General features: G+C 36.0%; 1 long non-coding RNA gene and 1 pseudogene across 1 annotated transcript; both read left to right on the top strand.

Moving 5' to 3' along the window:
* The first annotated feature begins 30,622 nt into the window (after positions 1–30,622).
* On the top strand, positions 30,623–33,335 carry LOC125171081 (uncharacterized). Its single transcript, XR_007154177.1, has 3 exons — positions 30,623–30,719; positions 31,545–31,623; positions 33,235–33,335. It is a non-coding gene; the product is annotated as an uncharacterized LOC125171081 (long non-coding RNA).
* A 25,968-nt stretch (positions 33,336–59,303) lies between these two features.
* LOC125170599 (serine/threonine-protein phosphatase 4 catalytic subunit-like) lies at positions 59,304–62,744 on the top strand (annotated as a pseudogene).
* The last annotated feature ends 9,345 nt before the right edge of the window (positions 62,745–72,089 follow it).

Here is a 72,089-nt window from a genome sequence, read left to right as displayed (position 1 = left end):
TGAGTCCTGCATCAGGTTCTGTGCTGAGTGTGGAGCCTGCTTGGGATTTTCTCTCTCTCTGACCCTCCCCGACACACACACACTCTCTCTCTCTTTCTCTGTAAAATAAAATGAAATAACAAGGAATGTAGCATTGATTTGAAGTTATATTTTGTAAAGTGCATGTAGTGGAAAGATAATAGCACATGAGAATAACAGGTGCTGGACAAAGTATATGTCAGGTCATCATTCTTAGGTCTAAGCAGAATGGGAAGGAAATATCAAAATGATTGATAAAGGGGAAATAGTTTTTATTAACTTACCTTTATTTCTCTAAGACTATGAGAGCAGAATAGGATTGGGAGAATAAAAGAAATGTGAAATATGTGTATGCACACACACACAGTTTTTATTCTATAGTTGTTCTTGCCCACAACTTGGATCACTTGAGTTTAATCTTTCTCTAGAGAAATGATTACCCTAATCCGCATGGCAAGATCCAGAGGATGGCTTGGAGAGAAGAATGAAGGTGAAACTCTATAGAATAGCACCATCCATAAGAAATGTGATATGAGTCACATATCTAATTTTAATTTTCTACTACCACATTTTAAAAATAAACAGATGAAAATTTCCAGTATACTTTATGTAACCCAATATATCCAAAATATTTCATATATATTCAACAGATAACAATATATACCATATATAACCATAATGAGGCATTTTACCTTCCTTTGCAATCAGGAGTGCATTTTACACTTAGCACACCTCAATTCGAGCTAGCCATGTTTCTAATGATAAATAGCCATTTGTGACTAGTGGCTACCACATTGGACAGAGTAGATCTAGAACTAAGGAGGTCAAGGAATGGTGAAGTTTGGGGATGAGATATGTTCACCACATGGTTGCCAAAATCTTCCTGTATCTTGATGGGATTTAGGTATCACACAAGAAGATTGAATCAAATGGCAAAGATTTTGATAATCTGAAAGAAAGGAGAAGATGAGAAAAGTTAGGTATACCTCCTGGTCATTTAGAGGATTGTTGAAAAAGGACTTTCTTTCTACCTGTATCATTTATCTTCAAGACATTTATATCAATAGAGGAGTATGAGAACATACAGGGAATTTTCTACAGGTTTTTTAAGGTGTTCTTTTGGGAACTAAAGCTGACAACTGTCATTTCACCTAGGTCTAACTACTTCAAAGTTATAAATTTACCTTTTGTTGTAAGGAAAACATTACAGAGAAACTTTAACTTTTAATTTTTAAAAATAGTCTCTAACCATTTCCACCTCTCTGAAGGGTTGTGCCACTGCTGTCAACACAAAAGCCCCCTGAAATGGTGTAACTTTGAAACACAAATGTCAAGTGAGTAAGACACTCAAAAAGCTTCATCTTTCATATGTGTCAAACATCAATCAATGTGTTGCCATTTTGGGGGGAGAAAAAGGCTAAGTGTTTTTAAAATCGGTTTTTAATATATAATTATATCTACTCATTATCTTCCATTAAAAAAGTAATAGGCCAAGTTCTTTCAGTGCAGAATTTCAACTGACTCTAGAAAATGAAAATGAGTTTCTGCTTCTTCTAAACTACAATTATGATGCCATATTTTAAAAATATCTTGATCTTGATAATGCTATCAAATGAGAGTCACCTTCAAAAAAGACTTTAGAATATTTGACTGGATGCCGAGGGTTTTCATGACCATGTTGTTCATCATTGTATCTCTGAAACCAATAATCAATTCTTGGCTATGTGATATAAAAGAGATCTAAACGTTTCCAAAAACGTTTTTTAGACAACTGCATCAGTACATTAACCCAATTTAAGAAAGTGTGCTAATTATAAAAACAAAGATGGGCCCATTGAAAGTCTGTTTTCTTCTCAAAATCCATTAACTACTGAACCATTTTGTTGCCTACTGACACCAAAAAGAAGACAAAGCAAAAGCAAAACAAAAACAATAAACATTAAGACAGATTTTTGGGAACATTAAGCAGTTACTGGCTTCTGGTTTTGTGCTAGTACATTATGATAAATATAAACTATTATTTCTCACTGCTGGTATTTCACCTTATGGTGTTGCATCTGTGTTTAGCCAAAAAATGCCAGATGGCATTGAGAAACCAATTGCTCACTATGCAAGAACAATGACATATACATTACACATAAACTGACAAAGTTCCAGCAGCTATCAAGAGAGCCAAAAATCCCTCCAATCACTTTTGTCAGGCTCTTACAATTAATGGAGTACAGACGCCTTGGAATATTCTTTGGAGATTCTTCTCTAAGGATAATCATACATGCTTAATTATGTAACCATGGATGCATCTTTGAACTTTTCTCCCACCCACATCCCAGCTTAGAAGACTATAATTTCAAAAGCTCCTTTATTAAGTCACCAGCTATTGGCTTCTGATGATGTTGTCTTTCTCCCATCATTTGGTAGAAGATCTAACCTTTTCACACCACTTCATGATGCAGAAGTGACCAGTGGAACATTTGCCCAAGAAATCAAGGCTGTTACAATTTTTCAATCTGATTTTTCTGCTCATAATTGACTGTTTCTTGGGAAGCCTTTTTTTCCATTGTAAGAAATTAGTTTGGATATGTGCAAACAACATATTTAGAAACTCTTTCCATTAAAGCAGTAACAATTAAGTCTGGGGACACAGAATAAGTTATTTTAAAAGTGATGTAAATGTTTGTAATATATGCCACATGAAGACCCTGAATCAAGGAATATTGGTCAACAACTTTGACTTTTCCTAGGTTGTTCTAAAGGACAAACTATTATTATTGTAGATACCTTCTATTGTTTGTTGTAAACCTGACAGTAACAACCACAGCTGTATACTAATTACATAGAACACATAGGTTATCAAACAACCTTATTTGGGGAAATAGCCATGCATTTACTTAAATTGAATGTAAAGAACTTTTCAAAGATTTCTGGTCCTGGTGGTACTATGAATTTATGCTCCCCATCCCAAAACAAACATATGGCAATGGTAAATAAAATATGAGACCCAAAACAAGAAGATATATCTGTATTTAAGCTAAAGTCTTTGTGAACCAGAAAAAGATCAGTAACAAGCTGCATGGAGGATGAAGCCATGGGCCTCTGCTGGACCTTAGGTCTTAGGAGCCTGGTCGTTGGATTCCTAAGGGTAACAAGGACAAAAATCACCACATACAGACTGGTGACCTGGATCCAAGTTCATGAAAGCAACAACAACAACAACTCCAACAAAACTGGGGCTGGGTAGGACTTTTCTGCCCTTGAAGAGATGGAAGAAGTCTGTGACTGCTGCCTGGGGCTGTGGCTTTTGAAAGCTGCTAGAGTGAGCAGAAGCAACTAAACAAGCAGCACTTGGGCCAAACCACCTGCTGATTCAGTGACTAACTTTGCAATTCCTCCAATGTCACCCTGGAACAAAAATCCACCTGTGGAAACAGAGTGGGGGATGTGGAGAAAGGGAATGGTAAGTCATTTCCACTATTATGAGCCTCAACATGAATCTTCCAATCACATACAGAAAATGTAACATTAAGAAAGAGAAGCAACAAAATCAGCAAAAAGAAGTTGTATTCACTACTGACAAAATGCAAATAATATAGAATCTTAAAATGACTTAACTGTATGTTAACAATCCTAAAACTGGTAAGGATAGGAAATTAACCATAAAAATAATGATAGAATACAAATAGCTATAAATTAAGGTCAAACCAATATGAAAAATAACCAGCTAACAATCCTTGAAATGAAAAATACAGCCACTGGATTGAAGAATTCATCAGATAGGAATTCTAGATTGGATCCAATCACGGAAACAATGTCATAGTACCTAAAGTTCAGCCTAATGAAGCACAGAGAGAGGAGAAAAAAAAGGAAAATCTAAGGAATGATAGTTAGATGGAAAAGCTCCAATGTATTTCTAGTAATAGTTCTAGTAATAGAGAATATGGGAAATTGTGAAGAAACTGTCAAAGAGATAATGGCTGAGAATTTCCAGAACTGCAAGAAAAAACTCAGAACTTCTTAGGCTGAAATAGTACAAAAAGAGTAGGGCAGAATAAATAAAATCTACATCCATGGGATACATCATAATGAAATTGCAGAACATCAAGCCTAAAGAGATAATCTTGAAAGTTACCAGAGAGAAAAGACAGGTGTCCTGTAAAGGGTCAACAACTAGACTGACAGATTTCTTACCAGCCAAAATATATTTCAAAAGTAGCCTGAAGTAAAAGTATTGTTGTTGTTGTTGTTGTTATTATTATTAGTGACTTAATTTTTTAAGGAACAGTTGAGGTTTACAACAACATCGAGAAGAAAGTATAGAAACTTCCCATTTACCCTTTGCCCCTACATATGCATAGCTTGCACCATTATCAACTTCACTCACCAGAATTGTACATTTTTTTTAACCAAGGATGAACCTACATTGACCCATCATAATTACCCAATAACCATTTTTTACCTTAGGGTGGCTTCACTTAGGATGTATTTAAGTTTCTCCCTGTCTTTTCATGGTTTCATATTTAATTTCTTTTTAGCAGTGGGTAATATTCCATTGTCTGGATGTACCACAGTTCAATTCTCCATTCACCTACTGATGGACACCTTGGTTGTTTCCAACTTTCAATAATTATGAATGAAGCTGATATAAATATATTGGTGTGCAGATTTTTGTGTGACCATAAGTTTTCAATTCCTTTGGGCAAATATCAAGGAATGTAATTGTGAGATCATATGGTAAGAGTATGTTACATTTTGCAAGAAACTATCAAACTTCCTTTCAAGTGACTGAACCATTTTGAATTCCTATTGCTCCATATCCCTGCCAGCATTTGGTGGTGTTAGTGTTCAAGATTTAGGCTATTCTAATAGGTGCATATTGGTATCTTGTTGCTTTGATTTGTATTTCTTTTTTTTAAGTTTTTTTTTTCTTAATGTTTATTTACTTTTGAGACAGAGAGCATGAATGGGGTAGGGACAGAGAGAGAGAGGGAGACAGAATTCAAAGCAGTCTCCAGGCTCCAAGCTGTCAGCACAGAGCCCTACGCTGGGCTTGAACTCATGGACCTCGAGATCATGACTTGAGCCAAAGTCAGATGCTTAATTGACTGAGCTACCCAGGTGCCCCTAATTTGTATTTTTATGATTATATATGATGTGAGACATCTTTTCAGATGCTTATTTGTCAGTTGCTTATCATTTTTAGTGAGGTGTCTACTAAGGTCTTTGGCCCATTTAAAAAAATTCAGTTATTACTGTTTTAGGAGTTCTTTGTATATTTTGAACAAGAACCCTTTATCAGATGTGTCTTTTGTAAATATTTTCTCCAAGTCTTGGCTTGTCTGTTCATTCAGCTGGTATTGTCTTTCACATAACAGACAGTTTTAATTTTAATGAGATCCAACTCATAAATCACTTCTTTCATGGATCATGTCTTTAGTGTTTTGTCCAAAAAGGCCCCACCATACACTGAGTCATCTAGATTTTCTCCTATGTTATCTTCTGGAAGTTTTAGTTTTTGCATCTTACATTTATTTCTAAGAGCTATTTTGAGTTAATTTTTGTGAAGAGTGTAAGGTCTTTGTCTAGGATCTTTTTTCCCCCCACTTTGGGATGTCCCATTGTCCAGCACCATTTGTTAAAGAGGCTTTGTTCAATTGTATTGCCTTTGTTTCTGTGTCAAAGAAAGATAAGTTGACTATATGTTTGTGGATATATTTCTGGGCTCTCCATATCATTACATTTATCTATTTGTCTTTTATATTCCAAATACTACACTGTTTTGATGACTGTAGATTTAGCATAAGTTTTGAAGTCAGATAGTTTGAGTCCTAACTTTGTTTTTCACTTTCAATATTGAGTTTGCTATTCCGGGTCTTTTTCCTTTCCTTATAAACTTTAGAATCTGTTTACTGATACCTATAACTTGCTGAGATTTTTACTGAGATTGCATTGACTCTATAGATTGAGGTGGAAAGAACTGACATCTTGACAGTATTTTTTTCTGTCTATGAACATGGAATCTCTCTTCCTTTAGTTGATTTCATTTATCTGAGTTTTTCAGTTTTCCTCATATAGGTTGGCTACATATTTTGTTAGGATTATGCCTAAGTGCTTAATTTCTTTGGGAGCTAATATAAATAGTATTATGGGCTTTTTCCAGCTTTATTGAGATAGAATTGACATACAACATTATGTAAGTTTAAGGTCTACAATGTGTTGATTTGATACACCTATATATTGCAAAATGATTACTGCAGAGCATTAGATAACACCTCCATCCTGTCACATAATTACTATTTCTTTTTTTGTGATAACATTTAAGATCTGTCCTTTTAAGGGTGCCTGGGTGCTCAGTCAGTTAAGCGTCCAACTTCAGTTCCGGTCAGCATCTCATGTCTCATGGGTTTAAGCCCCGCGTTGGGCTCTGGTGCTGGCAGTTCAGAACCTTGAGCCTGCTTCAGATTCTGTGTCTTACTCTCTCTCTCTGCCCTTCCCCCTCTCACATTTATTTATTATGTTTAATTTAAATATATTTAAATTAAATATTTAATTTAAATATATTTTAAATATAATATTACAATATTGTTAGTTATAATAACTATGTTGTACAGTAGATCCCCAGAACTTGTTAATCTTATCATTAGAAGTTTATATCCTTTGACCAGCATCTCCCTATTTTTCCCACCCCCTTGTCCTTGGTAACCACCACGCTACTCTCTGTTTCTCCGAGTCTGTCTTTTTTGGATTCCACATATAAGTGATATCATACAGTATCTACCTGTGTCTGACTTATTTGACTTAGCATAATGGCTTCAAGATTCATCGAAGTTAGTTGCAAATGGCAGGATCTCCTTTATCCATTCATCTGTTGATGGATCTTTAGGTTGCTCTCATATCTTGACTGTAGTGAATATTGCTGCAATGTGGGTGTGAATGCATTTCTTCAAGATCCTATTTTCATTCACTTTGGATATATACCTAGAAGTGAGATTGCTGGATCATATTATAATTCTATTTTTCTATTTTTAATTTCAAATTCCATGTATTCATTGTTGATAAACAGGTGAATAAATAATTTTTTTAAGTTTATTTGTTTATTATGAGGGAGACAGAGACAGCATGAGTAGGGGGGGGGGGGATGAGGCAGAGAGAGAAGGAGACAGAGAATCCCAAGTAGGCTCTGCACTGTCAGTGTGGAGCCCAATGTGGGGTTCAAACCCATGAAGCCGTGAGATCACAACCTGAGCAGAAACCAAAAGTTGGATGCTTACCAGACTGAGCCACCCAGGCACTGCAGGAGTAATTTTTGTACATTAAACTTGTATCTTGCAACCTCATTATAATCATTATTTAGTTCGGGGTGGGGAGGGGTTTTTGGTTTTTTGTAGATTCTTTGTATTTTATACATAGATGATCATGCCATATGTCAACAAAAACAGTTTTATGTCTTCCTTCTCAATATGTATACCTTTTATTCCTATAGTAGCAAGGATTTCCAGTACAGTGTTTAAAATAGAGGGGTGAGAGGAGGCATCTTTGCCTTCTTCTTGATCTTAGTGGGAAAGCATCAAGTTTCCTACTATTAGGTATGTTATTAGCTATAGGGTTTTGTTTTGTTTTCTTTTTCAGATAATCTTTATCAAGTTGAGAAGGTACCCTCTCTATTCACTTTATTCCTACTCAACTTAGAGGTGTTTTTTTTTAAATTTTTTAATCATGAATGGGTGTTGGATTTTTCAAAGACTTTTTCTTTCTCTATTGGTAAGATCATGTGATTTTCCCCTTTTTGGTCTGTAGTGTGATGGATTATATTGATTGACTATGAATGTTGATTCAGCCTGGCATACCTGGGATAAGTCCCATTTGGTTGTGATAAATAATTGTTTTCATACTTTTTAAAAATTAAATTTGCCAATATTTTTTAAAGAATTTTTCATATCTATGTTCTTGAGATATATTGGTCTGTAGTTTTCTTGTAATGTCTTTGGTTTTGATTTAGGATGATGCTGACCTCATAGAATATGTTAGGAAGTATCCTGTCTCCTTTTACTTTTGAAAGAGATTGAAGAGAATTGATATAATTTCTTCCTTAAATGTTTGGTAGAATTCACCAGTGAACCCATCTGAACCTGGTACTTTCTGTTTTGAAAGATTATTAATTATTGATTCAGTTTTAATAGATATAGGCCTATTCAGATATTTCTTGTGTGAATTTTTATATTTTAAGGATTATATCTTTTAATAAATTAATCCATTTCATCTAGGTTATCAAATTTGTGTGCAGAGAGTTGTTCATAGTGTTGCTTTATTGACCTTTTGGTATCTAGGGGGTCTGTAGTGATGTCCCCTCTTCCATTTCTGACATTAGTAATTTTTGTCCTTTCTTTTCTATTTTTTCTCTTAGTATGGCTTATCAATTTTATTGATCTTTTCAAAGAACATTTTGGTTTTCTTGATTTTCCTTATTGATTTCCTGTTTTTAATTTCATTGATTTCTTCTTTAATTCTTATTTCTTTTCTTCTGCTTACTTTGGACTTAATTTGCTATTTTCTAGTTTTCATATGTGAAAACTTAGATTATTAATTTTATTTTTTATTTTTTTAAATTTACATCCAAATTAGTTAGCATATAGTGCAACAATGATTTTAGGAGTAGATTCCATAATGTACCTTACCTGTTTGGCCTATTCCCCCTTCCACAACCCCTCCAGTAACCCCTCTGTTTGTTTTCCATATTTAAGGATCTCTTATGTTTTGTCCCCCTCCCTGTTTTTGTATTATTTTTGCTTACCTTCCCTTGTGTTCATCTGTTCTGTGTCTTAAAGTCCTCATATGAGTGAAGTCATATGATATTTGTTTTTTTCTCACTAGTTTCGCTTAGCATAAGACCAAGATTTCATTCTTTTTGATTGCCAAGTAATACTCCATTGTATACATATATACCACATCTTCTTTATCTATTCATCCATCGATGGACATTTGCACTCTTTCCATACTTTGGCTATTGTTGATAGTGCTGCTATAAGCATTGGGGTGCATGTGCCCCTTCAAAACAGCATATCTGTATCCCTTGGATAAATACCTAGTAGAGCAATTGCTGGGTCATAGGGTAGTTCTTTTTTTAACTTTCTGAGGAACCTCCATACTGTTTTCCAGAGTGGCTGCACTAGTTTGCATTCCTACCAGCAGTGCAGAAAGAACCTCTTTCTCCACATCCTCGCCAACATCTGTTGTTGCCTGAGTTGTTAATGTTAGCCATTCTGACAGGTGTGAGGTGGTATCTCACTTCATACCCAACATATCTCCAGGGGCAAGGGAAACCAAAGCAAAAATGAACTATTGGGATCTCATCAAAATAAAAAGCTTCTGCACAGCGAAGGGAACAATCAGCAAAACTAAAAGGCAATCGACAGAATGGGAGAAGACATTTACAAATGACATATCAGATAAAGGGTTAGTATCCAAAAATCTATAAAGAACTTATCAAACTCAACACCCAAAAAACAAATAATCCAGTGAAGAAATGGGCAAAAGACATGAATAGACACTTCTCCAAAGAAGACATCCAGATGGCCAAACGACACATGAAAAAATGCTCAACATCACTTATCATAAGGGAAATACAGATTATTAATTTTATCTTTCTTCTTTTCTAATACATGCATTCAGTGTTATAAATTTTCTTCCAAGCACTGCTTTCACAGCATCATACAAATTTTGATAAGTTGTGTTTTCATTTTCATTTAGTTCAAAAATTTTTTATTTCATCTTTAACCTATGTGTTATTTAGACATGTGTGGTTTAGTATCTATGTATTTTAGAATTTTTCAGTTATCCTTCTGTTATTGATTTGTGCTTTAACTGCACTTTGTGCTTTAATTCCACACTGAGCAGACATGTGACTTCTATTCTAAATTTCTTAAAGCAATTTTCATGGCTCAGAGTGTGATATATCTCGGTGAATGTTGATGTGAGCTTGAGAATATGTGTGCTGCTGCTGCTGTTGGATCTGTTTATCTACAGATGTTACTTATCTACCGTTGATTGACAGTATTGTTGAATTCACCTATGTCCTTACTGATTTTCTTCTTGCTGGATCTGCTTATTTCTGAAAGAGTGGTGTTGAAGTCTCCAACTGTGATAATGTAGTCCTCTATTTCTCCTTGCAGTTCTATTAGTTTTTGTGTCACATATTTTGTTGTTCCATTAGGCACACACACATTAAGAACTGTTATGTCTTCTTTGAGAACTAACTTCTTTGTCAATATGCAATGTCCTTCTTTCATGCTTGACAACTTTCCTTAGTTTGAGAACTGCTCTATCTGTTCCTGAAAGCTATTCCTGTTTGCTTTTGATTAGTGTTAGCATGATATATTTTTTCCACTTACTTTTACTTTGTATGTGTCCATAAGGTAGATTTCTTACAACATAGTTGGGTAAATTTTTTTTGATACACTTTAATAATGTCTTTTAATTAACGCATTAAGATGATTGGCATTCAAAGAGATTGCTAATATAGTTGGACTAATACCTACCATATTTACTCTTTTTTATTTGTTGTCTTATTTGTTGTTTCCATTTTTCCCCATTCTTTTTCTGCCTTTTGTGGTTTTAATTAAGCATTTTATGTGAATCCATTTTCTCTCCTTTCTTAGCAAATTGCTTATACTACTTTGTTTTATGTTTTTAGTGGTTTCCCTAGAATTTGTAACATAAAACTAGTCCAAGTCCAGTTTAAAATAAAAACATACTACTTTATGGGTAGTGTGAGAACCTTATAATAACAAAATAATCCTAATTCCTTCTTTCTGTCCCTTGTATCATTGCTATAATTCATTTCACTTATATATAAGCATACATAGAATGTATATATGTGTATGCACATACATGGGTGCTCTCTTACACACAAACAATTGTCTGTTAGGTCAGTTAAGAATAAGAAAAATAAAAGTTTTATTTTACCTCACTTATTCTTTCTTCAATGCTCTTCTTTATGTAGGTACAAATTTCTGACCTATTTTATTTTTCTTCTCCCTAAGGAACTTCTTTTAATATTTCTTGCAAGGTTTGTCTACTGGCAACAAATTCCATCAATTTTTGTTTGTCTGAGAAAGTCTTTATTTCTCCTTCACTTTTGAAGGAAAATTATGCAGAGTACAGAGTTCTAGGTTGATGGTTTTTTTCTTTCAACACTTTCAGTATTTCACTCCACTCTCTTCTTGCTTGTATGGTTTCTGAGGAGAAGCAGATGTAATTCTCATCTTTATTCCTTTCTAAGGTGTTTTACCCACCCCCCTTTGGCTTCAAGACCTTTTCCTTTATCTTTGATTTTCTATAAATTGAAAATGATATGTCGAGGTACAGGGTTTTTGTTTTGTTTTGTTTTGTTTGGCATTTACTCTGGATCATGTTCTCTGAGCTTCCCCAATGTGTGGCTTTGTGTCTGACATTAATTTGGGGAAGTTCTCAATCATTATTATTTCAAACTTTCCTTCTGTTCCTTTCTGTCTTTCTTCTCCTTCTGGTGTTCCTATTACATATATGTTACATGTTACATAGTTGCCCCACAGTCCTTGGGTATTCTGTTTTTCCATCTTTTTTCTTTTTGCTTTTTGGTTTTCAAGGATTCTATTGATAAATCCTCTAGTTAAGATTCTTTCCTAGCCATGTCCAGGCTAATAAGCCCACCAAAAGCATTTGTCATTTCTGTTACAGTCTTTTTGATCTCTAGCATTTATTTTTTTTTCTTAGAATTTTCATCTCTCTGCTTACATTGCCCATATGTTCTTGCATACTGTCTATCCATTAGAGCCCTTAGCATATTAATCATAGTTGCTTTAAATGCCCTGATAATTCCAACATCCCTGACATGTCTGTTTCTGACACTTGTTTTGCCTCTTCAAATTGTGTTCTTTGCCTTTTGGTATGCTTGGTGGTATTTTTTTTTTTTATTATTTATTTATTTATTTATTTTATTTTGTTTTGTTTTATTTTATTTTTATTTTATATTTTGTTTACTTCATATATATTTTATTTTATTTTACTTTACTTTTATTTTTATTTTTATTTTATTTTATTTGATAGCCAGACAAGATGTGGTGGTAAAAGGAATGGCCATAAATAGGCCTTTAGCAATGTGGTGATGAGGTGTGGGGGAGGGGAAGCATTCTATAGTCCTATGATTAGGTAGGTCTCAGTCTTCTGGTGAGTGTATGCCTCTGGACTGTGAGCTTCACAAATGTTTCTCCCTATCACCGCCCCCCCCCCCCCCCCCGCCAACCTTAGCTGGGACAAGATGGATAGTGTGGACTGAAGTTGTCCCCCCTTGAAAGGCTAGAGCTAGCTGAAGCTGAAGTTGGGTAGGTATTTCTTTTCTCCAGGTTAGTTAGGCTGTGATAATACCCCAGCAGGTTAAGCTCTGGTTAACTAGTTCCCCTGAGGGCAGGCCTTGTGAAGAACAGAGTGCTCTGGCAAATTTCAGGATGGTTCCTTTTCCTCCCCCCCCCGCCCCCCAAGCAGGAGGTGAGTTTTCTCTGATTTTTACTGAGGGAATCTAGTCCAGCTCCTGGAAGTAAATCTCACAACATTGAGGGGGCCTCTGGGTCCCTCCGAAGTTTTTAATTCTCAAACTTGTCCACACTGAGCCTCCAGCAATTCACCAATGACAGTTCAGGTTTTCTTACCCCATCACTGGTTCTGGTGAAGGTTTCTGCTCCTGAGTCTCTGCTCTAAGTTGTGACACTCTATTTGTCTGTCTGATTTTCCAACCATGGGGGCAGCAGTTTGCCTAGCATTTCCACCTCTTATGTATCCAGGAAGAGTTCATTTTTCAGTGTGTTCAGATTTTTGTTGTTGTTAAGATGAAGTGACAATATCTAAGCTCCTTCCATGTGGAATGGGAAACTGAAAGTCTGAAGGCAAGTTTTCAACCTCAAGACAACTGAGCATAAGTAGTAGCATCTAGGCACAAAGCTAAATTAGTCTTGCATGAAAGGTAACAGTTGAAAGGAGGGAGGATTTGAGGTGAACAACGATTCTGGGATCATGTCTGAACTGAAGGGAAGGCAATTAAGACAGAATTAATTTAGTTTCCGCTGCTGGGAATATTGGTGTTCCATCAGTGATTAAAGGGGAATTCTGGAAGCTCTCTTCTAGAGCAGCATTTTCCAAACCTATTCCACGGAACACTGATGAATGAATAAAAATCTCTGTTAAATCTCTGTTAAGGAGCTTCCATTGTCAAATATTATTGGAAAATTCTGGGTAAAACAAAATTAGGTTTCTTCACAATAAAATTTATCAGACCCTTTACTATATGGATATGCCCTGCAAATCTCCAAGACAGGTGTTTAGAATGCAGGGTATTTAGATTTTCAAACTTTGAATTTATGTGGCTATTTCTTAATAAGGGCTAATGAGGTAATCCACAGCAGATGCTTTGGAAGAAAAGCTTTAGATTTATCTGGTCTTTACCTTTTCACTATATTTTCTGACAAGTCTCTGGTGACACAAAGTAAAGTAAGCAAAGTTATTCTCCCGTACTATAAAACTCACCACAAACTGCCCACCCTGACAATTAAACACCATGTTAGTTAAGATAGAGTCTTACATATGCCAGGTTGCCCTGTAGTTCAGTCATACTTTTGTCTATTTTGCCTTCCAGCCCTCTTTGCTTTCTTTGATCCAAGGTGGAGTGTTTTTGCAGCTAAAAAGGCCACTCATTGAAGACCTGGTCATTCTTTACCTGTTTTACTATTTATGGAAATTGCTAAAAGTGCGACTTAAAGCAATTTCAAAATTATGTGTTAATCTACACATAACTAGTTTAATAACACTTTCTACCATTAATGGGAAGAGTCCACAAATGATGGATACTTCATCTGGTCCTCTAGTTCAGGACTTTAAAGTTGCTTTCCTTGAATAAACAACCCAATGCCTTTTGGAAGAGTACTACTGAAATGAACAGAACTTCTGGTTTGTTATCTTCCTAACGGAAAATGGTATCTTATACAATGGTAATATATTTGACACTCAGAGAAAAATATACTTGGTTAGGGTAACATTCTAGAAGATGAACCACTCATACAATCTTCCCATTCTGGTCCCTAGAATGACAAGTGCAAAAGTCAGGTGGATATACCAGTACAGATATCCTCATATAATAGGTCCTGGAGGGGTCTCTAATGTATGACTGCATATAAAAAGAAAAAAAAGGATTATACGACAATCATTAAAACCCTAATAAAAAGGCGCCTGGGTGGCTCAGTTGGTTGAGCATCTGACTTCAGCTCAGCTTGGAGCCTGGAGCCTGCTTTGGATTCTGTGTCTCTTACTCTCTCTGCCCCTTCCCTGCTCATCCTCTGTCTCTCTCTGTCTCTCAAAAGTGAATAAATGTTAAAAAAACAATTAGAAAAAAACACAATGAAGATGGGGCGCCTGGGTGGCTCAGTCGGTTGAGTGTCCGACTTTGGCTCAGGTCATGATCTCGCGGTTTGTGAGTTTGAACCCTGCGTTGGGCTCTGTGCTGACAGCTCAGAGCCTGGAGCCTGCTTCGGATTCTGTGTCTCCCTCTCTTTCTGCTCCACCCCCACTCACACTCTGTCTCTTTCTCTCCTTCAAAAATAAACAAGCATTAAAAAAATTAAGAGAAATAAAAATAAAACCACAATGAAAATAAAAACTAAGTCCACCTTTCTATGTAAATAACAATAACATCTAGCACTTTCATTATGATCCCCGTGGCCTTGATATGTAAGCACTTTCAATACCTGAACCCATTTAACCCTTACACAAACGTTATGAGAGGGAGAAATTATCCTTAATGTCTGGAAAAGACATTATAAATGTCTTACAGAGCTTGCATTACAGTATATATGTTCAATGTGCTGTGCAAAGCTGCAGTGGATGTGGCATGTTGATTCATTCCCATCAATCCTGCGTGTGCATCTGCGATGTGTTGCCTCCGATGATCTGTTTTTCCACTGAATAAATCTGTACTTTTAATAAACTCCAGAAGTAAGTCGGAGGGATTCAAAATTTAAAAATAAAACACAATAACATAAGAGCGTCTATGCCTCTGCATTTTATGGGTACTGCATACTATTATCTCCATTTTAATACTGAGGACTTGGTGGCTCGGAGAAGTTAAGAAATTTGCCCAAGGTCATAGACCTGTAACTAGTGGAGAACTGATTTAAAGGAAAGCCATTTGAGTCTAGAATCCATGCTCTTATTGGAACTATAAATAAATAAAACAAACAAATAATGCATAGTAAGATTTTGATATGAATTTGCATCCTCTATGCTGGTCCAGTGCAAATTTCTGGCCTTCCCCTCCCCTGCCCCCAAATTACTTATCTATTTGTGCCCCACTCTGTTCTATAGCAGAGGAGTGATTTCTTTATTTCAGGTCTTTTATCGTTTATAATTACAAAAATTGTCAAGAGTTTTTCAGAGCTAGTCCTAAAGATGTTCATAGTGCAAAACGACTGTTCCAAGCTGCTCATGAGCAACAGGATGGTCCTGTCCTGCTACTTTGCAAGCTGCCATAGTAATACTCTATTTTGTTGGGAAAGAAGAACTCCACTGGGGTCCAAGCTGAACAAGAACTGAGTGCAGGTGTGGATACCATTATACTTCCTGGCAGACTCTATTAAATGGCCACCAAGGTTCTGATATCTTAAATTGACTATTACTTTCATGACTATTGTCAGGCAGGTCCCTCTCCATGTCACTATATTCATGTATACATTCACATACATCTATAGTAAAGTGGAGAGAATTGCAAAGAGAACAGTTTTCTGGTTGCTTTTCACATGTTAACATGATTTCCCTATTCTATTTTTTTTTAAATGGCAAATTCCTGAATGGTCTTACTCTGAAGAATGATGCCTCAGACCAAAAATAAATTTTGATGCCCAGAGATGTGAAAAGTCAATTTATTACAATAGGCTTTCTTATTGTAGGTCCATGTACAGTTATGAGAAAATTACAATAAGCTATTAAATTATTAATTGTATAGTTTCCAAGGAAATATGTCATAAAGTATTTAAAATCTAAAAGAAATATGAATTGATATGAGGGAGAAAGGAAGAAGAAAGGGAGAGAGAAAGAAAAGGGAGGGAAGACAGCAAGATCAAAGATTTAGAGAATTGATGAATGTCTGAATTGGGGGTGGGGGGCACAGGAAGTACCTGGCTTCAATAGGGCACATACAGTTAGAAAAACAGATATTGTTGGGGATATTGTTTTCAATATTTTTTTTGGTTTATGAAATTTTTTTATTGGTTTATGAAGTTTAATATCTATGGCCAGAGAAAACTCACTATGAATAAGAAGGAATGATGGGGCTGGATCGTCTTTGCCTGTGACTTGACAGACACATTCCTAATTATCAGGAATGAGTTACAAAAATAGCTAGATCTGGAACAGAAGGAGGGAGAGTGGTTATCCTCTAAGGAAGGTTACTATTCATGTTTAGATAACCTGTTTCAATAGCCCATCCTTAGGTTACAAAGAACCTTAATAAAATTGGATCTATAATATTTAATGCTGTGTTAACATACATATTTGAACTTTCGATTTCAGTGACTAAAAATTTAGATGCTAATAAATGTCTCTGTTTTTAGAGTAAATGAGTTCTATTGTAGAAGGGATAGGCACACAGGGATATAGTATTTGTTTCTGAATTTAAAAAACCCTAAGTCTAAAGCATCAGTCAAACATCCAAAAAATATTTTACATGGAAAGTTTTACTCTGCAGTTTTAAAGTAATGACCTATGTCTCAGCCATTAAAGTAGCAGCTTAGCCCCATTTACTTTTTTTCATTAGGGTTAAAGACTCATAGGAAGATTCTATGGAAAAACAGAAGTATGGGATATTAGAACTATAAGGAGCAATAGAATATTTTAAGAAATCAGCATTTTGCCTCTCAGCATTCCTTGTGCTATGCAATATGCCTAATAAGAAGGTGGAATATAATTTAATCCAGTATTATAGCAGTAGTATAGTAACTACTCCTTTAGTCTTTATCATTATTATTGTTGTTACTTTTAATTTATGTCTGTGCCCCATACATTTTATCATGTTACATATAACTTGTATTTTTTGATGTATTGAAATTCAGAATTGGGGCTCTGACTTAGTTGACCAGACTTCCCATTAAAAGACTTGGGAGGATGCACCCCTATGTTTATTGCAGAATTATGTATAATAGTCAAGATAGGGAAGCAACCTGTGTCCATCTATGGATGAATGGATAAAGATGATGTGGTGTGTGTGTGTGTGTGTGTGTGTGTGTGTGTGTGTGTGTGAGAGAGAGAGAGATATTACTCTGCTCTAAAAAGAATGCGATCTTGCCATTTATGACAACTAAGATGAACCTAGACTATATTATTCTTAGAGAAAGACAAGTACTATATGACTTCACTTACACATGGAACCTAAAAAACAAATCAGACAGAAACAGACTCCTAGAGAACTAGTGGTTGAAAGAAGAAAGGGGAGGTGGAGGAATGGGCGAAATAAGTGACAAGGACTAAGAGGTACAAACTTCCAGTTATAAAATAAGTCACAAGGGATGAAAAGCACAGCATAGGGGATATAGTCAATAATATTGTAAAAGTTGATGTGGTGACAGATGGTAACAACACTTATCATGGTGAGCATTTCATAATGTATACAATTGTTGAATCACTGTGTCATACACCTGACACTAATATTCTGTGTCAACTACACTTCAATTAAAAACTTAAAAAATATTTGTGAGGATCCTTTCCTTTTGGCTCATACAAGATGATTTGGTTTTACTTATGTGGTGTTAAAGAAATCATTTAAGATCTTCTTAGCTACTGATTTGCTTTCCTAATTTATTTTGCAAATCAAAACAGCACTAACTGACCATTCAAAATCCTTAGCTTGATACTGATGATACCCACTTAATATGAGGTCATACATATTTTCCAAGATTCCTAGAGATATTTTACCAGTAGAAAAAGTTTCTTTGAATGTCCCAATCCCTGTAACCCACAGAAAGTGATGGTTTGTGCTAAATTGCCCTCTTTTCCTTAATCCAGTGACAAATGGGACAATTACGTTAAGAGATACAAAACTATTCTTGTTCACTTTCTGCCATGTCACGTTTTCTATTTTAGGAATGGAGATCACAGAGATGTCTCTGCTTTATTCATGCATTGCCTCAGATAACACCATATGCTTGAGAGTTCTTAATACATGCCATTTGATGATTGATTTATACACTCCATTTATAAAGTGCTAATGTAAAAAATGGTAAAATTCAGTCTCCTGTTAAAGTAGTTTTTACATTTTTACAGGAATGTCTTTTATAAACAATACTAAATATTACTTTAAATTCATCAACAGCTCTTGGTGATTCGTTGATATTCTGTGACAACAGAACGTACATGAATTGTGCAAATAAATATGTTCTGTGTTAGGCGAACAATGCACAGATGGTTTTAAATTTTTAAGATGGATTCGTGGCCTGTATATTTTATAAAGACTCTTTATTGCAACTAGTCTGGAGAGTCATTCTGAGAGCTAGACTATTACAAGCAAAATTTAATAGAGCTTTAGAAAGAAAGGGGGACTAGAAACACTTTGCTTCATCAGTACAGCAAAACTGTGATTTTGTCTAGCACATAGGTCCAACATTCGTTGCGTGCACCAGAAATGGCCATAAATTTTTGCCAGTTGTTTGCCATACAAATAATGATTTGAGAGGGAAACATTTATAAAGCAATTCAGGTGACTTTCCAGGTTATGTAATATGGTTGAAAATAGCATGAGCTTCTGAATCCATCACACCAATAAACCTGCCTCTCTCTCTGACATTCACATTTGTCATCTGTAAAATGGAGGAAATATTATGTACCTCAAAGGGTTAAGATAGTGAAATGAAATAAATTATCACACACGAATGGTGAGATTTCAGTGGGTAAAATGAGATGAATGAGATGCTCAGTAAGGACAGTTAATACCATTTTTATTATGTCAGCTTCTCTCTCCCTAAATATGTAGAACCAGCATAACAAAGGCATGGAGAATAGAAAATGCAAAAAGTTAAATATCAGGTGAGAAACTTGGGATTTTATTCACTAGTAAGAGACCATTAAAAATTGTTTTAGGGGGCACCTGTGTGGCTCAGTTGGTTGTGCGACTGACTTCAACTCCTGTCACGATCTTGGATCTTGGCGTTCAGGAGTTCAAGCCCCCCATTGAGCTCATTGCTGTCACCCTGTCAGCGCAGAGCCCACTTTTGATCCTCCCCAATCACTCTCTCTCTCTCTCTCAAAAAATAAATAAAACGTTGAAGTCTTCATTAAAAATGCTTTAGAAAGAGCAAATAACTTGATAAGGCTATTATACTTGCCTTATGATAGCAATTCTCAAATTTTAGGGTACGTGAGAACCATTGGGGTATGATTGTTAAAATTGGAGTTTTGGGGACATCACCCTAAGAAGTTATGACTAATCAGGTCTCAAATGGGATCTGATCCTATTACAGAAAACCCTGGAGTCACATTTCATGAAGTGTAACTTTAGAGAAATTAACCCAAATGCAATATTTAAGGGTGCTTTGGGAAAGGGAGAAACTAGACACAAGCAGGTCACTTAGAAGCCTGCTACTCAAGCCATGTTTGGCTGGCTTGTTGCATTAAGAGGACATGGGCACTTGGTAGAAATGTCAAACCTTGTGCCAAATACAAAACCTACCAAGTTGGAATCTGCATTTTTTTTTCAGCTTTATTGAGGTATAACTGATAAATAAAAATTATTTCTACTTAGAGTGTACACTTTGGTGTTTGATATACATGGTGAAATAATCATCACAATCAAGCTAACTAACACATCCATCTATCCATAATCTCACACAGTTACCGTTTTTTTCTCTTCCTCCTCACCTTCTTCCTCCTTCAATGAGAACACTTAAGATATACCCTCCTAGCAAATTTCAAGTATACAATACAGTATTGCTAACCATAGGTATATTGCATTTTAATAAGATTCATACATAAATCTTCTACATGTTAAATATGAAATGATGAACCTATGATAATTGATAACACAGATGGAAACCAATAGAAGCCTGGAATTGGGCAGGGGCAGAGGGAGAAGAAAGAATTTAAAAGGAGAGGAGATGTCCTAGTTGACATTATAAATTGTCAACTTAAAAATTCAGCTCGCCAAGGTCCCCTCTCTTTGGGTCAGGCTCAGTTCATAATGGAGATCGTTTTTTACAACACGGTCTGGGACTCACCACCTGCGTTGTGGACAGAACTCAGTGGATCTGTAAGAAGGAGTGAATGCTCACCTTGGATGGGCCTCTGCTGTTCCTGCACACAGCAGAAGTGGAGTTGAGTATCCTCCCTATCAGTCTTAAGAACAAATTTCAGATTTAAGTAGAAATGTAATGGAGTAGGGGCGCCTGGGTGGCGCAGTTGGTTGAGCCTCCGACTTCAGCCAGGTCACGATCTCACGGTCTGGGAGTTCGAGCCCCACGTCAGGCTCTGGGCTGATGGCTCAGAGCCTGGAGCCTGTTTCCGATTCTGTGTCTCCCTCTCTCTCTGCCCCTCCCCCGTTCATGCTCTGTCTCTCTCTGTCCCAAAAATAAAAATAAAACGTTGAAAAAAAAATTAAAAAAAAAAAAAGAAATGTAATGGAGTAGACTTATTCTCTTGAATAATTATTTTTTAATTATATGATTTGTGTTGAAGAAGTCCTTAGTTGTGTCTCTTAGGAGCCTATTTGTCCTTCTATTGTGGTTATTTTGATTCTGGTGTTTAGCAGCTTTTTCTTTAAAGAAATTCTGCAAGCCAGGCTGAGACGCTTTCAAATAACCATCTGGCCTCACCTCCCACCCTGGTGTGGCATAAACACGGAGATGACAGAGGAGAGGCAATTATCAGAATCATTTCAGGAAAGCAAAATGAGACATTTGAGGGTAAATGGGTACTTGGCAAAATTTGGGCATGAGTATGGGGCCCTTTTAAAAATGCCTTCTTGACACGGTAGCTTCAAGAGGCTGACAAAGATACTCACATCTCCTCCTTTGACTCCCTGAGCGATTCTCATTTTCCAAACTGATGTGCTGAAGGTGCTAGGATATTGTTTCTATGACGATGAAATATATTATTACCCACCGAGTTGAGTCTAGAAGTCTGTAGCTGCACAGCTGCCTTACTAATTACTCTCCTAATGTGATAGAGGGAAAAGTACACTGTAATTCTGATGTACAGTAGTTTCATGAACATAGCATTAGTGCAGAACTTCAGGGGTGCCTGTATTAGCTGGATAGTGAGGCTGAATTAAATATGGGGTAACTATTGAGCTAGCAGAGGTGTTCGATTAGCTTAATGGCGGAGCATGCAATTTAGAAGCTATAGGCTCTGAGTTTTCTCTCAGCAGCAATGTCTAAACATAATTAATCAGTTGCTTTTCCCAGTAAGTGACACTAATTAGTTGCATTCTAATTGCCCTGTGTGGTGTAATGTTACTCCATTCTAAGTGCTCTACAGAGCAGTGACATGGGATCTTTAATACATTATCATGGATTTCCATGTAATTACAGCCCTTTCCAATGGAGTGAAAGGAAAATATTGTAGGCTCTTTCATCAGGATTCAATAAATAACTTATACCACCTCTATTAAGAAATAGAATGATTGAACCCCTTCCTTGTTATTAGCATGTATGTGATTAGAATTGTATATAGTTTCAAGTGCCAGACATTGGAGCTGAAAATACGCCCTTTTCTACCTATAGTCTTGCTAGATGATTTTCTCTCCCAAAGGAAATTATTCTAATTTGTCTTGAATTTTATTAATTTCCTAGAATCAGACACATAGAACTGACTTGATTTGATAAATGGAGAAAAGGAAATATTGAACTTGTAATCTAATTTCAATGTTAGGTGCTTAGTCTGTATCTGGTTGTATTCTTTATTCTTTATGACCCATTTTCCTCCTTGGTAGAAGATTAACTCATTGTTTTATATATTTTACATTGTGCTTTGTGCTTTAGTATTTGAATTGCCTAAGCAATTCTTGAGCTTCTTTCTAGAATGCTTTCTTCCAAGCATTCATGGTTCTAGAAAATCTTTCTTTAAAAATGATTTTAAACTATAGCTGAAAAGGGAAAATGTTCTTGGGTCCTTTTTAAGTTTAAATCTTATAAGGTAAAAAATATGATGTGTGCTCTAAAGAAAGAAATGTGATAAAGCAGAATAAAGGAAAAAAGGAAAAAAAATCTTTATAAATGTGCTAAAGTATTAGAAATGAGAATAGGACTTCCAAACTTGATAACTTAGGTAACTTACTAATTCTTCTAAAAGCCTAATTCATGTAGATTTTAATTATTCTGGTTTTGTGTGGATTTGATTTTCTCATTCCTTTGAATAATTATTTTTTTATTTCATGATATACAGTGAAGAATTCCTTAAATGTTTCTCTCAGGAACATATGTTTCCTTATGTTGTGTTTAGCACCTTTATCTTTAGGAAAACTCTGTCTCTTCCTGTATCTGCTAAGTCATTCTGTAGGTATGAGAACTCTTCTTCAATTCTGAGATTTATGGTATGTACAAGCTTTAGAGTCCTCTAAAATATATATGACCCGTGAAGAACTTAGTGTGCAGCCTGGTGTAAGGATATTTCCCTAGTAGGACTTCCTGAGGTTCGTATGTTTGTTACTGAGTGTATTTATTTGTCTTCATTAGAAATGTAAATGACTGAAGAAATTTGCAAATTAGATTTTCTTTTCTAAAATTCTTTTAGCTTTTGAAAACAGAAAAAATGGTTTAAATTATAGGTAGAATCTTTTCTAGTTTCCAGCTTTTCACATTCCTATTATTAATGGATAATAATATTCATAATGAATAGTAATGTCATCACTGTATCAGTGCATGTCCCTAAATTCAGTTTCTTCACTAAAAACATGGAAATAAAAACTGGGTGAAGTGGATGGTTTTCTAAGACAATATGGTACCAACAGTGACTCTGGGAAAGAAAGAAAGAATTGAAAAACTCAATTTAAGCAGGAGAAAAAAAGAGAGAGAAAGGAAGTTTTCAAGCGGCAACCCACCTAAAGCACCATACTTAGCTGACTTTCTAGATTTTATAGGGTAATTCAGCTAAACCTTAAAAAGCACATAATTCAATGCTCTTTTAACTGTTTCCAAACATAGAAAAAGAAGGAAAATGACCAAGTTTGACTTAGACTGTTACAAGTCAATTTCATTTTTGAATATAGATACAAATACCTAAAGTAAGCACAGAATCCTTAAGCACATTAAAAGAACAATACTTTGGGACCATGATGAATTTTACAGGAAAGTAAGGATGGCTTAATGATAAGAAACCTATTAATATAATCCATCATATGAATACATCTAAGAAGAAATAACTTGTAATACTGAAAAAGCTCAACATGTTGCTTAATTAGAATTTTTTAAAACCTCCAATAAAAATAAGACCAAACCAAATACAGCAAACATGATAAAATGTATCTTAATGAACTTTTCACTAAAGTCAGGAACGAGATAAGGATGTCCACTATCACCTCTGTTACTTAACATTTTACTGGAGATCATAGCCAAGACAGACAAGAGAAAAAAAATCAGAAGTAAACACATTTTCATGGAAGAGATAAAACTCTATTTGCAGATGTGATATATACAGAAACCAAAGATGATCATTTTAAAACCATTAAAAACAATAAAAGGATTTAGAAAGCTGGTGAAACAGAAAATAAAACAAAATGAAGATATTAACTGTTCATATACACAATATAAAATTTAAACTATAATGGAGGGGTATAGTATTTTAGTTTTGCAAGATGAAAATGTTCTAGACATCTATTGCACAACAATGTGAACATGCTTAACACTACACTACATTCACAGGATATATAAAAATATATATTTAACAGAATAGTTAATATCCTGTTTATAAAAGCAACAAAAATGTTAAAAAGACATCCTTAGAAAAATATTTCTATATGAACATAACTTTAAAATGCTATTTAAGAATACAGAAGACTTGGGAAAATGGAAAAACCATACTTGGATATGATATACCTGTCATTTCTCTCTACATTACTCTATACATTTAAATAATCACTGCAGGTATTGATTTTTTTCCAGTTTTATTGAGGTATAATTGACAAATTGTATATATTAAAAGTGAGTGTACAACATGATAATATACATTGTGAAATGATTACCACAATTTAGTTAATTAATATATCCATTACCTTACATAGTTACCATTTTTTTGGTAGTATGAACACTAAAGGTCTACTCTTAGCAAATTTCAAGCATAAAATATAGTATTAACTATAGTCACCATGCTGTACATTAGATCCCCAAAATTTATTCATCTTACAACTGAAAGTTTATACACTTTGACCAACACCTCCCTATTTTGCCCACTTCCTAGCCTCTGACAAGCACCATTCTACTGTTTCTATGACTGACTTTTTTTTTTTAAAGATTCCATATACGTGTGATCATACAGCACTTGTCTTTTTCTGATTTATTTCAGCTAGCATAGTGTTCTCCAGATGGATCCATGTTGTTACAAATGCCAGGATTTCCTACTTCTTTATGGCTGAATAATATTCTATTGTATATACAGATATAAATATATATACAATATACAGATATATATTTATATCTGTATATACAGATAAACGTTTTCTTCACCCATTCATTTGTTGACAGACACTTAGGTTATTTCCATATCTTGGCTATTTGATAATGCTATAAAAAAAATGGGAGTGCAGATATCTCTTTAAGATAGTAATTCCACTTCCTTTGTCTATATCCTGAGAAGTGGGATTGCTGGATCATATGCCAGTTTTAGTTTTATTTTTGAGGACTCTCCATACTGTTTTGTATAAAGGCTGTACCAATTTACAATCCCACCAACATTGTGGAAGAGTTCCCTTTGCTCTACGTCCTCAGCAGCACTTGTAATCTCTGTGTCTTGGATAATATTCATCTTAAGAGATCTAAGGCAATATCTAATTGTGGTTTTGGTTTGCATTTTCTTGGTCATTGGAGATGTGGAGTACATTTTCATATGCCTGCTGGTCATTTGTGTGTCTCCTTTGGAAGATGTCTATTCAGGTCCTTGGCCCATTTGTAATTAGATTTTTTAATTTTTTGGCTACTGAGTTGTAGGAGTGCCTTATACATCTTAGATATTAACCCCTGTGAGATATATAGTTTGGAAATATTTTCTTCTATGTCACAGTTTGCCTTTTCATTCTGTTGATTGTTTCCATTGCTGCATAGGATCTTTTTAGTTTGATGTAGTCCCATTTGTTTTTGTGTTTGTTGTCTGTATTTAAGGTCACATTAAAAGAAAAATAGTATTGTCATGATCAATGTCAAAGAGCTTTGTTCCTATTTTACTTTAGAAGTTTTATAGTTTTAGATCCTATATTTAAGTCTTTAATCCAATTTGAGTTGATTTGTGAATGGTGTGATATAGGGGTTCAGTTTCACTTTTTTTCAACAGTACCTAAAAACAATCATACCATGATCAAGAGGGATTTATCTCTGGGATGCAAGGAGATTAAACATATGAAATCAGTCAATGTGATATATTATATTAGCAGAATAAAGGGTAGAAATCACCTGATCATTGCAATAGATGCAATAAAAGCATTTGACAAAAATCAACATCTTTTTATGAGAAAAAACTGTCAACAACTAAGGTGTAAAAGAAACATACCTTAACATAATAAAGGCCATGTATGGCTAGTCTATAGCTAACATCATACTCATTGATGAAAAGTTGAAAGTTTTCCTCTAAGATCAGGAATAAGACACATTTAAGCACTTTTATTCAACATAGTACTAGAAGTTCTAACCAGAACACTTAGGTAAGACAAAGATATAAAAAGCATCTTAATTGGAAATAAGTAAAATCATCTCTGTTTGCAGATGACATGACCCTCTATATAGAAGAGAAAACCGTAAAGTCTCTACCCAAAAATATTAGAACAAATAAATTCAGTGAAGTTTCAGAATACAAAATCATATAAAAAATTATTTGTGTTTCTATGTACTAAAAATGAACTATCAGAAGAGGAATTGAGAAAACCATACCATTTACAATACTATCAAATATTGTGTACTTAGGAATAAATTTAACCAAGGAAGCAAAAGACCTATACACTGAAAACTGTAAAATGTTGATGAAGGAAATTGAAGATGACACAAGTAAATGGAAAACTAGCCTATATTTACATGGATTGGAAGAATTAATATTGTTAAAATGTCTACCCATAGCAGCGTACAAATTCAACAAAATCCCTATCAAACTCTGAAGGCATTTTTCATAGAAATAGTAATAATAATCCTAAAATTCACATGGAACCTCAAAAGACCAAAGCATTTTTGAATAGCTAAAGCAATCTTGAGAAAGAACAAAGCCAATGGTATCACATTTCCTAATTTCAGATGATGTTACAAAGCTATAGTTATCAAAACATCATGGTACTGGCATAAAACCAGACACATAGACCAATGACAAAGAATCTAGAGTTCAGAAATACAACCACACATATAGAGTGAACTAAACTTTGATAGGGGCACCAAGTGGGAAAAGGATAGTCTTCAATAAATGGTATTGGGAATATACAGTGGAATATTACTCAGTGATAAAAAATGAGATCTTGTGATTTGTGACAACATGGATGGACCTAGAGGTTGTAATGCTAAGTGAAATAAATTAGATAGCTGAAGACAAATACCATATGAGTTCTCTTATATGTGCAATCTAAAAACAAAAATGAACAAAAAAATAGAAACAGACTCATAAATACGGAAAACAAATTGGTGGTTGCCACAGGGAAAGTGGTGGGGGCCTGGGCAAAATGGGTGAAGGGGAATGGGAGGTACTGACTTCCAGTTAGGGGATGAATAAGTCATAAGGATGAAAGGTATAGGATAGGGAATATAGTCAGTGGTATTGTAATATCATTGTATGGTGGCAGATGGTAGCTAGACTTGTGGTGAGCACAGCATAACCTATAGAATTGCTGAATCACTATGGTACACCCAAAACTAATGTAACATTGTATGTCAACTATACTTCAATTAAAATCAATAAAATAAATGGTACTGGGAAAACTGGATATCCAAGTACAAAAGAATTATTGATTTATTTATTGTTTTGTTTGGAATAATACAATCTAACTCACTGGAAAGATAAACAGCAGACATACTTTTTAAAAAGGGGCAATGTATGTGAACTAGCTCTACCAGATATTAAAATATAAAATGTGACTAGAAAGACAATGGGAAAAAATTGATAGTCAAAAACGAAAACAAAACCCTAACATTTATATGAGAATTTAGCATTTCACAATGGATCCAAAAATGGAACAAAATAAAGTTGGATCCATATATCACATTACACAATAGGAAAAAGGGCAAATTACATTATATAATAAGAATAGTAGAAAGAAATATCTGAGAATTCCTTTATAATCCTATAATGGAGATAGCCTTCCTACCTCTGAATCAAAATCCAGATATCATAAAAGATTGGCATGGAAGGAGTCAATATGGTGGAGAATTAGGGGGGCCTGAAGTTCCCTCATCCCTCAAAAACAGCAGTATTGAGGCCAGAAGACTTGGAATTCCAGGAATCCAGGCTGCAGAGTGACAGAAACATCTCCAAGGGCCCACGTGGACAGCTTGGTGGGCCATAGGTGTGTGATTACAAACTGGGAGAGATAAAATGGGAGCTATAGGCCTGGAGGAGAGGGATCCCCTTCTGTGGAGAGACAAAAGGAAGAGAAAGAGAGGCTGTGGAAGTGTAGGATTGTATTTGGACAAGAGAAAAAACCTCTCCAGATCACTGACCAGGGAATGAAAAAAACAAAGAACCAATTTCTAACTTGGAAACAGCCTTAGAGGTGACAACCCAGGGTTGTGGGACTTCCTCTGGACTGGGACCAGCTGCCCTGTACATGCACCTGGGGGAAGGGGGAGCCAGCCCCAGGCTCAATAGCGAGCTCAGAGGTACAGTCAGAAAGCACAGTCCCTTCTCTTGAAGAAGGTGGGAAGAAGGTGTAAAGGCTCTCCAAGAAGGACAAAAGACCCTGCAGGCACCAGCCAGCCAGAGGCCCTTTGTCGGTGGGGCAGAGTGCCACTACCCTGGAACCGGTGCACATGAAGCAGGAGCCTTTAAGATGTCGGGGTTTGAATCCCACCAGAGCACCTGGGAGGCATGGAAGATTGTGGAGCAGGACAAACTAGCTGCCTTGGCACTGTGAGGACAACCTGAACAGAGTGGTCTGGGATGTCCAGTCTGGGGAGAAGAAACTGGGGTGTCGCCATTTTTCTCCCCATCACCAACAAGGTAGGGCTTCAGGGAAAGGGACAGCTGGTCCACAGTGTAGGTGGAACCCGCCTACACCAAACCACACCCCTCTATGCCTGGTAACTGGGTATCTAACAGAACAAGTTTGACACTGATCTAACCAGACAGCTCCTCCTTCAGATCAACACACCCACCGGTTCCAAGCCATCATCAAATATTGGTCCAGAGGTTTTGCATTTTCTGATTTGATTCTTGATCAATTCTTATTTTACATATTTACACATATTTTTTTTCTTTATTCCTCTTATTTCTTCTCTATTCTGGTTGTTGGTTTGTTTAAGCAGATGTTTTTAAACCTATTCTTTTTACACCTCTTCTGTATGTCTTTATTTTCCTCTCTCTCTGGATTAAGCCATATAGTTTCTCTGATTCTCTGCCTGGTCAATTTTTTTTCTCTTCTTTTTCCCCACCCCTGTCATTTCTCTCTTTATATGGGACAAGGCTTCTTCCACCACACCCTTATTTAAATTTTTTCCAGGATTACTTAAATGAACAAATTAAAACACACCTGGTGGAAGGTCCAAATCACCACTATGACTAGGGAGATAAAGCAACCAGAGTCACAACAGAGAGCACACAACACATTCCAAACACATCTCTTGAAGGGCCAGGCCCTGGACAGTGTATGACTTGTTTTTAATATAGTAGTGCTCGCAGGTGCAGGACATATAACAAGCTATTAAAGGACAGAAAACTCGCCAAAATGGCTAAGTAGAAGAATTCTCCTCAAAAGAAATTCGAGGAAGAAATGACAGCTAGAGAATGGCTCAAAACATATAAACAATACATCTGATTTTAAAAAAATTAGGATAATAGTCATAAGATTAATAGCTGGGCTAGAAAAAAAAAGCATAGAAGACAGCTGAGAATCTATTGTTGCAAAGATCAAGGAGCTAAGAAACAGTTACAACAAATTAAGAAATGCTGTTAATGAGGTGCAAAATAAACTAGATGCAGTGACAGGAAGAATGGAGGAAGCAGAGGGGAGAATAAGTGAAATAGAAGATAAAATTATGGAAAATGATGAAGTTGAGAGAAAAAGAAGAAAATACTAGACCATGAGGGGAGAATTGGAGAACTAAGTGATTCAATGAAATGTAATAATATCTGTATCATAGGAGTTCCAGAAGAAGAAGAATTAGAAGAAGAATTAGAAGAAGAAGAAGAGAGAGAAAGGGGAAGAAGGTTTACTTGAACAAACTATAGCTGAGAACTTCGCTAATTTGGGGAAGGAAGCAGACATCCAAATCCAGGAGGCACAGAGAACTCCCTTCAGATGTAACAGGACTAGGTCTCCACAGCATATCACAGTGAATCTGTGCTGCGAACCTTGCAAAATACAAAGATAAACAGAATTCTGAGAGCAGCTAGGGACAAACAGGCCTTAACCTACAAGGGTAGACATATAAAGGTAGTAACTAACCTGTCCACTGACACTTGGCAGACCAGAAGGGAGTAGTAGGAAATATTCAATGTGCTGAAGAGGAAAATTATGCCCCCCCAAATCCCTTATCCAGCAAGGCTGTCATTCAGACAGTGGGATGTATAATGAGGTATGAACTAGGTGAAACTGGGAGCCTTGGATAAGAGTGATTGTTTTTATAAGTGAGAATTTTTAAGTACTTTTTAGTATGTTTTAAATTTTTGAACCAGGTACATTAACTATTTAAAAATTTAGATGAAAAATTCATACTATAAAATATTTAACATGAAAGGATGTGACAAGGAAAGAAAACGTTAACTCAGGTATGCAAAATAATAACAGCAAGACCCCTTGAAGGAGTCAAAGTGGTAACATCAAGGAGCCTGCAGGGATTTTGTTAGTGCTAGAATCTCCTTCACCACGATTTTCCCCATTTTTGTTCAGTGGCTGTGGGAGCCCAGAATGAAGATGCTGTTTGTGAACAGAGTCGGAAAGAGAAAGAAATGCTATAGGATCAGAATACCTGCAAGAAAAGAATAAGAGGGTCTCTGCTCCCAGAAAGAGCAAGGAGAGCTCTTTTATGTGTTTGTTTTACTGTGCTAGGAGATCTCTCCTGGCAACTTCTAAATTTGTTGGTTTAGGCTAGGGCTAGACAAAACTGACTTCTTGACGATTATCATGGTCCCTGCTTTCATACTTGTGCTCACATGGATTACCAGGTACAGACAGGATCTGGGGCACTGCAAGAGAGAACACATTAACCTTAAACCATCATATGCCTAAGGATCAGAAGCCCAAGAATCAGAGTCCGAAACTTCTCAGAGAGATTTCATTTTCCTTACAAGATGAAGATCTATTCACCAAGAAGGTACGGATGATTCATTTGGGAAAATTTGCTTATTTCTATTTGACTAAACAGAACAGGAAGGAGGGAGGAAGGGGTGTCTTTACTTTTCTCCTTTTTTCCTTCAAATGCTTCTTTGCTCCCTTCCATGAAACTTGTATCCAGCTCCTGGTGTTCTGTCTTCCCTTGAAAGTCTTCTCATTTCTTATTAATAACTTTTCCAACTACTTGATTTGGACCTGGTTTTCTTATTGAGGGTGTGTGGGGGTCACTCATAGAGTTTTCTAGCTATATTCTCCCAAAAGAATTGCAATGTTATCATCACCAACCTCATAAGTGAAGGATAGTAATTTATACGTACATGTGCATCTTCAGTGCATATTATTGGCTCTTGATAAAAGGCAAATAGTAATGATGAACATTGAAATACGCCTTTGCAAGATACCAGCCAGCAAACTGCATGAGCCATTTTGAAAACAGATTCAAAGGAAGATGTCCTGAACTTTCATTTCCCGTCTGCTGGGTTTCTTTGAAGTGGGAGTTAACCCTGACATGAAACAGCTCCAGAAACTGAGCCATGCCTAGTTGTTTTTGGCCTGATAATTCAACCCCCAGTGATGACTCCCACACACAACTGGGTGTCTTTGATGACTCAGTCTTCTCCTCTTCAAGATAGGCCTCTAGACATTTCTGTTTCCTATATTCTGCACTACAGCCTTGGTGGAAGAAGAGGATAATAGCTTCATTTAACAAATAAAATCAAATGCATTATCTGCTCCCTCTCTAACACAAGCCCTTCTTACATAGAACCTTCCCTCCTTTGTTCTTGTTTGAACTCTTTTAATCCAGAGTCTGTTATTCAACTGGACAGAGAACTCCTCTCCTGGATGGCAATAAGCTGAAGGAAGATGTTGAATGAATAACCCAGGTAGAGTGATTTGAAGCTGTTTTTCATTTTTTCAAGGATAAGATAAGAAAAAAAAATGCTTTGTTTGTAAACACCATGGAATTTGGTAAAAAGTCTTTAAGACTGAAGCCTATTTTACTCCAGCTTCATTGAGGACTGAGGTACTGGGGTGAGTTTAGAGAAGAATCTCAAAACTTCACCCCCTGTCATTGCCACACACACTAGACTAAAAACTGTAATTAACACCTGCTTGGAAAAAAATAATCCTCAAAAAGCAGAACATGGATCCTTAGAAAGGATTCATATTCTGTAAATTATTTTAAATCAGGGTCAAAAGTGATTTCCTCTAGGAGAACTAAATTACTACCTTTTGAAATCAATTCTTAGTTTCTTCTGCTTTACTAAGTAGAGCGTTTTTATTTTTTTTTTATTTTTATTTTTTTAAATGTTTTTATTTATTTTTGAGACACAGAGAGAGCATGAGTAGGGGAGGGGCAGAGAGAGAGGGAGACACAGAATCTGAAACAGGCTCCAGGCTCTGAGCGGTCAGCACAGAGCCCGACGCGGGACTTGAACTCACAGACTGTGAGATCATGACCTGAGCCGAAGTCGGACGCTTAACCGACTGAGCCATCCAGGAGCCCCCCTAAGTAGAGCATTTTTAATATAAGAAAGTCAATAAACATGAAACTCACATATTAAATTATATTTCTGACACATCAAGCACTCCATCTTCCTATTTCAGACTAAAATGTTAAAATAGATGTATTATTTTTAAAATACGCTTATTTTTCTTTTTTTTCTTAAAACGTGTGTTGACTTTATGGAGCTTTTCTTTTATGTGTGTTCTTTATCTTATTTGGAAATAGGCAAAAAAAAATGCATTTTTATAAGTGGAGAAATTCAGCTTCTCAAGATAGAGGTCCTATATAGTCAAATAGGCTAGAGGTCCTATAAAATCTCCATAAAAGCTCTAGTTCTGTATTATTTTGTCTTTGGCCACGAAGATTGAATAAATATTTAAAAGATTCTTTATACAAATGGCATGCTGGATTTTAACGTGGCAGGTTTTTTACAGAAATCTATGTTGACGTACTGTTACACACTTACTAATATATAGTTATCAATGCACACACTTAACTTATTCTCTAATTATCTGAGGTATTTAATGTTTGCTGTCTCCCAAAAGATGGACCCCTTGGGTCGAAAGGCCTGTCTCTGTCTCCTAGAGAAACTGATATATTGTTAAATAGTAGAAATTGAAAAAAACTTCACAATCCCTCTGCTCAACTCCTAATCCCGCCTCTTACTACCATTCAGATTCCTTGACTATAAAATGAGAATGTGTTTCTATTGCATAGGGTTGATGAGACCGTGATGTGACAGGGCTTCATGAACTATAAAGCCCTACAAAAATATTTGGCTCATCCTGGAAGGGTGAGTAGCACTCAGCTAGATGAAAGCTTTGGAGAGGAGGAGGAAAATCTGGGCAACACATAAAAGAGAGGGAAGTGGCCAATCTCAGCTCTCAGGCCTTAGCGTTTCCTGGCCAGTTCTTTCAGGGCTAAGTCACTGTCTGATGTTCATGCTGCTCTGGCCTCTGCTTGGAATAACATCCCTTTGTCTCCACAGGCCAAAGCTATCAGCAGGTTTCTGTCAAATAAATAGATCATCCTTCGTACCCCAGAAAGCTGTCAGGCTCAATACTTTGCAACCATCTGTGCATCCTTCTTGCCTTTTCTTCATCCTCCTGCATGAGCAGGGCTGATGACCATGTGAGTATTGTTTCATGGCCATTTTTTCCTTTCCATGTTCATAGTCACTATCTTACTCCAAGCTCTTGTTACTCCATATAGAGAATGGGAGAGATGCCAGAGGATTGGACACAGGTAAATGTCTCCCTCCCCCACACCCTCGAAACAAGAAGGAGAAAGATTCATTAACAATAGTTTGGTGATTTTAATGTCAAACCCATCCCCAAAGTTTTGAAACTTAAAAAATTAGTAACCATTGGAAGGAGATATGATCTTATTTGATTCCTAGCATTATTAGGCAGCAATATGTGACGTGCTGTGGGTACTTTGTGTGTGAACTCAACATTTGACAGAATGCATTCTCTCAAATCATGTGAGTTAAGCACAGGCATGTGTTAGAGTTATATAGAGGTCAGTACTTATATTCACCATACATAATAGGCTCATACTCTAATGAAAGAGAAAGCCACAAATGTGGAATATGGTACAGATTAATATAAAATGATACAAAGAGTTTCAGGGATGGGCATATGATATTGCAGGCACCTGGGAGAGGAGCAGCTGACTCTGCTGAGACCAAAGGATCAAAGAAGACTTTTTGGCTGGGGGGAGACCATGACCAAAAGCAATAAGGCAAGCAACATTCTGATGTGTGCAAATGAACTGCAAACAATTTAGTGTTCCTGGGGTCCACAGTTCGTATCAGAGAAGGTCACATCTTGGGGTCAGGAAAGGGCTTACTTCTTTCCTAATATTCTGAAATCAAAATGAAATACATAGGCTACAAGTGAGTAAAATAGAATGAATTAGTAACCCATAGAATATTTCTGTCCAAAGATGCTGATTAGTGGCAAGGATAAGGAATTAGATGGGGATATGCTACAGGACAGTTTTTGTTGCTTTATTAATTCTTACATTGAATCTACCATTATTTACTAAGCACCTAAGACTCACTAGATGTTGAGATTGAAATGGCATTGGAGAAAGAATCCTTGTCCTCAAGGATTTTGGAATCTAATGAGGTGCCAGTGCAATACAGTTTGGGTAGTGATTTAAATTGAACTAACGAATGCAGATAAAGTAAAACTGGAAACAGTAATTTATGACTTACAAGAACCAGGGTACCCAAATGTTCTGATGGGTTTCATTGACAGGCTGACTCTAAGCAGGCTGTGAATAGTAACGTGTTGACTATTTCTGACCAATGGAGAATGATTCAACCTGTAAGGTGCTCTTTCTACCAACACATTAGGGCCGAGGACTTTTCTATTCTTACAGAAAGAGACAAACACAGGAACATCATTCATACAGCACTCAGAGAGGAAATGAAAAATACTGGAGAGAAAGAAACCATTTTAGGGTAACATTTTTCTTATCAATTTATATCCAGCATAATAATGGTACATAAGAATGGTGACCATTTATCTAAATAGTAAATGTAACATGCAATATTAATGCATTTTACTCTGATTGATATGATGTGGGTAAGGCACTGGAATCTAATATTTAACACAGCTCTTGGGTTATTTCTATGCAGGTGGTCTGAATTACTCATTGGGAGGAACACTGCTTAGGAATTAAACCCTGAAGGTGAATTTGTTCAAAATGAGTCAGCAGCCTGAATTTTTAGTTATCCATTTGCTTAATAATTTTGATATAATTGAAGTCTAAGCTGAATACAATAAAATGCACAGACCTTTAAGTATTATGTAGGTCAATCAGTTTATAGCCCCATGTAACTGCCGATATATAAAAATGTAGACGAGTTTCTTTCACTACAGAAAATTCTTGTGTGTTCCTTTTAGTCAGTTCAGACCACCACCACACTTTCTGATTTTTATCAGTACAGATAAATTTTCCTTATTCTTGGGTTCAACATAAATAGAATCACACAGTTTGCATTCTTTTTTGTCTGGATTCTGAATGTTTTTGAGATTCATCCATTTTACTGGAGGCAGCTGTAGTTTTCAAAATTTTATTTATAGTGACAGAGTTGTATATCACAATTGCTTATCCATCTCCTGCTGATCAATAAACTGTTTCAAGTTTTTGGTTACTGTGAATAGGTTTCTGTGAATATTTTTTTTTTTTAATTTTTAATGTTTATTTTCGAGGGAGAGAGAGCGAGCTTGAGCCAGGGGAGGGGCAGAGAGAGGGAGACACAGAATCTGAAGCAGACTCCAGGCTCTGAGCTGTCAGCACCGAACCCTAACGCGGGGCTCGAACTCACGAACTGTGAGATCATGACCTAAGCCGAAGTCAGAGGCTTAACCGACTCAGCAGCCCAGGTGCCCCTCTGTGAATATTCTTGATTTGCACTGGATTAATACCTAGATGTGGAATTCCTGGGTCATTGTGTTTAACTTTACAAGAAACTGTTAAATAGGATTCCAAAGTGGTTGTACCACTGTATATTCCACTAGCAACATACGAGTTTTCAGATGTTCCAAGTCCTCAAAAACATTTATTGTTGGTTGTTTCAGTCAGCTCAAACTGCTTTTATTACCAAAAAAAAAAAAAAAATACCATAGACTCAGGGGCTTACAGTTCTGGAGGCTAGATTGGGCTAGTCCAAGGTCAGGAGCAGGTTTTGGCATGCTCCAGTTCTTGATGAGAGCTCTCTTCCTGACTTGCAGATGGCCACTTTCTCCTTGTGTCATCACATGGTGGTAAGGGAAAGGGAGAAGATGAGAGAGAAAGGAAGGAAGGTAGGGGAAAGAGTGAAGAGAGAGGGGGCAGAGGATCCAAAGTGGGCTCTGCACTGACAACAGTGAGTCTGATGCTGGACTCAAACTCACAAACCATGAGATCATGACCTGAGCTGAAGTCGACACTTAACCAACTGAGCCACCTAGGCGCCCCTCTCTTCCTCTTCTTACAAGGACATCAATTCCCTTATGAGGGCCTTACTTCAATGACTTCATCTACGCCTAATGACTTCCCAAAGGCTCCACCTCAAATTCCATCACATAAGAATTTTGCAGAAGCATAAATCTTCATCAGTCTTTTGATTTTACCAATTGTAGTAGATGTGATACTGTAATGTTGTAGTTTTAATTTGCATTTCCTTAATGGCTAATGATGTTAGGTACCTTTTAATAGGTTTATTGGGCATTCTTTTTTTTTTTTTTTGTAAAAAATCTTTTCAAAATTTCTGCCCATTTTTTAAGTTGGATTTTTTGTATCTTCACAACTGATTTATGAGTTCTTTGTATATTTTGTATAAAAACCATTATCAAATATTTTGGAAATAATTTCTTCTAAACTCAATGAAATTCAATTTATCAATTATTTTTATGGTTACTCTTATTTGTGTGTATGTGTGTACAGTGTAAGAAATTTTTGCTATCCTAAAGGTTGCAAAGATATTTGCATTTTCTTTTAGAAAATTTGAGATTTTAGTTTTGACATTTAGGTCGATGAGCCATGCCAACTCTTTCCATATAAAGTGAGGTAGGGCCTAAGGTTCATTTCCACCCACTCCCCCCACAACCTCCTATAAAGTTAGCAAGTTGCTCCAGCATTATTTATTGAAATGACTTTTCTTTATTGAATTGCCTTTGTGCTTTTGATGACAATCAAGAAAGGATATACATGTGGTTCTATTTCTATATTCTTTTTGTGTTCCCTTGAGCTATTATTTGTGTGTCTTATGCCAATACCTCACAGTCTTCTTCATTCCAAAATCTATACTTTTTATTTCCTTATTTTGCCCTATAAAAGTTAAACAACAAATGTAGTATTTAATAGTAACAAGTAAAAATGATAAATTTTATAGTATGTGTTTTTCATCACAATTAAAAAAGTACATTTAAGGTTATCATATTTCCTGTAAGTACCTTAGTTGAATTAAAAATATATATATGTGACATTTTTATTATTCAGTTGTAAAATGTAGATGAGGATAATACTACCTGTCTCTTAGGATTGTGGATTGTTATGAGAACTAAATGAGTAAATCACTAAGAAATGTGCTGAATATGTATGTGCTTATGAGAAAATTTAAATTTGCCTTGTCCTGTCTCTTTCCTTCAATTAAATAGATTGAGGATATTTTTTCATTTTATTTCTTTCTCATTCTACTAGCCTCCACTCATTTAAAATGTATATTTTATTTAAAAAAGTATATCTTTTTCTTTTCCTTTGATCTCACAGTAGAAACATTGACATGCATAGTTAAAGACTAAAAAGTTAGTCTATTTACCCCAAGGTCTTTAGAATACTCTAGTGCCATTATTTCTTTCCTGGGTTAATAGACTCATTATCTAATACTTTTGCTTATTTTTAATGTTACAAATAATTTAATGCTACAATTATAATTGGTTTATATATTCATTTTTGTTTACATTTATCCATGTTTTTAACATTTTCTTATCCTCAGACATTTTTTGTGAGACAGAAGAAATCATTTAGGTCTATATTTTTTTCACTGACACTTTTTTTTCATATACTTGAAAATGTTTTACTATTTCAGTTACTATTAAAATATAGAGTTGCTAAGCTTTGAACTCTAGGTTTTCACTTTTATTTCCAGGCTTTAAACATATCAGTCCAGAGTTCTATGGCTTCCACCTTTGCTATTAGGAAATCAGCTGCCAATCTCATTAGGATTTTTTTTTAAGGACCCTCTTTTCTCTTTTTCTTCTTTAGAGTAATATTTTTGATGCATTGTACTTTCACTATGATATTTCCAGGTGTGAATTTTTATTTATACATTGTGTTTGAAATTCTTAGGGCTTCTTGAATCTAAGCATTCATAACTTTTATCAATTCTGAATAAAATTTGCACCATTTTCTTTTAAATATTTCCCCTCTTCCATCTCTCTCTTCATCTTCCATGTTGATAAATATTTAATATTTCCCTTATTTTAATTCTGTGCTATATTCTGAGAAATTTTTTGTGATGGTATGATTGACTAATTTTCTCTTCAGTTATGCCTAACCCATTATCTATGTTTTTGACTTGAACTATATTTTTCATTTCTAGGGCTTTTCTTAGGTTCTTTTATAAATTTTCCTGCTTATTTAATTTTTCACTGCTCATATTTTTTATTTCCATCTTTTATTAAGTGTACAAGGCATAATTATTTTGTATATTGTAACTGATGATTTCAGTACTAGGAGACCTGTTTTAGATATTGTTTTTTTGCATGGATTTTTTGAAACATGAATTGGATAATACTTCCTCCACAGTTAAACTGCATTCGTTTTTGCTAGGTATTGAAGAGCATTACAGACCTAGATCTACATTGTTTTTTGGATTCAAGAATTTAAAATTATGCAACTTATATTGATTCAGGCATTATACCCATACAAATCTAGCCAGTGGTCCTGTAATTGATCAGAAGACTTTTATTAATCATTACCTAAAGTGTGAAGGATGAGAGGGCCAATTTTCCTTGCAGTTTTGTGTTTTAGCTTACCCACCTCATTGAAGGTGTAGCATCTCAGGACTGTTTCCAGTGTGACTCCTGGCACTGCAAATCCAAAGCTTTATCCCCAGAATGCTTTGCTCTAGAAGACCAATATGGCCAGAAGTTTTAGAGCCTCCTTATCTCTCTGCAGTTTTGTTCTTGTTTTGATCCTGGAACTGGCACATTTTATTATTATTTCACAGGGTTATTTATTTACTTGAAAGTATGGATTTAATCAAACACTTTTATATGTTTATAGCAGGAGGCTTTCAGTGTCTCTGGTTTGCCATATTGCCAGTAACAGACGTCTAAACTGAAGAATACTCTCCATATAATAGATACAATATATTGGTCAGTTTTAGTATTTTATTTAACTTCTCTCCAAGATTACCATTTTGCTTTATAATAATTTTAATGTATTCAAAGTTTTATTTTTTAATTAAGATTTTGAATCATGATTGAAAACTAATTCCCTATCACGAGTTATAAAGAAATTATATATATATTGTCATATAAATGTTGAAAGATTTTTTTCTTTATTTAGATCTTACTTCCAATTGGAACTGACTACTGTGTATGAAATGAGGTAAGTATAGTATCTTTCCATATACATAACCAGTTACCAAGCACCACTTATTGAATAGTTCATCATTTCCTCATTGGTCATGGAAGTTTTTATATATATGTACATTTTTATTAGAGACCAGAATTTGATTAATGACTAAATGTATGTAATGGTCATCTTTCTAGGTTTTTTTATTTCTTATTACATTAATTTTGTTCCTTTTAATTAAAAAAAAATTTTTTTTAAGTATGCTTCACATCCAGCCCAGAACCCAACATGGGGCTTGAACTCACAACCCTGAGATCAAGACCGGAACTGAAATTAAGAGTCAGATATCAGATGCTCAACTGACTAAGCTACGCAGGCGCCCCTTGTGTCTTTTAATTTTTTTGGAAAATTGTATATCTATTTAAAGGATATATTAGCATAAAGTTTATAGTGGTTTGTTGTAACTTTTTAAAATATACATGAGTTTAATCTTCCTTTTGAATCCTGATATGTCTTTTTCTTTTTAGCTTTAATCTGACACTGCCCTGGATTGGGAGCAGTACCTTCAAGTTTAAACTTAATGGTCCATTTTGACCTGAACTTCTTACTTTAAAAAAAAAAATTATATCTCTTTATTCTTGGTAGGGAAATGTTTTTGTGACACTATAATTTGTGTTTCCTTGATTTATTACTGAAGGTGAGTAATTTCTGTCTTGTATGTATGACTTCTTTGGCCTATCTGCTCAGGTTCTTTGTCCCCTCTCCTCACTTTATTTTTTTTTATTAGCATCTTGATATTTTTCTTTCTCATGAATAAATATACACTATTTATATATTAAATATGATAAACCCTTATCTATCATATTTGAATGATTTTCCCCAGATATTTGCTTAGTTATGTCTTCAGTTGTATTTTTTAATTTGTATTTTATTCTTTCTTTGCATTACATCACCCATATCCACATATATTAAAAATATGTGTGTGTATTTAAGTATATGTGTGTCTGTATACCTTATTACTGTGGCAAATGTCTAGAAATGGATGAATTCCTTTTCTCAGGTCACAGACTGTTTTGAAAGGATTTTAGAGTTCTATAAACTGAACTGTTAAAATTTATCTGCGAAGGTATTAAGATGGTATGATAACATTTAGGGTTTATGTTACTATATTATAGGATATGTGGTATATATATATATATATATTTGATACACCAGTTGATTTCGCTGAAGTTGGTATATAATAATAGGTATTTTTTTAACATAAAAAAGAATGTTTCCTAATGGGGAAAAGTTAAACAAAAGTGCTCACTTCCTAATTATTTTCTTTTGAAAAACATTACAAATGTATGATAACCTGACTTTGATTGCAACAAAAAATGTCAGAAGTGACATTTCAACATTTCAGTATACTAATCATCTCAGCTAAAAGAAATGTAAAATCAACCAAGGCTACTGTCATTAGTATTTCCAGAGTCTCACAATTAGAGGAATAAACAATTAATATGTTAAAATTATTCACTGTTAACATATCATTACTATCCCTAAACATCAGCCTACCCATGTTGATTGGACCCTGACAGAATGGGCAAAAGTGCCATTTAGTTAATAATGTTGTATTGCTAACAAGCTAATAAAAATTGCATTCCAGAGTGTCAGATTAAGAGAGTGGAAGGGGATGGGAGAAGTGTGTTTATAAAGCCAAAGTGGTATGCAAACGATAGCACTGACAGGGTCAAGGAATCAGTTTAAGTAAAATTAGTCATTATACACTACAGACTAATCAATGTATTTCATGTTTTCACTACCATCTAATCATAAGCCATTTACCTTGACCCTTGAAAGCATTCTCTCAGCAAGACTCCCTCATAGAAGAAGCTGTTTAGGGTAGATGAGACTTGATACTCCAGAGAATTCAAAGTAAGATGTTCTGTTCTTTTGATCCACAATTTAATTGAAACACAGTAGTACTTAACCTGGAAATACTATGCCTTGCATTTGTCCATGTCACCATCTGTAATCAATCATATCAATGAGGTTAATTCCACAGTTTCCAAAATATTTTTGCTGAGTTAAAACCCTGTTATTTTTCCATATGAAACTTTGAAATTATATATATACCTATATATGTATATAAATAATTTATATCTATCTGTAACAGCTTTTAACTTATTGGTTTACATTTTCCCACTCTGAAGTATCAGGTTAGAAAATTGATATGGAAGTAAAAATTATAGATATCAATTGAAAGAAATTTACGAGTGCTTTATCTTAGAATGACACCCAATAGAGGCAGTGTTAATTCTAATAAGCTATTCTCAAGACCACCCCCATCCTTTTTTTTAAAGCTTATCAATTGCTTGGCTCCAGTGGAAACTGTCCTCCATATCATCCGTTCTTCTTCTGAGTCATTAATTCATTCATTCATTCACTCACTGTGTACCAGCACTATTCAGAACGCTAGAGATAATATGATAAGTATAAAGAGACACCATTTCCACTCTAGTGAAGTTTACAGGCTTGTGGGAACACAGTCATAAATCAAATAATCAGGATAATGAGCATGTAATTACAAACTGAGATAAATGCTCTGAAGGAAAGGAACAGGTTCTAGGAGAACATAAGGAGGTCTAGACTGGTGAGGAAAGGGGGTTTCTCTGGTAAAGTGACCCTTGAGCTGCAGTTAACTGGAAGTCGGAAGGAGGAGCATTCCAGAAGAAACAGCCAGTGGGTAAGAGCCATGTGACCAGAGGAAGCCCAAAGCTATTCCTCTACTTCCTCCTCTCCAGAGCCCCAGGGCTAGTGGATTACAGCCAAAGGAGAGTGTCTTGCCAATGTTGTGGCTGCTGCTATTTAGTTTAAGGCTGAATCCATGACAAGGAAATTTCTGGTTGAGGTGAGACAAGTTGAGTTGCCCTGTGCCTGAGACAGTCTGAGCTCTCCTCCCAAAACACACCAGAAAAGACATGAACTTTAGCCCTTGCCTAATAAGAACAAATCTTATTTCAACAACAGTAACTGATCAGTATGTGATGCCTGAAGCAAAATTATTGAAATAGCTCAAAATTTTTAAATAAGTATAATATGCACAATTTTATAATATAAAAAAAATTATAAATGAGTATAATATGCTTTTTCATTAGCAATCTGAAAAAGCCCTTGAATTCTGTATGTTCATTATAGACTTGCCCACCTTTATATGGCTACTCACCGGCCACCACTGCTTAGTCCCTAAGTTCTTAAGGTACAGGGCTGATATGATCTCCTTATGCTTTTTTCTGGCTTATATTTGTTCACTATAAGAAGCCTATGATTCCCAGTTCATTCCACATCTCCCGTAGCTTTTATCTCCTTCTACTCCCTCCTCTGACTCATCTCCTACCCTTTTCTAAAGTCCTGAAACACTTCCCCTGGGGCCCGCAGATGTCATGATCAGTTATCAGCAAATCACTCATATCCTTGACCTTTTTGCCATACCTTTCCTTCACCTACATGCTCTAAAATCTGGGTAAGCCCTGAGGATACTCTTTTCCCAAGTCTTCTCACTCAGTGGCTCTCCTCTCTCATACCCCTCTTACTTCTGAACCTGAAGATAACTGTAGGTGCCTTCCTAACATTTCATCTTTGCTTCTAGTTACCAGTGCTGTCCCTTTTCCCAAATACTTTCAGCTTTGACTCTCAGGTCAACCCATTATCCCTTTTTTGCTGTAGTCATCTACTGTGCTTGTCATGCCCTGAAATTCTAGCTCCTGGTCTTCTATCCAATGCCACCCCTGCAATATGCATATAGATGCTGTTTATGACAGTTGGCCTTCTAGAACCAAGAACTCTTCTCTTTGGATGAGGAGGGTGTCCTCCCTCTACCTCTACCCTCACTGTTGGAGGCTTTCTCTAGACCTTGTCATCACTGATAACTGCAACCACTCCATAATCTCACTTACAAGCATCATATTCCAAACCAAGCCATGAACTTCACTCTAATTAACATTGACAAAAGCATGTGTGGAACATATTTCCTAGGAAGTATATTTGCTGTTCAGAAGAATTGGTGAAAGTTGCTATAAAGAAGAACTGATCTTTAAAGCTGATGTGAGTTTATAGCAAAAGGAGGAGAAAGAAGAAGACAAGGCAGAGGAAAGAGCAAAGGCACTGAAACAGCAGTCAAAAACCTACTTCCAAAAAGCCTCAGTCCCAGATAGTTTTGTAGGTATTTTCCAGCAAAACTTGTAAAGAAGACTTCGTCCTATTTTGTAAAAGTTATTTCAGAAGAAAAGAGTGAAGCCTATCTAGCTCATTTGATCAGATTAGAATAATCCTATACAATGGGATAAAAACAATAAAAGTAGTAGAAAATGAAGGGTAATTTCATTTATGGACATAAATGACTTAGGAATAAACTTGACCAAAGAGGTAACAGATCTGTACTCTGAAAACTATAAAACACTGATGGAAGAAGTTGGAGATGACACTAACAAGTGAAAAGATATTCCATGCTCATGGAGTGGACAAATGATATTGGCAAATGTCCACATTACTCAAAGTGCTCTACAGACTCAATGCAATCCCTATCAAAATACCAACAGCATTTTTCACAGAATTAGAACAATCAGAAGGTCTCAGGACCTTCAGATTATGAGACTGATGCACTGCTGGCTGCATTGGAGAGGGCAGCTTTAAATAATACTAAAATTTATATGGAACCTCAGAAGACCCCAAAGCAGTCCTGACAAAGAAGAACAAAGCTGGAGGTATCACAATTCCAGATTTCAACATATACTACAAAGCTGTAGTAATCAAAACAGTATGTGGTACTGGCATAAAAAAACAGATACATAGATCAAGAGAACAGAAAAGAACCCCCAGAAATAAACTCATATTTATATGGTTAATCTATGACAAAGGAGGCAAGAATATACAATGGTGAAAAAGGGACTTTTCAGCAGATGGTGCTGGGAAAACTGGGCAGCTACATGTAAAAGAATGAAATTGGCTTATTTTCTAACACAAAATACAAAAATAAGCTCAAAATGGATAACATACCTAGACATGAGACATAAAACTGTAAAAATCCTAGGAGAGTACACAGGCAGTAATTTATTTGTTGTTAGATGTAGCAGCATTTTTCTAAATAAGTCTCCTAAGGTAAAGGAAACAAAAGCAAACTCAAACTATTGGGACTACATCAAAATAAAAAGCCTTTGCACAGCAAAGGCAACTGTCAACAACATAAAAGACAACCTACTGAATGGCAGAAGTTGTTTGCAAATGATAAATCTGATAAGGGACTAATATCCAAAATATATAAAGCACTTCTGTAACTCAACACCAAAAAAAAAAAATCTGATTAAAAAATGGGCAAAGGACTTAAATAGACATTTTTCCAAAGAAGACATACAGATGGCTGACACATGAAAACATGTTCAACATCGCTCATCATCAGGAAATGCAAATCAAAACCACAATGAGATATCACTTCATACCTCTCAGAATGGCTAAAATCAAAAACACAAGGAACAACAGGTATTGATGAGGATGTGGAGGAAAAGGAATCCTCTTGCACTGTTGATAGGAAGGCAAACTGTTGATGGGAGGAATCTCCATTCTACTGGAGATTCACCCAGGTGAATTGGGTATTCACCCAGAGAAAACAAAAACACTAACTCAAACAGATATCTGTACTCCTATGTTTACTGCAGCATTATTTACAATAGCAAAGACAGAAGTAACAAGTGTCCATCAATGGATGAACAGAGAAGAAAAATGTGGTACATACATATATACACATGCTAGAATATTACACAGCCATAAAAAGTATGAGATCATGACATTTGAGACAACATGGATGAACCTAGAGAGGGTATTATGCTAAGTGAAACAAATCAGAGACAAATACCATATGATTCCATTAAAAAATTGGATCTTAAAAAAGTGAAAAAACAAAAAGCAGGATCAGAAATATAAATACAGAGAACCGATGGTTGCCAGAGGGATGGGGGTTGAGCAAAATAGGAGAAGGGGAGAGAGAGATACAAACCTTCAGTTATGGAATAAGTCATATGAATAAGAAAGCAGAGCATAAACAATAGAGTCAATGATACTCTAAGAACAATGTAATGGGACAAATAGTAGCTATATGGTGAACAGAGCATAATGTATCAAGTTTTCAAATCACTAAGTTGTACACCTGAAACTAATGTAACATTGTGTATCAATTGTACTCAATTAAAAAATCCTTAAAATATTAACTGAATCTTTCAGGTATTTATAAATACAGTTCAAATAGGAATCAAAGAGAGTTCATCAGAAATACTACCAACGTAACTCACCATATTAACAACCAAGTGACAAAAACCATATAATTATGTCAATCAATGCATTGAGAATATTGATAAAATTCAAGAACCATGATTAAAACTCAGAAAACTAAGAATGGAGGGGGACTTCCTTAACTGGATAATCTTACAGATAAAAAAAACCTGCAGTAAACATAGTTAATAGAGAAAACATATTTATTCCCTGTTAGATGTGGATTATGACAGGGTTGCCCACCATCACCACTAGTCTTCCACAGGGTAGATCCTGGCTAATAGTGTAGGAAAAGAAAGAATAGGTGTAAGCTTTGAAAGGGAGGACGTTAAACTTTCATCATTTACAAACAATACAGTTACCTTCCTTAACCCACAAGTTTCAACAACTAATAGTGGTAAGGCAATCCAGCAAGGATTTTTTTTAATTCACAAAAATTTATATAATTTACATCAACAGAGATTATGTAACAATTGTATATCCATAGCCTCTGTCATATAACTAGACACTACCATCCTCCAGCCCCCATTATGGCAGAATATACTTGCTTCCAAAGTGATGTTGGCATTGGCTCTGTGATTTGCTTTGGCCAATGGCCTGTTAGTGGACTGAATGAGAACAAAAGCTTTCAACTTGCTTGCATGGTTCAGTTTGGTTCTCTTGCATTCCTGCTAGGCATCAAGAAAAGAATATTCCTTGGGTAGCCACTGTTCCAAGGAGAACGAACAGACATATATAGTGGATCCGCATCCAATCTGTAGCCCACAGGCAAGATCAGCTCCTCTTAGTCTAGTCCTGCACGGCTCTAACTAACCTGAAGACACATGAGAGACCAGACAAGGGGAAATAGACATGTTTTGTAAAACACGGCGTTTTGGATTGGCTTGCTTTACTGCATTGCTGGAGTAATAGCTAATATAACCAGCAAGAAGCGATTTGAAATATAATCAAAAATAAAAAATCTTTATTATGGTCACTGATCTTGTTGGTACTTAGGTTGTTACTTAGTGTTACTGTGGTAATGGCTGAATAAAATATCAACACATTGAAAATATAATAAAAAATGAGATTCTAAACTTCCTACCAACCAAAAACTATATTTCTAGATAACAAATAGGCAGATATAAAATATCTAGGCATTAATCTAACAAAGAACACAAACCTCCGTCATGTAATCTCTATCATGTAACATAAAAGATAATAAGTGGAGAAACTTTCATTAATTTAAATGAATAATGCAGGCCAATATTTTGTAAGAACGCATATAACTAAAATTTATATGAATGATATCAGAATAGTAGCCTCTGGGTGGAGGGAAGCAAGTGAATGTTGGAAAAGGAGATAGAAGGCAATCAGTCAATTAAATCAGTACCTTTTCTTGTCAATTGATGGTAAAAGCCATAAACCAAGGACTGTGTTAGTTCAAGCCTCTACACCCAAGGTCCAGAAACAAACAATGGGAAAAAAGAAAGCACCCTTTCTGGAGAATACTGAATACTAAGAAGAAAGTATCGCGTATAACATACATATACAAAAAGCTTCCTTTTTGATCAATTAAATACCTTCCAAAGCAGAGAGCATTTAGAAAGGGGGAAAAAAAAAATCAGAATCTCATTTCTTTTTTTCTTTCAAACTTCTCATTTTGTATGTTTACATATGACTATTTGTGGCTGGCTTTTCAGACACCTGGCTCCTTTCAAGTAAGAAGCACCAATAATTTCTACATCTGTACAAGCTGATACTAATCCTCAGAATCAGCCAAATCCACAGGAATGATCTTTGGGGACTGCAGGGCCTACTTTACACAGGACTTGGATTGCGCAATCCAGAGTGCCCCACACAGCTGCTTGGGGGGAAGAAATATGTGCTATTTTGAAACTGAAAAGGGACATGAAGACAGGCCAGTCAGGAGGAGCACTGGGCAGGTTCCTTCTCTGCCATGCCTTTCCCAGGGCTTCCTCCCTCCTGAGTCTGGACTTAGGAGATAGAGTGGCTTCCCGCAGAAGCACAGAGCGGGCGGGGGGTGGGGGGGGTGCAGATCCTGGAGGGAACCAACTTGCGTCTACCGTGACACAACAGATACTTTCTGTTATATATTAACATATGACAGTTATATATTGATAATAAGCACAGCGTAATGTGTACATTCTGTGCTCAGCCCAGTGCCAAGTACTCAGCTTATTCTTCTGGTTTTTTTTAACAGGTAAAGAAACTGAGGCTCAGAGAAGTTAAAGTAATTTATCCAGGGCCATGCAATTAATTTTAAGAACCGGGGTATGTCTGATTCCAAAAGGTCCTTTTGACTAGAGGATCCTGCCTCAGATCACATAACTGGTAAAAGGCAGAAATGAGATTTAAAATGAGGTCTTGACTACCACATTTTTCTTTTTCTTTCTCTCTCTCTCTCTTTTTTTTTTTTTGCCACTCAATGAAGAGTTGAGTTTATGAACAAATGAGTGAAGTGATCCATCAGTGCTGTTTCATTTTAAAATGAAAACATACTTGGTGAATATGGGGAGTGAATGTTGAAAATATGCTAATATCATACTTTTTTTTTTTTTTATCAGATTTGAGTAATACATGTTACTGTTGCCAGGGGTTAAAGGCAGCTTCGAGTCTTAAAACAATTGATTCAGAATAGGTTTTTGAAATCAGTGAGTTAGGACCCAAGACGGGAATGAGTGTAGGGACACCAGAAGGAGATTACAACATAATCCTACCACATAACCATTCTGCACTAAGAAACCTTGTAGCTGGAGTTAGAAAGATGAGTAGGGATACTGTAAAATTAAATACACTTTCATGCCTCAGCTTCCTGAGATGGCAATGGGCGTATCACATGAACTTAAGAAATGAAAAAGCAAAATTCTATCAACTCTACAGCAGTGTATATTTTTCTGAAATTAAATATGTACACCAAAACTCTGTCTCTGAGAAACTAGTTTTGAAAATCCAATAAAAAATCTGAAGTGTGTAATATTTAAATTCAAAACCACTTCTTAAGCAGAGAGAGGAGTGGCTATATCCAGTCATTGAGGGAGAGTGGGACTTAATGACAGCCCTTTCTAAGGTTCTGTTCCACATTACCTTCTTGTGACCTGAAAATGTCACTGGATGCCGATTTCTCATTCCAATCAACTGCCAAACTGGATAAAAGCAGTTCCTTACAGAAACCCAGATGCTGCCTCTAACCTAAACTGAGCTCAGCGAGTACATCTTAGCCTCCTGTTCCCCCTTTGCAGTCAAGGAAATAGCAGTTGATATCTTAATTGCTGTATCTGGCAGAAAAATCATACACCTGTTGACGGATTGGCTCAAAACAATTTTAAAAGGAAACTTCAGAAGTAAGACAAGATTCTTCTCCGGCCAGCACCACCTGAGACAGGCTACCGAAAGGTAGACGCAGTGCCCTGGGTTGATAGGATGCTTTTCCCCATGAGTACAGGTGCACGTCACCATGCTTCCTGACTGATGTGCGGTCAGCACCTCCTCAGACAATATTAGAACAGGAAATCCCACAGAGACCTGCCAGAAATCATCTCACCAGGACAATAGTTCCGGTTTGTGAATAATGCCTGGATAATGTATTTATAAAAGATGTTGGAGATTTTGAACCTTGGCAAATGATATATGTTTATAAATCCATTCTTAAGTGGACACATATTGTAAATGGGCAGGTCAGCTTACTGGGGATATCCTGTAAAATGTCTTTAATAAATATGTAATTAAGGAATAGGGCTTGATGGCTTTTCTGGATGGAATTCATGTTACAGCTACCTTCAAATCCAATAGCTCAGGCTTGTTTGTTGAAGCTTCTTCTGACCTCAGGAGAATGACTGTATTCCCCAACTGCTACCACAAACGTTTATCTCATTCTGTGTTTTCTTGGTTTTCTAAAGTCTAATTGGGCCACCTCTACCTACACGTGCTCAGCTTTCCAGTGATTTATTTCATATGTTCCTTCTGCTCATTTCAATTTGGAATTTGTTCCTATCATTCCCACATGTCAACAGGTTACTTTAAATTCAGCTGTCTTATATAGGGCCCCAAGAAGACCATGATTTTCATACCAGGGAAAACAGTTACAGAAAAATAAGTTCAGTATTTGCGTGAGCTAGTTAATTCCAAAGTGTTCATTTCCCACGGATCCCTAACTCCTGCACAAATGAAACTTGAGAAACCTGTCTCCTCACAGAGGCCCTAATGGTGTCAACTCCTTCTGCTTCTCAGACAAATCTTCTGTTTTCTTTTCCGTGCAACCCCAACTCTCTTCTAAAGAGTGATGATGCTGAGTGCTTCATAAACACCCTCAGCCCAAAGTGGAAGCATATGCTACTCAGAAGCTTTTATCCCCAAATTCTGTAGATCAGCTTCTCGACACAATTGTCTCACGTGGATGGCTCCCAGAGTCAGCTGTTCTCATCCATCTCCTTCTTCTTATTAAGGACTACTGTTCAACTGTTTGAACAAATGGAATGCTCTGAAATGTTCCTTTAAGAAAATGCTATAGCTATTTTATTTTTTTAAAAGACACAACACCATTTAAATATGAGATTGTATTGGGGCACCTGGGTGGCTCAGTCGGTTAAGCATTCAACTTCAGCTCAGGTCATGATCTTGCTGTTCGTGAGTTCAAGCCCCATGTGGGGCTCTGTGCTGACAGTTCAGAGCCTGGATCCTGCTTTGGATTCTGTGTTGTCTCTCTCTGCTCCCCCCCTACTCATGCTCTGTCTCTCTCTCAAAAATAAACATTAAAAAATTGTTTTCATATGAGAATGTATTAATTTTACCAGAGAAATGATGACTAAGTATTCAAAAGACTTAGTTCCCATAAAAGATATAACACCAGCACTCTTGTGGTGCTCAATTAATGAAGCGTTTGAGTGATGCGGGAATACCAAGGCTTTGTCAACAAAGAATGAGAACATCTGGGTGAAAAAGTCAAATAGCATGATGCCAGTAGTTCACACTGAGAGGTCACATTTCAGATAGAAATGTTTCTCTTTTAACTAATCATTTTGTTATTTTAGCATCTCCATCAATAAACTTACGCAGCATTTGGTATAAAGCAATTTCTAAGCTCTTTGCTTCCCCTAATAGCCCTCCTGACAAGGTAGCATAATATTATTGCCATTTGATAGATAACAACTGATACCTACAGAGTCAGCTAGGTTTGACTGCCTCATGGCCAAGACCGGAGAGTAGCATGGCTCTAGCCTGATTTGTCGCGGTAGCATTTCAGCTTGACTGCAGTATTACTAACAATGGGTATTGGCCAGCCTTGCTTCGGTAGCCTCTTTTTTTTCTTTTTTTTAAAAATTTTTAAACCTTTATTGATTTTTGAGACAGAGAGAGAGAGAGCATGAACGGGGGAGGTTCAGAGAGGGATGGAGACACAGAATCTGAAACAGGCTCCAGGCTCTGAGCCGTCAGCACAGAGTCCGACGTGGGGCTCGAACTCACGGGCTGTGAGATCATGACCTGAGCCGAAGTCAGACGCTCAACTGACTGAGCCACCCAGGCGCCCCGGTAGCCTCTTTTTAAGCAGGGATTTTGGCAGTACACTTCAGAGCAAAGTAGTCGTCTCTTTTCTGTGGCCAGGGAAGCTTTGCAGCCATTTTTTATTCCATGATGTTACCTTGTTAGTTCTTCGGCAACAGCAGACACACATTGCATTCTTTTCCGTGTTGCTTGTGAGTAGTTACTGAATCTGACCTGTTTTTTAATGCAAACATTATGCAGACTGCAACCAGACAATGGGAAGTCTGTTTGCAACCTGAGCAGGGCTGGATGCAGTCTTTCCCAGTGGGTATCTATCGTTTCAGGTGCTGCTGAAGAATTCATTGTCGAATTTTCATTTTTCAACTGTTTGTTAAAACCACATACCAAGTCAAATTTAATTAGTTATATTCATCCGGCAGATGGTACAATATTCTATAATAAAGTATAAATTCCTTTACTTAATTGAGTAATGCATTTCATATGATCTCTTTTACAAATATCAAAACTGATTCTCCTTAAACAGCCTTGCGCATTATTTGGATACAGGCCCAAACAGGTTAAAATTGATTTAATACTTTCCCCCCTCAAAGAACATTATGTAAATGAAAGCATGTCTGCCCTGAGTGACTTATTTTAATGTCTGCTTCTACATGAATTACATCTGCATCTGGGAGAAAGAGGTGGGAGTAAAATTGTGCGGGAATAAGTTTCTGAAACTTTGAATGCAACATGTTACAGAGACGGTTGTATTTAAATAATACAATTTGTTTCTCACTGGAAGAAACTAATATCCATTATTAGTTTCCTGAAATCAAGTCTTTGATAATATTAGATATATGCTTCATAGATCTGCTGATTTTCCTTCTAGGACAGCCAATTAATCTGGACATTAGAACTGGGATGGGGGTCCTATCTCTGTATGTTAATTGCACATTATTACAGGCATCTGTAGCACCCAAACCATTATGGACAACATGGGATAAATAGAATATTGAATTCTTGGTAGATCCTGGATTGCTTCTTTACCACCCAAGGCTCAAAAGGGATTTCATTTCTCCCCTAAACATTGTATCATCACTTGCTGCATGTGCCCGCTTTTTCCTCAGGTAGAATCCATAAAAGGGTACAAACTAATTCACCGAATGCAGAAGTGGAAGAAATTTTATGCATCTTTTATTCCAGAGATGATATATATTCTGTACATCCACTAGAACTGCTTTGCTCCAGTGCCTGCGGTAGCCGTTGGTAATCATGGCCCATGTGGCTTCTTAGTCTTCTTTGACAAAGCCCTCCAGCCAGGAAGTGAAACTTGTCTGCCATCCTCTTTGTTTCTAACTCTTTTATTATGCTCATAAGGAACTTAAGCCACAAAGACGTTTTGTAGAACCCTTTAACTCAGAAGTAACTAACGTCCAGGATAAGACTAATAAATATCTCAACTCCTAGCCAGATATTTTCCCACCACATTATGTTACCTCCTGAATGAAAAAAAACCTATGGCACAGACTGATGGGGAGGAAACAGAACTTTCCTCCACCTTAGTACGTTAAGTAGCTAGGGCCTACTAATTAAACTGGCATAAAACAGATGAACAGGAAAAAAAGTTGCAGTTTTTACTGATGTGAATATTTTTTTTTTATGTGCATAGGAGAAGTGACAGAAAAGATGTGAAAACGCAAAGAACTAGTTAGCAAAAGAGATTATATACCATTTTAACAAACGGCAATACATTGTAGAGAAGTGACTAGAAAGGGGAAAGGAGATTTGGGCTTCTAGTGGTGATAAGTTGTGGGAAGGTGAGTAGATGTACAAGGAATAAATATAATGGAAGACAAGGGCTATTTTGGTAAGGTTTGTTTATACTGATTCCTCTCAGCGTGACCCTCTGTCTTTGGTTGTAAGAGTTGGTTTTCTCTTCCTGGAGTCCTTCAACAAAGCAGAATTTATGCCCTGATTTTAGACATCTGAGGGGAGGGCAGAGAACTCTTCTTGCGCGTGTTAATTCTCAGTTGCCTTCAGCTTAAAGTAATCATTATGCCAAAGTGCATCTTTCGCATATTATACATCTTTTGGGGTAGCACAGTCCGATCCTTTTTAAACTATGGAGAGTGAGGATATATAGCCACTATGGCTTCATGTTTCTTGGCTAACTTAGTGAAGGCACTAAGCAATCCTTCCAGCCACATTCACAAGCCATCTGCCCACCATCACCCCCCACTTAATCTCTGGGTGTTCTTTCTAGGCCCTGCCACTTAAAGTTTCTACATTCCAGCTTTACTAGTCATCTGTAAATTATCTAATATTTTTAATTCTTTCAGTTTCTAGATGGAAAAGATTCTACTTGTCTGAGCCTTTTGTGCATCTCTTATGGACCTATGCCCTCAAGTTCCATGATCAAACAGTTCCCTTACTCCTGGTTTCCTGGACTAGAATGTACTACACGGGCTGATCTCTCAGAAGCCCTAGTGAAGTGCAAAAAGTATGTCTTCAGGGAGACAGATTTTGAATCTAGTCCCTGTTCTGCTATATACTGGCAGCAAGACTTTAAGCAGAACCATTATGGACACCAAATTTCAATTCTTGTATGTCACCTAGGCCAGAGTTGAGGCTCAATAAATGATGAATAGTGTGGTTTTGATGATGATGATGATGATGACCACGACTAGTGGTGATACACTCCTCTGTTTTATATAGTTTTCTCTAAAAGAATCTACTTAATTATCTACAGATTTCTTCCTTTCCCCTATTTCTTTCCCCCATCCTTCCCCTTTACATACAAATCAGACACAACCTTACTCAAATGCCTATAATATTCACTTATTTTGAAAAGACAACTATGTCTTGACTTAGATTTCACTGACTTCATTACATGCTAAGATGTAACATTTAACTGTCTTACACAAAAGTCAACTTAGGCATAGCTCTTCCTTTAGGCATCAAGAAGATAGGCCATCAGCAACTGGCATCCAAAGGCTGTATTGGTCTCTCTCCCCTATTCACTCATATCTCTTCCCTGTAATCTTTGGAGGAGAGTTAGTGGCTAGTTCAGTGTGTTTTACATCATAGTAGGCAATTATTTCTCAAAGAATAAATGAATTAATGTTATCTGGAATGGGAGATAGGAAAAAAATAAGGTCAATTCCCCAGCTGCTATGATTTGGGGATAATGAATATTTGGAAATTATTTGGACAAAGAAATGAAAATTACTTAATTGACAGTGATTAAAGCTATTTAATTGACCCTTTTCCCTTTGAAACATAAATAGATGATATAACAAGTTCCCATTTAGATGCATTTAAGCAGAAAGATTCATTTTCTTTTCTTTTTTTTTTTTATGAAAAGCCAAAGCACTGGATGATTCATATTTCTAGGAAAATATTCCTATAGGCATTTTCATCTCTGAATAAACATTCATCTTCAAAAGTATGTTTTTAATAAAAAGGAAGGCTTGTGCATTTATTTTATGACATTTCATGGTGAATGAGCTCCAGAGATTTTTTTTTTTTTTAAAGGTCTGTAGGGAAAAAGGGTAAGGGTGCCTGAGTGGCAGTAGGTTAAGTATCCGACTCTTGGTTTTGATTTAGGTCATGATCTCATAACTTTGTGGGTTCGAGTCCCACATTGGGTTCTGCACTGGCAGTACACATTGGGATTCTCTCTCTCTCTGCCCCTCCCGCACTCACTCTGCCTCTTTCAAAATAAATAAATACACATTAACTAACTAACTAGGTCTATAGGGCTCACCCTAGACATGCCTATGTCATAGGAAAAACTTGTTCTTTGCTTTCTACACACAGGACCAATCAATCCTAGCAGCAGGCAAAGAAGATGGCATAATTGTGGTATAACAGGAATTGTTCTGTAACATTGAACTTCTTGGCATAATGAACTGGTAATAAAAATCCAACCATTAAACCTATATTCTTTTGACAAGCTATTTATCTCCCTGTTACAATGTAGACAACTCTGTTCTGGGAGGGAAATATTTATTATGTTCTTTCTCAGGGAACATTTTCACTGAAGGAAATTTCAAAAACATGCCACTGAGTGGGAAAGGATATTTCCTATATATTCTCAATAAATGGCTCATAGATAGAATGAATATGCTAAACATATTTAAAGAAAGGTAGATAACCCAACAGAAAAATAGGCAAATGGCTTGAATAAGCATTTACAATACAGGGTGTTCTGGTCATGCCTATCATTGCTTAATAGGAAACCCTCAAAAAGATTAAATTTGTTTCCAAGTCAATCACTGAGTCCCCAAACAAACCTCCAAAATAATCATAGAAAGACAAAAATATCCAGCACTTGACAAGTGAAAATTCACACCATCTAGCATTTAATAGAAAATTACCAGTTGTGCAAAAAAAAAAAAAAAAAAAAAAACACAGAAAAATATCTAGAATGCAGAGAAAACTCAATAAGACGAGACCCAGAAATCACTCAAGTAATAGTAAAAAACAATATTAAAACAACTTTTATAACTGTATTCCATATGTGTAAGAAGGTAGAAGAAAACATGAATATGTTAATGACGGATTGGAAGATAAAAATGAGCAAAATAGAAATTCTAAAATTCCAGAGAGAAAGAAAGAAAATTTCAGGAGAGAAAAGTGAACCAAATGGGATTAATAGGAGGTTAGATGTTGCAGACAAAAACAGTAGACTTGAAGATGTAACAATAAACTTTGCAATAATATTAAACACAGGAAAAATATGGTTAAAAAAAAGTGAGCTATAAGGCAACTTCAAACTGCTTACCATATTTGTAATTAAAGTCCTTGAAGGAGAGGAGAGAGATAGAAGCCAGAGAAAAAAATTTAAACACTGGCCAATTATTTTTTCAAATTAGATAAAAATAATAAACTTATACTTCATAGAAGTACAACAAAGCCACTCCCAGAAATACGAAGAAGCTGATACCAAGATACATCACAATCGAGTGACTGAAAACCAGAAAAATCTTAAACCAACAGCTAGAAGAAAAAAATAGAAACACTATGTACATGGGAGCACAGGTATCAGTGATTGCCCTGGGAGAGCGGAGAAAAGGAGTAATAGGATTAAATAATTACAAAGGGGCACAAGGAAACTTTTAGGGGTGATAAATACATTCATTACCTTGATTGTGGTGATGGTTTCACAGGTGTATACCTTCATCAAAACTTATCAAACTGTACATTTTAAACATGCAGCTTATTGTATATCAATTATATCTCAATAAAGCTATTAGTAGCTTCATAATGAGAAACTACTACACAGCCACTAAAATAGATAAAATTAAAAAAATAGTACCAGGTATTATTAGCAAAAGTCAAATGTTCACACACTGTTATGACAGCATAATCAATAAATCACTTTGAAAAATTCTTTGACAGTGTATCTGAAGTTGAACTTGCAGCATACACTGTCCACCAATAATTATGCTACGAAGTGGATAGCCAGGAGAAATAAGTGTATATGTCTACAAGATTACATGTGCACGAGTAGGACTCCTCATAACAGCCTCTTCTGGAAAATCTCAAAATCCAAAAAAATAGAGTGGGTAAAGTATGGCATATTCATAATATAGAAAACTGTACAGAAAGTGAAGGAAAGGCTGCTAAACATAACCATCTGGATGACTCTTAGAGACATAATGTTTAGCAGTAACAAATGAGTATGTATCATATGGTTCTAACTATACAAAGTTCAAATAGGCACCACTAATTTAGGGATAGCAGTCATAATGATGGTTCCCTTTGTGGGAGGAAGTGACTGGGAAGGAGAACTAGAGGCAGTTGGGGTGCTGATTATATTTCTTCATCTGGAGACTGGTAACACATTTGTTCAATTACAATTTAAAAAGTAACATACATTTTATAAAAGACCCACAAAACAAAAGGAAATATATTGAACACTTAAAAAATTTTGTTTATGGTGGGGAGAGGAAAGAGAGAGATGGAGATAAAAAATGGTAGGAGGATATGAATAAAGAAGATGTGTCATATAGATATACACAATGGAATATTACTCAGCCATCAAAAAAGAATGAAGTCTTGCCATTTGCAATGATGTGGGTAGAGCTAGAGTGTATTATGCTAAGTGAAATATGTCAGTCAGAGAAAGAAAAATACATATAATTTCACTCATGTGTGGAATTTAAGAAATAAAACAGATGAACACAGGGAGAAAAAGAGAGGTAAACCAGGAAATAGACCCTTAAGTATAGAAAATAAACCATGGGTTAATGGAGGGGAGCTGGGTGGGGGGATTAGCTAAATGGGTGATGGGGATGAAGGAGGGTACTTATTGTGAGGAGCAGTAGGTGTTGTACATAAGTGATGAATCACTAGATTCTACTCCTGAAATTAATATTATTATATGTTAACTGGAATTTAAATAAAAACTTGGAGAAAATAACAAACAAAAAACAAAAGTGATGCATAGAAACATGAAAAAAAGGGTGGAAGGAAGGAAGGAAGGGATTTAACTGTGATGTATCTGCTTATGAAGAAGGTTATTCATATTTATAAAATATACTGTTAAGTATGAAATAGTATGTACCATACAAGGCATTCTTACTTTTTCAGGCCCAGATCTATCCTTATCTAAATGTCTACACTTGCTACACTCCTCCCATCCACCCTTTTTACTACCATCTTCCCCATTAACAATAACAACAAAAAGTTGACATTAATTATTTGGTGGTAAAATTAGATAGTAGGTATAGTTCCAAACACAGTTTAAAGAAATCCTGAAATCCTTCAACCAATATGGCAATATCCTGAGATCCCCATATATTTAATTATATCATTTGTCCTCAAAACCCATACTTTCATACCCTTTTTTAGAAAATTCTGAAGCTACTACATGTCTCAATAGTAGGCAGCCCACTAATTAGATAAGAAGTCCTAAGAATATTCCAAATTCTTAAAGAAAGTTTAACTGTGAACCACTAAAAATCAATAAAATGCACAATGAGGGGCACATGGCTGGCTCAGTCAATGGAGCATGTGACTCTTGATCTTGGGGTTGTGAGTTCGAGCCCCATGATGGATGTGGAGATTACTTAAAAAATAAAATGCACGAGGAAAAACAAGCTTACAAATCCTAAATCTAAATGAAGATTTCCTACTGAGAATGGAAATATTTATAACCCCCCCCCCCCCCCCACATTTCTAGCATACTTTTAAATGTTCAGACGCAGAGGGCCTTGTAATTTTTACTGTATTCTCTCTGAAACTTCCCTACCATTCACCTTCAACAGATAGATAAAAATGTCTATCTGTGTACAAATAGAGATATAATGGAATATTATTCAGCCCATGAGAAAGATCATGTGTGACAGTGTGGATGGGAATTATGCTAAATGAAATAAATCAGAGAAAGACAAATACTGTTATGATATTACTTATATGTGGAATCTAAGAACGTGAACTCATAGAAACAGGGTAAGTAGAAGGTTGTTATAGAAGGGTAGATGGAAATGGAAAGATGTTGATAAAAGGGTATAAACTTCTAGTTATAAGGTAAATAAGTTCTGGGCATTTAATGTACAGCATGAGAACCATAATTCACAATATTGTATTATGTACTTAAGAGAATACATCTTAAATGTTATCACCACAAAAAGAAATGGTAATTATGAAACATGATGGAGTTGTTAGCTAACGTTGTGATGATAATCATTTTACAATATATAGATATATCACATCAACACATTGTACACCTTCAACCTATACAATGCTACGTTTCAGTTATATCTCAGTAAAGCTGAAAAAAAATAGGAATACCTGAATACAAATAGATAGATAAGTAATATGTGATATATTCCTGTACTGGCAGATCATACACCCATTCAAAAAGAAAAAAAATACTGTAAAAACTGTAAAAAAAACTGTAAAAAAATAAAGTATATGGATTATCAGGTAGAACACTGAGCAGGAAGCTAGTGTCAAAGAATAATGGAAATTTTTGCTACATAGAAATTCAACTATGAATCTATTATGAGCATAAAATTACAGTAAAAAAGTTTAAACTACTACATCAAAGTTTGAAACAAATGAGAGTAGGCTCATGTACTCCGACAGAATCAGATTACATATTACAATATGAAGTGACGTTAGAGAAAGGTGTTTGTTCAGAATTCCATGAGAAATTTAACTCTAGTAATAGGTATCTATAATGAAATGGCACTTTATCAAATTACCGCAGTGTTCACTGCCAGGTATGTAATACATATTCAATATTATAAAATCAGCTTAAATGTGGGGACTCTAACATTCCAGTGCTGAAAATATAGACGTCCCTGCCTTTGACTCCAATCCCCCTATATATATGTCTGCCACCTAGTCTGGCTTTAGATGTCAAATGCAAATATTTAAAATTTGTTAAAATGAACGTTTGCCTAATGGTGAATGTGGTAACTTTGTCACTATTCTTCCTCATCACCGATAATTAAAAACTTAACTTCTTGCAAGATGATACTTTTAAATGACTTCTTACACAACACACTTGTTATTACTTCATCACAGGACATCTTATGACTTTATGTGAGCTCCATATCCTAGAGTTAGAGATATATAAACAGCATAAAAACCTATGTCTTATGCAGTGTTCAGCAAACTATAATTGTTCTCTCTTTGACATTTGCTTCCTATCTTCCGTATCTCCAAGTCCTTGATGTGCACATTGAAAATGTCACCAATTCCTCTGAAATTAACCACATCTTCACATTTGAACCAGACAAACCTTGTTTATTTGCCCAAATCACACATATTCAGGGAATTCCAAACTACAGACAGCTCCTTAAATTTGTATTAACTGTCTAGAAAAACACATATACTCATCCTGGTAGAAACAACATTGTCTTTCGTGAGAAATGTTTTCTGGCAGGGTAGGAAGAATCCTTTAAAACAAACATGTGTTCCTATATACTGCAGAATTATTAGACTTTGGTTAGATTGTTCTTTTGTTGGAGTGGGATAGTGTATCAAAGAATGAAGTCTTTTCCAGGCAGGGCAGTAAAGAGAAAACACACTAGTGAAAAAAGATCAATCCATACTGACACTTTGATGGCAAAACAAACTTAGGATCTAACCAATCAATCTTTTTCATCATTGCACACTCAGATCTGGCCAAGACAGCAATGCAAAGAGATGTGTTCATCTTCTCTTACTTCTGATGTTATGAGGGTAGTTTGCTTTTAAGCTATTTTGTAAAGTTGGGTGCTAATTTATTCCCTAAAGAACCTAATTTACATCATGATTATTTGTTATGCTCTAAAGTCAGATAATTGTTCTCACCTTTTCCTTCCCTTAACTCAGCTTTTTAACACCTTTTCTAGAGTCTGCATAGATGATTTTGTCATTTTAAAAATACTCTTTCAGGATGCTGTCTATCCAATTTGCAAGTTAAAGTACATGAAACGTGTTACTATCAGCATTTATAGATTTGTTTTGTATTTGACTACCATAAATTTTGTCAACATTTTTTTGACACTGAATGTAGACCATCCTAGACAAATGGTAGGTGCCCTCTCTGGTCCAGAGGATTGAAAATGATAGACACACATACATGTACACATATACCCTGTTGAAAAGTTAATCATAATAGTTACAAAGTAACTTTTCAGAATCAATTTCAATTCTCTGAAATTTTGAATTACCTATTAAACACTCTTCCTTCGCAAATAGTAATGAAAAGAAGAATGTATATACAATGTGTCTTACTTTCTATTTTTAACATTCATTGAAAAATATGGCCAAGTTCATTACCTCAAATGAAAGGAAAATTTCCATGCCATTATTTATTTTCAGAAGAACTCAATATCTACATTTAAATTCAAAACACAATAATATAGGGGTGCCTGAGTGGCTCAGTCAGTTGGGCATCCGACTTCAGCTCAGGTGATGGCCTCATGGCTCGTGAGTTCGAGCCCCACGTCAGGCTCTGTGCTGACAGCTCAAAGCCTGGAGCCTGCTGAGGATTCTGTGTACCCCTCTCTCTCTGCCCTCCCCTGCTCATACTCTTTCTCTCCTTCAAAAACCAATAAACATTAAAAAAGACAATAATATAGAACAGAGTTTCATCCTTTATATTAGTATTTCTTAATATAATTTTATTGCCTTATTACCCACTTAGGATTGTCTACACATTTTTTTTTCTTTTCTGGTTACTTACATGAAGCCATTTTTCAAGGAATATAATTCTGCATAGTATTGGCTTTGATAGAATGCATAATGTGTTCCTATCACTTATTATTACTATATTATATATTACTAATAATATTTTCATTAAATATAATATTCCTATGTAGGTAGAAATCTATTAACACTTTTTAGAGGGTTAACTATTTTTGGTGGGGGAAATAACTTGACAAACAAGATGCAGAATGTAGGATAATGAATGTGGACTAATACAGAACCCTCCCAAAAAAAGATTGAAAGAAGAAATAGTTAAAATCTGAAGAAGAAATGAATAGAAATCAAGAGAAGCAGGGTAAGGAAGACTAGAGGTAAGGAGGGAGAAATACTACAAAAAGATAGAAGATGGAAGGCTAAGCAGCAGGGCAAGGAGCCAAGAAGAAGGAAGCAGAAGGGAGGGAGCTGGAGAGCCAGTGCGAATTCCACATAGTGGAGCCCGCTGGCTCTGACCCATGCAGGGGAGGGGTTCAGAGCTCTGGGGCCAGGGTGTTAGGTCAGCTACCTTAATGCGCAGTGGGAGCAACTGCCATGCTGTGAAATCATCCAGGAGAGTGAAGTCAAGGTGTCCTGCACGCTAAGGCAGGAGAGATCTTGGTAAAGGAGACCAATGTACAGAGGGTGGAGTCGCAGGTCACAATATGTGGCGACATCCATGGACAACTCTATGACTTCAAGGAGCTGTTCAGTGTGGGTGGTAAGACCCTAAGACCAACTACCTTTTCATGAGAGAGTTTATGGAACATGATTTCTAGGCATTGAAACATTCCTCCTGCTGCTGGTACTTAATGTTTAATATAATGACCACATCACCAAGATCCTGGGGAACCACTAGAGTTGCCAGATCCCCCAAGTCTATGGCTTCTTTGCTGAGTGCCTGTGAGAATATGATTTGGTGACCGCATGGTGCTACTGCCCTGAGCTCTTTTGACTACATCAGTCTGTCAGCCATCATTAATGGCAATCTTTTGCGTGCACGGGTACTTTCTCCCTTCATCCAGACTCTAGACCAGATTCAGATGACTGACTGAAAGCAAGAGGTGCCTCATGAGGGGGCCATCAGACCCTGAAGAGAGCTTCTGGTACTGCCTACCTATTTCATGGTAATAGGCAGCCAAGGATGTTCGCCTGATCTGCTGTGCCCACCAAATGGTGAGGGAAGGTTACAGGTGACACTTCAATAAAACTGTGCTCACTGTGCTGTTTCTACCATTCTAGGAATGTGGCAGCCATCCGGGAACTGGATGAACACATCTCTGGAAAGATTTCATTATCTTCCAGGCTGCCCCGCAAGAGACATGTGGCATCCACTCCAAGAAGCTCGTGGATAACTACTTCCTGTAACCTTTTGACCCCTCTCCCCCTCCAATTCCTCTGGCCTCAGGCCACTGTGATTCTGCCCTCTTCTCCGAAAAGAAGCTGGGCTTTGGGGCTGGGGGACCATCGGTGACTCTGCTGTCATCCTCAAAGAGGACACTTCAAGAATGAGGACTTTTCCTGGAGAGGCTTGGAGCCTCAGCTCCATGTTCCTCTTGTTTCTGCCACTTGAACCATTAATGTGCCATTTTTCTCCTTCCCCCCTTTTTTCTTTGGTTTCAGATAAAATTTTGAGGAAAAAATGTATTGAATGAGTTTTAATGAGTAGATTTAAAGGAAAATACTAAATAATAGTTCAGGAGTTATTTAAATATGGAAAACCATGAAAATGTGGCTCCAATGACTACAAGTTAGAATACACTCTTCTATTTCACACTTCTTTCTGAGAAAGGTCCCTACTTTAAGGTTCCCTAGCTTGTGAATGACTCGAGAGTTAATTCCCATAAACTCTGTTATATCTCAGTCTATCAGATAAATTTATTTAATATTTATGTTGCGCTTGGAGATACATGTTTCATTCATTAACTTCATGATAAACTCTGGTGGGAAGCGATGCTCATCAGTAGAGATGAAATAAGATGTCTACAAAGTTTATATCAACTTATAGATTCCAGCCTCGAGTCTGTTCAAGTGCCCACCTCCAATGAACTTTACCCCTTCACCCACAAATTTGGTGGCCGTATTATGACATTCATCACATTCTCAGGTTTGCAGTTCATGAAAATGTGTGCACAATAAAAGAATGACTAATCTCAATACTTTTAATACAGATTTGAATGTATAGTTTTGCAGATGACGCTGCCTATGCGGTACGATATTGGTCAATCAAGATGTATGTCAGAGTTCCATGAGCAACAAGTTGGTCTCCACCTGCCCATTTTTAAAAACACAAGTGTAACATCTAGATTGTTCTTAAGGTAACTTCAATACCAAAATCCAATATTCATATCTACCTGCATCCTTTCTCAAGTTGTAGCTTTCTTCAGGTTGAGAAGCTTTGTGATTACAATGATGCCTTTTAGCTCAAGTGCAGTTTTGGGGACGATCAATGAAATTCTGCTCTGGAGCATACACTGTGACATAATGGGATTCAGTTTCTGGCTTAGTTTAGCTTTGAGTCAGGGGCTGAAGTTTTTGCAGCTTTAGTATGATGTTCACTAGTTTGCAGAACTTTGAGATCTATGCTAGAAAATAATTACACAAAAAAATAGGAAATGTACCCTATCTTTATCAAAAGAAATAAAAAAGAAAAGAAAGAAAAGAAAAAGAAATAAATGAGAATTTAACAAGGCTGGTAAGGTGACATGTATAAATATGTTATAAAAATAGTCTGTAATTAGATCCTAAGTTTTGGTTCTGGATTCAAGAGAAAAACTCTATATTAGTCTACATAAATATTGAGACAATTCAGAGAAAGGAGAGTCAGCATAAACCAAAGCAAAGAACAAGAGCTTTGGAATAAGACAACCCTAGGCTCACATCTTAACTGGGATTTTGATTTCTCCTAGGAACCTTAGTTTTTCTCTTTTTACAAAAAACTGTATTTCTTCTTACCCAGATTGGTGTCTGGCATTTTTCCTATTCTCCTATTCAGGCCAGGACAGCTCTGTTAAGGGTCTAGGTTTTCTGTAGGAGACTCAGTTCCAGCTTCTGCCTCCACACACTATGAGAGTCAGATTAAAATATTAAATTTTATATTAGTAATACCAAAACTCTAGTGCCCAAGACCTAGAGTAGGTCTCAGGTCTCCTGGAAGCAGCTAAAATATAAATGTACTTAACCTTTTTGGCTTAGATTTTTTTATTTGGCTTCTTTTTTTTGAGTAAACCTACGTAATTAAATTGTTTGTAATTTAAATCTTCTACTCATGGTTTTCTTTATGTGTTTGTGGAAGAAAGCTGAGTATCTGGTTAACTTAATTTTCCATACTGCCAGCATCTTCTGTAAGAGACATTTTGAGGCCTCTGTATTCCTGGTTGTACTTCTCTGCCTTTAAAATATTACTGCTGTCTGTTTTGTGCTAAACCTAAAATAGGCAGTTTTGTGATGAATGGATGTAAAAAACTAGAATCTGTCTGGTTTTAAGTGAATGAACCCATTGCTAGGAAAATACATTGAGGTAGTATCTGGACTCAAATATTATTAACAAATTGCTGAATAATGCACTATATAATGAGCTATATTTTATTGAACAATGAGCCTAAACAACTTACTTCAGAATATTAACAAGGAAATGTATGTTTCTTAAACTAAATATTGTCTGGTATGATGATAATTTATATGATGAACATTGAAGATGAAGGATATTTAAAAATTTTTTCATAACTAAAATCAACTTTTAGAAAACAATATTTTATGATGGGAATATGAGAACATGGATCAGAAAATGCAAAATCAAAAATATATATTTCTAATGATTTTATAATTAATTTTGTTACTGTATAATATAGTCTATTAAAATTAAAACAAAAAATATTCTCTCCTGGAAAATTCAACACTATAAAAGTGTCAAATTAGCCCTTCTCTAAATGGGGTATTAATTTCAAAGAAATTTTTCTAATTGTATCTCCTTGATTTTTGTCTGCATCGATTCACTTTTATCTGTATTTAATCCCTGCCAACAACATCTAGTTGAAAATGAAAAGACAATGTCTTCTGTTTCACAAACAATAGTGAGCTTGATTTATTAACAAATTGACCAATCATTCTCTTCTGGGATTTATATGGTTTCAGGTCTCATATTTAGGTCTTTAATTCATTTTTACCAACATGACTGGTTGGTAGTCACAGAACTGGCTACTGCTGCTGGATCAATATGTTGTACTAATTACTTATGAGACTCAGCTCTGATGTTGTTAGTAGCAACACAACTTAGTGAAATCTGTACATCCTATTTTTTTACTTTTACTCAAACCTCACAAATTATAGAAGCTGTTCTTTTCATAACAACTGGGATCAAAATGATCTGAATGTCTAAATAGTATCATTACAGCTTTAGGGAAGTGGTTTTGTACACTGTCTACAAACTTGTGACACTGTTTAATGTCTAAGTATGAAATTATCCTTTGAATGGAGAACCTGTAGAAGATTGCTGAAACTCAAAAATCTATACTACCTCCCTGGTCCAGGTTATTTATATAGATTGATCAAGTAATTGAAAATATTTTCAGAGGTGCGCTTGGGTGGCTCAGTCAGTTAAGCATCTGACTTCAGCTCAGGTCGTGATCTCACGTTACTGAGTTCAAGCCCCACATTGGGCTTTTTGTGTACAGAGCCCTCTTGGGATCCTCTCTCTCTCTCTCTCTCTCTGATCCTCCTTCACTCATGCTCTCTCTCCCTCTCTCAAAAATAAACATTAAAAAAATAAAACAAAGAGAAATTATTTTCAGATAACCACAACATTTGACATCATAAAGACTTGACTTCAGAGTAATACACATAATTAAAAAAAATAATACACTATTTGTGACTTTGTGCAAAATTATTAGCAGTGGAAGATTTTAAGTTTAACTTGCAAGATATATATTCTCCCATCAAAACCTCAACATAATAAAGGTCATATATAAAACACCGACAGCTAACATCATACTCATTGGTGAAAAATGAGAGCTTTCCCTCTAAGGTCAGAAATAAGACAAGGATGCCCACTCATCACTTTCAACATAATTCAACATAATACTAGAAGTCCTAACCACAGCAATCTGACAAGAAAAAGAAATGAGGCATCCATATTGGTAAAGAAGGAGTTAAACACTATTTGCAGATGACATGATACTATACAGAAAATCCTGAAGACTCCACTAAAAACTAGAAGTAATATGTGAATTTAGAACAGTGGTAGGAAACAAAATTAATACCCAGGAATTGGTAGCATTTTTATACACTAATAATTAAGTAGCAGAAAAAAATTTTTAAAACACCACCATTTACAAATGCACCAAAAAGAATAAAATGCCTAGAAATAAACTTAATCAAAGAGTTGAAAGACTTGTACTTTGAAAACTATTAAGCACTGATGAAAGAAACTGAAGATCACACAAATGGAAAGATATTCTACGCTTCTGGATTAGAAGAATTATATTGTAAAAAGGTTTGTATTGCCCAAAGTAATCTACAGAGTCAATGCAAGCCCTGTCAAAATATGGACAGTATTTTTCGTAAAACTAGAACAAGTAATACTAAAATTTATGTGGAATCACATAAGACTCCAAATAACCAAAGCAATTTTGACAAAGAACTAAACTGGAGGTATCACAATAACAAATTTCAAGATACACTACAAACCTGTAGCAATCAAAACAGTATAGTACTGGCAGAAAAATAGACATATATATCAAGAGAATAGAATAGAGGCCCCAAAATAAACTCACATTTATATAGTCAATTAATCTATGATGAAGAAGACAAAAATATACAATGGAGAAAAGACAGTCTTTTCAAAAAATGGTGCCAGGAAAACTGAACCACTTTCTAACAACATACACAGGATAAACTAAAAATGAATTAAAGACCTAAATATGAGACCTGAAACCATATAAATCCCAGAAGAGAATACAGGCATTTTTCTGACGTCAGAATAGCAACATTTTTCTAAATATGTCTCCTGAGGCAAGGTAACCAAAAGCAAAATCAAACTATTGAGACTACATCAAAACAACAAGCTTTGCACAGAAAAGGAAACCATCAGCAAAATAAAAAGACCAATGTAGGGGCGCCTGGGTGGCGCAGTCGGTTGAGCGTCCGACTTCAGCCAGGTCACGATCTCGCGGTCTGGGAGTTCGAGCCCCGCGTCGGGCTCTGGGCTGATGGCTCAGAGCCTGGAGCCTGTTTCAGATCCTGTGTCTCCCTCTCTCTCTGCCCCTCCCCCGTTCATGCTCTGTCTCTCTCTGTCCCAAAAATAAATAAACGTTGAAAAAAAAAATTAAAAAAAAAATAAAAATAAAAATAAAAAGACCAATGTACTGAATGAGAGAAGATATTTGCAAATGATATATCTGATAAAGGATTAATATCCAAAATATATAAAGAGCTTAGACAACACCAAAAAAAGATAATCCAATTTAAAAATGGGCAGAGGACAAGAATAGACATTTTTTCCAGGAAGACATACAGAGTGGCCAATAGTCACATGAAAAGATTTTCAACATCACTCATTATCAGAAAATGCAAATCAAAACCGCAATGAGATATCGCCTCACACCTGTTAGAATGGCTAAAATCAAAGTGACAAGAAATAGCCAGTGTATGAAGAAAAAGAAACCCTCATGTTCTGTTGATGGGAACGCAAATAGGTATGGCTACTGTGGAAAACAGTATGGAGGTTCTTCAAAAAATTAAAAATAGAAATACCATATGATCCAATAATTATACTTTTGGGTATTTACCTAAAGAAAATAGAAACGCTAATTTGTAAAGGTGTATGCATCTTTGTTTATTGCAGCATTATTTACAATAGCCAAGATATAGAATCATCCTAAGTGTCTGTCCATCAATAGACGAATGGATAAAGGAAAATGTGGTACATATATAAAATGGAATGTTGCACAGCCATAGAAAGAATGAGATTGTGCCATTTGAGACAACATGGATGGACGTAGAGGGTATTATGTTAAGTGGAATAAGTCAGGCTGAGAAAGAAAACCACTCATAAGTGGAATCTAAAAAACATAAACCAAATGAATAACCAAACACGAAGCAGAATCAGACCTATAAATACAAAGACCAAAGGATGGTTTCCAGAGGGAGGAGGAGTCAGGGGTTGGGCAAAATGGATGAAGAAGAGGTGAGAGATTCAGGCTTCTAGTTATGGAATGAGTGTCATGAAAAAAGAAGGCACAGCATAAGGAATACAGTGATATTATAATAGCAATGTAACAGAACAGAGGATAGCTATACTTGTGATGGATATAGCATAATGTACAGGCTTTTCAAATCACTAAGTTGTATACCTACAGCTAATCTAACATTGGGTGTCTGATATACTCAAATTGAAAAAAAAAATAACAGAAAAATAAATAAATTTTGATACATATTGTGGAAGAAAGGAAGGCAGGCAGGCTTCTTGCCAAAAGCTAACTAAATAATCTCTGTCTTTTGCTAAAGTGTGTTGGCAAGGGGTGGTGTCTTGGTTATGGTTAGGTTTTCCTAGCAACGTCATTTGGTTGTGCTAATGTAACCACATTTCCTTGGTGACCAGTGGTGTGTGTTTGTGAGGCAGAGTTGTTGTCCTAGTTAGTAGCCGTAGAAGTGTGTTTGCTTCTTGAGATACTAGCAGGTTCTCACTGCGGTTTTAACCTGGTATGTGACCCACATAAACACCACATTCACAAATGAATTAATGAACACATGAATCCCCATACGCTATTAATTATGGAAGACAGAGGCAACCTGTTCAGTTTTCAGTATTTGCATGTGCCCTATGCATGTGGAAGAAATGGAATGGAAACATAACACAGAAAATTGTCATCTCAGCTTCATCATCAATCGTTAACTCATTCCATTTGATTTGAATTTGTGCTTGTATGAAATGGAAATCCCATTTAGAATATGAAATGAGATCATTTAAATGCTAAGATTTTAGCTGTCTTATCTCTGTTTTTACTTGGGGAGCAAATGAGGTCATGGGTGGGATTGATGTGTTGTAGGTATGTCATAGACTAGATCTCCCAAGCAAGAGGTCAGGCCAAACACAAATCAAATTTAAGTACCAAGAATTTCAGCCCTGCAGCTGTGTTTCAAAGCAAAGGATAACTCAAAGGTGACAAATTCAAGAGGGAAACAGTGGGAGAGGGAGCTAATGTTAGAGAATAGACCCAGAATTAATTATGGATAATCCAAAACCTGGCAAGGAATTGAGCTTAAATTTTAATTTAGAGCCTAGAGGTGTTGGTGGAGAAGGTGGCCTGTGGAAGAATGGAGACATATATTGGGGCCAAAAGTATCAGTGGGGAGAAGGCATTGACTTTAAGATGCTAAGTTTTCAATAAATCAATAGATACTGGACCTCAAACCAAAAAGTCCAGGACTCTCCCTTTTTAAAATTAGGACCACAGACAATTTTCATAAGCTAACTGTACCTCAATGTCTGTACTTCCAAAACCAAAATAAAAAGCTGACTTCTTTAACATTGTGAGGATAAACTGGGATAATATAATTTAGTTCATAATGGCACTCAACAAATTATTGTTAGTTATTTATTTGGCATATTTTTATTTCTCAACCTGATTGGGATTTTACATACAACAATAAAGGTAGTAAGCACATATATTATTTTCATCAATTATTGGAGCAAAATTTTTCTGTAACATAATGAGAATAGAATTTGACCCCAATAATATTGACTCATCCATCATGGTATCCTTCAGGGCAATGGTTCCTAACCTTGATTATTATTCAAACTTGAATTATTATATGAGCTTTTAAAAAGTATCCACGTCCAGGTGCTAATCCAGAATGAATTTAGATCTAGATGAGGCCCAGGAATCAACATTTTTAGTTTATTTTGAGAGAAAGAGAGTGAGAGCTGGGGAGGGGCAGAGAGAAAGGGATGGAGAGAGAATCCCAAGCAGGCTCTGCACTGTCATCACAGAGCCTAACATGGGACTCAAACCCATGAACCATGACATCATGGCCTGACTTGAAATCAAGAGTTGGATGCTTAACTGATTGAGCCACCCAGGTACCCCAGGAATCAGCATTTTAAAAAATCTCGCCTGGTGTTTTCTTTTTTTTTTTAAATTTTTTTAACGTTTATTTATTTTTGAGACAGAGAGAGACAGAACATGAATAGGGGAGGGGCAGAGAGAGAGGGAGACACAGAATCCGAAACAGGCTCCAGGCTCTGAACTGTCAGCACAGAGCCCAATGCAGGGCTCGAACTCACGGACTGTGAGATCATGACCTGAGCCGAAGTTGGACGCTTAACCCACTGAGCCACCCAGGCACCCCTCTCCTGGTGTTTTCAATAACAACAATAAAGGTTGTTTCAATGTCAACAATAAAGGTTGACAACTACTTGTGTTAGCTAGGCTGATCTACCACAGTTTTCTCTACAAGGACTTATTCTGAGAAATCATCTGCTGAAGTATAAGAATCAGGAAAACCAAACTCTAATCCCTTTAAATTCACTTTGGAAAATGTTATGCCAATCTGATGTTGCCAAACCTCATGAGGCATCCAAGATTGGCAAATTTCTCTGATATTAAGTTGAAACTGCATTTCTTTCTATTTCTTGGAAAAGAAGCTTAGAAAGTACTCATTGTAGCATACAGTCTACCACAAACTCTGACAAAATTTCAGCCAAGCTATGCAAAGAAAAATTCTTAATCTACACACATTTTCTAGAGACATATGATATTTTTAGAGTACTTTTTTGGCAAACACAAATACAGCATCAATATACAGCCACCTTCTACTTTCCATCCCATATACAGACAGCATTCAGATAGAGCCAGTCTCTCTTCACCTTCCAGTGAAAGGAAGAATTCTGTGGGAAGGACACAGCTGCCTGTAAATTATAAGCATAGCATGCATATGCCATTGCTTAATCACCAGAAGACTTTCTCTGGTCTTCAGAAACCTGCTGAGGCTAAACAATGGGCTGAGCACTAACAATTCTCCAGGGAATTTGGAGTAAGCTGACTCTTCTGCATAAATCACTGAAAGTAAGTTGTATGCAGCTCTTAAAAAAAAAAACCCCAACAAACTAAAAAAGCTAACTGAGATGGGCACCCAGGGCAGACTATGTTTCGGGTGAGAGATCAAGGCATGAAAATTTTTTTTCTGCCTAAATATAATCCTATAGGTCAATGTTACTCAAAATTTGTCTGTAGACAATTGTCCAAAAATTGTTGCCAGTCGAAGCACAGAAAGTGAAAGCAAGCGTTTAGAAACTCCCCATCAATTTGACAAAGGAATTTTATACCCATTAAATCTAATAACAAAAAATGGGCTTGTATTTTATAGGTCTTTTCTTCATTTTCGTTTAATTTCTTTTTATGGAATGTCAGTGATTGGCAAATTGAAAATAGAAAAATAAAGTGGATTCTTTACCACATATAGTTCTAGAAACACTGCTCTAATTTAGTTCAACAGAAACTTTTGTAAAAGCCAGTGCTTAAATTAGTGTTATAATGAAAGGAAAGACAAATAAATTTTATATAGTTATAATTCCATGCTGCTCTTGAACTTTAAAGTCAAAAAAGTAATTTATCCTGCTTATTATCTTTGTAAAATTTAACTGTTAATGCCTGCACCATAGGATAAATATAAAGATTAAATTAGATAACATAAAGTAAATCAGTCCTTAGCAGGACATGCATGGCCTTTCTGACCTGTCCCCTGACTATCTTCACATCTCCCCTGTCCTTACTCCATATGCATATAAAACTCAAATAT

This window comes from Prionailurus viverrinus, chromosome B4 (assembly GCF_022837055.1).
Source record: "Prionailurus viverrinus isolate Anna chromosome B4, UM_Priviv_1.0, whole genome shotgun sequence".
Classification (NCBI taxonomy): domain Eukaryota; kingdom Metazoa; phylum Chordata; class Mammalia; order Carnivora; family Felidae; genus Prionailurus; species Prionailurus viverrinus.
This window is presented reverse-complemented; position numbering and strand designations above follow the sequence as displayed.